At 32.2% G+C, this 72,089-nt stretch overlaps 1 protein-coding gene across 1 annotated transcript; it reads right to left on the minus strand.

Moving 5' to 3' along the window:
- Positions 1–32,183: 32,183 nt before the first annotated feature.
- Positions 32,184–58,295, minus strand: LOC127702848 (uncharacterized). Its single transcript, XM_052207152.1, has 8 exons — positions 58,092–58,295; positions 40,002–40,099; positions 38,608–38,703; positions 36,681–36,811; positions 34,891–34,978; positions 34,043–34,156; positions 32,409–32,526; positions 32,184–32,211 (listed from the first exon to the last, which is right to left on the minus strand). The coding sequence occupies exons 2-8, from the start codon at positions 40,057–40,059 to the stop codon at positions 32,184–32,186; spliced, it is 633 nt and encodes a 210-aa protein (XP_052063112.1). The 5' UTR covers positions 40,060–40,099; positions 58,092–58,295.
- Between the last annotated feature and the right edge of the window lie 13,794 nt (positions 58,296–72,089).

Below are 72,089 nucleotides of genomic sequence, written 5' to 3' on the forward strand. Positions count from 1 at the left end.
ATATTTGAGTATTGAGTTTTGTTTTATATTATGATGTTCAGGATTTTGGATTAAATCAATAGACCAAAACTTACCTGTATTATTGAGCTATTTTTATACATATAATCAGTATTGTTAAAATAATTGACACTGAAGAAGGCTATTTGTTAAGCCGAAATATTTGTCAACACGATTTATTAACAACATCTTCGTATAATACCATCTTATATTAGTATCGTTGTGCAAATCTCTAGACTAATATAATTTTTTTTCCTTATCTGCACAGTATCGTCTATTCTAGACGATCCGGTACATAGTAAATTTGCTGGTTGGTCCTTTTTATAGACTTCTATATATATTTTTTTTTTACATGCACACGTATAAAAATTGCGGTTTTTATCCAACGCAATCATAGGTTTGAACGTTGTTTTCAATTTAGACTTTTATATATTTTTTTGTTTGGGCTTGTATTATATTTTCCTTCGGGTTTATATGATCCGTTCATCCTATTTCGACTCTTTCAAAAATTCAAGAGTCTATCCTTAATTGAGGTAAATTATATGGCCTTCCAAATACCGTTTCGATCCCTAACATCACTGAAGAGACATTAATTGTCGAAATCCGGATATGGTGTACAAATATTTGCACCTCATGTTTGTGGTATACCATCTTTTCCACAAGTTTATTGTTTTCTGTTTGGTATTAGATTAAAATTAAGATCCATTTTGTTAGATCTGGTGATCAATTTATTTGGCAATCGCCAATGGCAGTCAGCAGGGTTTAAGAACATCAGTTGTTCGACCTGTTAGTCAAATGCGTTTTGTTAAAATAGACTTATTCACTTTTTTTGGTCTTTTGGAAATTGTTGTTTGTGCTGTATTAAGACCCCTCTACCAAGAAATTTGTTTTACATGCACACGTATAAAAATTGCGGTTTTTATCCAACGCAATCATAGGTTTGAACGTTGTTTTCAATTGAGACTTTTATATATATATATATATACACAGCACAAACAACATTTTCCAAAAGACCTAACATCACTAAAGAGACATTAATTGTCGAAATCCGGATATGGTGTACAAATTTTTGCACCTCATGTTTGAGGTATACCACAAGTTTATTGTTTTCTGTTAAATGTTTGGTATTAAATTAATATTAAGATCCATTTTGTACTGGTGATCAATTTATTTGGCAATCGCCAATAGCAGTCAGCAGGGTTTAAGAACATCCGTTGTTCGACCTGTTAGTCAAATGCGTTTTGTTAAAAAAAAAAATTTCACTATCTTGGTCTTTTGGAAAATGTTGTTTGTGCTGTATTTAGTAACCTCTACCAAGAAATTTGTTTGACATGCACACGTATAAAAATTGCGGTTTTTATCCAACGCAATTGTCGTAATTTCTGCTTCTTGCTATGTTTTTGTATAGTTTTAAAGCCAGCAAATACGAATAAACTCACAAAACTTGTGACTAAACTAAGGGATAAATAAATACGGCCGTCAAATCTGTTGTCTGTTCTCTCTCATCATTGGTAGCGTGAATAAATAATCAATAGTAGAAAATGATGCAAGCCAAATGTCAACACAGCAAAGACTGACGAACGTGACGTTACACTGGTATTTATTTGAAATTCCCGGAAGTAAATATTCTAAGCAGGAAGAAAAACATAACGTCAAACGCTGACATAAAATATACAAGTCCTCGACTCAAATTGCTTATAATAATACACTTTTGTTACTAAAACAATCAAGACATATTATTTCTTCCAGTTGAGAGCTCACAAATGAACACTTTTGGGTTCACGATTACAATATTTACCCAACGGTAACGTTCTGAATAATACATGACAAATTTGCGCCATATATGACGTTATCGATACATCTAATAACATAAAGTAAAACGTACGTTAATTACTCATTCAATATACTAGAAATACTAGAAATAACTTCTGACAACTCATATAAACTCTCTTAATACAATAATAACAATATTTCTTTACTTGGAAATAACCAATACACACATTTACAACAGCAATCATAGGTTTGAACGTTGTTTTCAATTTAGACTTGTTTATAGTTTTTCGTTTGGGCTTGTATTATATTTGCCTTCCGGTTTATATAATCCGTTCATCCTATTTCGACTCATCAAAATTCAAGAGTCAATCCTTAATTGAGGTAAATTATATGGCCTTCCAAATACCGTTTCGATTCCTAACATCACTGAAGAGACATTAATTGTCGAAATCCGGATATGGTGTACAAGTTTTTGCACCTCATGTTTGCGGTATATCATCTTTTCCACAAGTTTATTGTTTTCTGTTTGGTATTAAATTAATAATTAAGATCCATTGTGTTACGTCTGGTGATCCTTTTATTTGGCAATCGCCATGGCAGTCAGCAGGGTTTAGGAACATCCGTTGTTCGACCTGCTAGTCAAATGCGTTTTGTTAAAAAAATACTTTTTCACTTTTTGGATCTTTTGGAAAATGTTGTTTGTGCTGTATGTAGACTCCTCTTCCAAGAAATTTGTTTTGCATGCACACGTATAAAAATTGCGGTTTTTATCCAACGCAATCATAGGTTTGAACGTTGTTTTCAATTTAGACTTGCATATATAAAGATATATATATTAGAACATTTGGTAGAAAATGAATATAAAATAATAAAACTGGAAATGGAAATGGGGAATGTGTCAAAGAGACAACAACTCGACCATAGAGCAGAAAACAGCCAAAGGCCACCAATCCCTATATAGTACTGACAATTTTTTATCATTTGTATTCCAGCATCAACATAATGTTTAAGAAAGCATACTGAGTGGAATAATGTAGTTACATTTCAAGAGAGAATTGACTACTGTATATATGATAAATACATAAGTTCTGCTAAATGTTGAAAGGCTGTATTGTTTAAAGAGCCCTATTATGACATTAAAGTTAACAGTTACATGCATTTATGTTTGTCAGTAAACTATCACTATTCATATACACATATTTAGATAAAAAAAATGTTTGAATCGTCTGATGTTTTCTTCTTGTAAACCATATAAAATTTATTATTTGAATTAAATTCATTTGATTTAAAAACAAGAATGGAAATACGTGCCAATATTCTTTTTTTTTTTTTCATATTAAGATAAGAGATTAAGTATTCTTCTAGATATTAAAGAACAATTGGGATCAGATCTAACCACTTTGAAAATCTGTCAGGAGCTATCAGGAGAACTGTTCTAGAACGGAGCGTATAGAATATTCTCCTGACATCTCATCTTTAGAACAGTTTCAAACAGAAGCGGTTCTACCTTGGAAAATTTTTTACAATTATAACCTAGAACAGGTTTGGCAAGATTAAACATAGAACCGATTTTGAAAGTTCTACCCTAGAACTGTTTAGGACAATTCTTATCTGGAACTGATTATGACATTTCGACCATAGAATAGGGCATATACCAACTGTTTGAAAAAAACACCTCCGTTAGGGGTCACATCAACAGGTGATGTTATCGGTAGAAAACAAAATTCTATACATTTACCATCATAAAGGGCCAAATCAGTAGGTGAAGTTACAAATAGAAACTGGGTCTTCAATAACATCATATACAGTAGCTATAGGAAGAGGACATATCAACTGGTAAAGTAGAAGTAACACACAGTATATAAGCACATATTATACAATAACCATCACTATGGTCCATATCATCAGGTAGGGTTAATACCAACAGTCTATTCAGTATCAATAATTAAAGGCCATATCAGACGATTCTGTTGAAGTAAGAGACATGAGATATTTCAAATAAAAGGCTAATGGGACAGCTTATTGCCAACCTATACATTTTGTTAAACACATCGTTCAAATTTTAACTAAGTATTATAAAATTATTAAAAACATATACTGTTATTATCGCCAATATAAAGTATTTTTTAGGCGATGAGAAAGAACACACGTAGACATAATGTATTTTCATTGATCACGTGATTTTCCTATATTCCCGCCTAAATGCACTACAAAAGTCAAAAAGTCTGAAAAGACCAGTTTTTGTCTGAATTTGCATGAATTTTTACTCGACAATCTTAATTTGTCTGAATAATTTAAAAAAATTCTTGACATAGTATGAATTTGTCTAATAAGGTTCTTGATTTCTCTTGACAAGTGTCTTGACAGTATGAACATTGTCTTAAAATTTCTCGACACTTCCTGTATCATCTGATAAGAGTCTGGATTAGTCTCGACCAATTCTTGACTGTCTTAAATTTGTCTCGATCTGTCTTGACATATTCTTGACATTCTGAATAATGTCTGAATATGTCTCGACATATTCTTGACATTCTAAATAATGTCTGAATATGTCTCGACACATTCTTGACAGTCTTAAATATGTCTTGACACTATCTCACCAGTATAAATTTCGCCTGAAATGTGAACAGACTTATTCTGCAATGTTTATGACATTCTATTGCTGTTATATACTCCTTTTTATTATGGCTAAACTAAACTTTGAAGAATCAAGGATTAATTTGGTATAGTAAGATACCCTTTTGGTGCAACTAAGTTGGAATACCCTGAATAATCCCTCATGTAGTTTAATTTTGATTTATTTTTATTAAACATTTAAGTAATTGTTTTCACTTGGAATATAAGTCGAAGGTATTGACAAACCGCATTTAGATTTTTACCGTTCGCAAAACTGACAGTCAAATTTGCTTTACTAAAATAGGTGTCTTGTATCTCTTTTGGACCCCACAATTCATCTTTTGGGTTTGTGTGGCTAAAAAAAGAGGGGGGGGGGGGGGCTTTCGTTTAGGTCAAAGAATTTGTTCCCATCTTGATTCAAAAACCTTATTCATTTTTTAGAACAACCCAAAAACATTTTTTATTCAAATTTGAGTGTTGATTTTTATACTTTTTTATCAAAAATAAATATTTGTGATAACTCCTTCCTGAAAAGAAAAAAATGTTTAGATCTATATTATGCATGTCTGTTTGAGAACCATTTCATAAGACCGATGATTTCTATAGAAATCATTGATGGGACCCATTATAAATACATTTTTTTTATTATTCCTGGAGTAGATAATAATTTTCTTTTAATCTTTGGGAATTATTCAATTTGTTTTTATGTTAAAATAATTAACTTCATAATTTTGATGAAGAAAATTCATTTCAATTCAATTTTTTTTCATCAAAATGATGATTTTCATTTTCATCTATCAACAAACTTTTTGAATTGTAGTGGCATTGTCAGTCAACTGATAAGTTGTATGGCTGATTACATGTAAGGCAATAACTTCTATTTGACAGTTGCTTTGTACTCTGGGGTGTGGAATACCTTAATTTTATGGGGAACATCCTGTCCATGTGTAATACTTAATATATTCCAACAGATGACATTACACAAATTTTTCTTCTGTTAAATGAATGATTTGTATATCATCATAATTTGCTATTTATATAAACCACATTTTGGTATAATAATTATTTACCATATCAACATTGAATATTATGAATGTAGAATGAAATATGTCTACAGTATGATTGGTTTGAATCATTTAATTTATAAGATTTAGGAATCAAAATTTGTAATTATTTAAAAACCCACATTGAAATTGTTTTATATCAACACACCCACATTTGAATTATTTTATACTTTAGATTTCATAGCCATATTTGCATTTGTAAAAATATTTATATACCCAAATTTTCAATTATTTTACATGCCCAACTTTTATTTTTGTTGTAAAGAAGTGTAACTTGAAACAACAGTATATCATATAAAGAGAAATAAAGATTAAAGTTATATCATGAATATTGGTCATGATTTGTAAAACTCAGAACTGTCAAGTAAATTTAAGACACGATTCAAAATGTTCAGAATATGTCAAGCCATACTGAGAAAAAAATAAGAATGTCGAGAATATGTCGAGAAATTTCAAGACAGTATTCAAATGTCAAGAATTTGTCAAGAAATTTTAAGACCATATTCAGAATGTCGAGAATATGTCGAGTAAATTTCATACAAATTTAATATAAATGAGAATTTGTCAAGAAAAATTAAGACACAAGTCATACTTTTGGAGAATGTCGAGTAAAACTTCATGCAAATTAAGACAAAAACTAGTCTTTTCAGACTTTAAGACTTTTGTAGTGATGGTTACCTTTAAGAGACCCATATAATACGATCGATTAGAATTTTACTACCAGTAACTACAATAATTTTTTTTCTAAAGGAAAGTTGACCTCCATTACTCTACATTTACTACACGATTTTTTGTATTTATTGTAGCTTCCTTTTTTCTTACGGTGTTTATTTGCTTTCGGGGGGAATGGAAACAAACCATCAAATTGAGGCAAGAGATTTTACCGAACAGTGTCAAAAATATCAAAATAAAAATGAATGCCAGAAATTACCTCTTTTTAAATCAAAAAGGTAGTTTTTCAGAGAGTATTACATTTTTATGTGACATCGATTTCTTCTCAAACTCTAGAAAATATAAAGAAAAAAAATACACAATCTTCAGTGAAGTTTTATATTTACCTCTGCCCTTTATTTTCACTATTACTACTGATGTATACTTATAGGACCTTTTTCCGTTTAAAACGGAGACTGAAGATACAAAAGGAATGTTCAAACTCATAAGTTGAACAATGCCACAGTCTACAAAACACAACATAGAAAACTAAAGACTGAGCAATACGTTCCCATTAAATTTGAAAATGTGAGAAAAGGAATAACAAAATATAAATAGCAGTCTTCATCAATAATACATAACGACTATTCAAAATGTATAATTATGTTCCTTTACATAGATTTTGAATTTATACCATTAAGTCATGTAATTTGTCATTTTTGTTGTAAGTACCAAGAGAACAACAACATTATAGAAGTAAAACACATACAGTTTTTACAATATAGATGCCGCTTTATCCGACGAATATCACTTAAAAACAACAAAAACTGACGAAAAATGGAATAAAACTACTGTACCGCAATTTATAATATCTGTAATATTTTTCTATTTATATTTATACCGGGGCCATATACCAAATCGACAATCTTTGATCATGTTGATCGTCAATTTGATTGTTATTAAAATGGCGCACCGGATCACAACAAGCAGATACTGTTTATTATTTCTAAAACTAAAAGTCGACAAGATGATCAAAGATTGCCGAGTGGCATGCGGTCCGATATATATCTAAATAGAAAAATATAACAGATACTATAAATTGCGGGTACAGTATTATTTTTTTTTTTCGTCAGTTTTAGAAGTTGAATATGATATTCGTCGGGTAAAGCGTCATACCTCAGATACACATGTGTTATATCTGTATGTGTTTTACTATATTTTAGACCGAAGCACTTTTCTTAAAAAAAAGTGATAACTCCCTTTTCTCAGCATCTATGGGGGTGTATGATAACAAGTTGATAATCCTGTTTCCTTCTCTCAAATGTCTACCCCGAACCAACCATTTTTTTTGCCATTATGTAATATTTTCTATAATTTGTATAAGTAAAAATTTTAATTTGTAGGTTAGCAGTAAATCAAAACTATACAAAAAATACTATTGGTTGCACGGACAGCAAATAAATAAAATAAAAGGGAAATATATTTATTTCCTGCGATAAGGGTACTTTCCGAGTATATATTTGTAATGTGATACGCCAAACGCGCGTTTCGTCTACACAAGACTCATCAGTGGCGCTCGTGATAACTCCCTTTTCTCAGCATCTATGGAGGTGTATGATAACAAGTCAATAATCCTGTTTCATTCTCTCAAATGTCTACCCCTAACCAACCATTTTTTGCCATTATGTATTATTTTCTAGACACCATGACATGTATTTATTCTTAAAACTAGTTCAAAGATATTTTTATAAAACTTAAGAAATCGGTCAAATTTAATATGCAGAATGAAAAGATAATTCTTCACTCGTCATAGACTGTCTTGGAGTTAAAGTTCATGTTGCTCTTTCTCTGAAGCTGAAAAAAAATAAAATATGATTATAATTCATATGTTCTGTCGCAAAGAAGAATTTTGCTGTTTCTGATTTGACACATTTTCCTTACAAATTACTGATAGAGTATCACAATTTGTTTAAGTATTAAAACGTTTAAACTCGCTGCATTTGTTTGCACCTGTCCTAAGTCAGGAACCTGTTTCAGTGGTTGTCGTTTGTTGATGTGGTTCTTAAGTGTTTCTCGTTTCTTATTTTTTATATAGATTAGACCGTTGATTTCCTGTTTGAATTGTTTAATTTACACTAGTCATTTTGGGGCCTTTTATAGCTTGCTGTTCGGTGTGAGCAAAGTCTCCATGTTGAAGGCCGTACTTTGACCTATACTTGTTTACTTTTTACGCATTGTGACTTGGATGGAGAGTCCATTGGCACTCATACCACATCTTCTTATTTCTATATAAGTTTGAATTTGTAGGTTAGCAGTAAATCAAAACTATACCAAAAAATAATATTGAATGAACGGACAGCAAATAAATAAAATAAAAGGGAAACATGTTTATTTCTTGCAATAAAGGTACTTTCCGAGTATGTTTTGATCAGAACCAATAACAGTTACTTTTGAAAATCACAAATATACACAATTATAGAGTTATATAGACTAAAAGGCCTTAGAATAAAATCTTATTGTGTCACTGCGAAATAAGCTAGCCAGCGGGCCTAAATTCAGTGAAACTAAACCCATATAATACAAACACAACTTTAAAATATATCGTCAAAGTTACTACACTTGTAATGTGATACGTCAGACGCACGTTTCGTCTAAACAAGACTCATCAGTGGCGCTCGAATAAATAACAGTTGGAAAGCAAAATCAAATACAAAGTTGATGAGCATTGAAAATCCTAAATTCGAAAAAATTATGCCAAAAAAAGGAACCAATGCATGTGTAAAAAAAACTTAAGTGCTTTGAATAATAAAGCATTTTATCAAAGGAAAATTTTTCAGAATATGCACATATATCAACACAGAGGTCCTGACTACTAGGCTGGTAATGCCCTCCGAGACAATTCATCCACCAGCAGTTGTATCGACCCATAGGTTATAAAACCTCATTAAAGGTACAAGGCTTATTATTTGATACACCAGAGGTGCATTTCGGCGACAGCAGATTCATCAGTGGTGCTCCAATCAAACAGTAGGAAGGGCCAAATCAAATACAAAGTTGAAGAACATCAAACACCGAATACATATGGAATTAGTATAGGTTTATGCCAGGGAACGGGCTCAACGTGAAACAGGGGTCGAAGATACTTTTTTGCAAATAGGTTCAGTCTGTTGATATAGTTTAAAATTCAAGTGTCTATGAACAGGCATGCCTTATCTAACTTTACCAAATGCCCCACAAAGCCTCCTTTCGAATTGTTTAACATCTATTTTATCAACAATCTAAGTCGGGATTCAGAGTTACTGAAAAACTGTCAATTCTAGGGGCGCTGTGACTTAAACGTATATACAAAAGTATTCCAAAGGTTCTGTAAGAGTATTTAAAATTTTAGTCTCTTTCCTCTTGTAACAGTTGAAAATATCTTACTTCTCTACTCGTTACACTTGTACTCATCGTTCTAAACTTTAAGGTAGATTAATTGTATACCGCCATCTTTGATTGTAAAATAGTAGTTCACAATCAGTCTAGTTTATTGCTTAAATCTGCAAATTTTGAGACAGATTGGCTATTATGTGTAAGACTGTTGGAATAAAGAAAAATAAGTGATTTATTGCATTATTTAGACTGATTTAACCAATACCAAATATTTGTGTGTGTTTGAAACAAATTATAAACTTGGCCATTTAAGGGGAGATTTCTCAAATTGTGGAATGACAGAGAAATTTCCAATTTTCACTTGCATCAAGGTCGGTGACACCATTTTTTCTTTTTATTTATTTAAAGCATATTCTAAAACCTATCTTCTCATATTTTATTTAAAAATTCAATCTCATAGATTTCTTTTTATTCACAAAAATGTGTTTTTATTCATGAACAATCTATGCAAATTGTGGCAATTTTGCACGATTTGTAGCATGAAAAATGGCACGGTGACCCATACTTTTTATTACGTTTTTGACAAAAGAATGAAAACATCTGCATTTTGACAAAGTATAGGAAAATTCTGTCTGAGGAAATGTATACCAATGATCCAGCTTAAGACAGATTGAAAGCAATTAGTCCAACTTTTTTTCATACGATGAAGAAAATCGTGTTTTAGGAAGGGATAAACCATACTTTGTAGTAAGAAAAAAACCAATCTGATTCATACAAAAAACAAAAAATTCACTAAAACTGACATCATCAAGGTGCATGTCTTTTTATTGAAAACATAGGTGTTACGTTTGGAGGATAGATAATCGGAATTCCTTTTGCAACACACACTGTCCTTCTTCTTGTCGACTTGTTCCTTATTCATATGATGCATACTTTACAGGAGTTTCTCAAGAAGAATGAAAAGATGGTAAAACTACATGTAACCTTTAACTTCACGTTCTAACTATATACATGTTGTCCTGTCACATAATTAAAAGTTCGATGACTATGTTGAACGAATTCATCCAACCAAACTTTAAAAATGGATACAACATACACAGTGAAGTCTGTATCATATTTGGACCATATGGCAAAATTTGGGGTAATTTGCTAATTTGCATAGCGGCCATTTTGCCTTATCATGACGGCAGCCATTACAATAGGATTATATAAGCCCTTTTAATAAAAATGCCAATATGCAAATACCTATGTCGAATGAACAATTTGTTCGCATATAGGTGAATTGTACATGTTTTTAGGCTTCTGTCCGTCTACAAATAGACATTGTCCACTCTGAAATCTTTCGGCCTTTTTAGTTTAAAAATCGGAAGCGTAACCATTGTGTAATTGCTATTTAAGATCAAATAAAATGACGGAAAATCGTAAAATAGCAAGATTCAAAACAGAAATACACATGCAAGAAGATATTGTTCATGATTTGTTCCCATATAGGGAAACACCTTGTAGGTTGAATTTTAAAGTTAAATAACTTTGAACTTACCTGCTTTCTTAAGTTTTCGGCCAAATTCTTTTAAAAACATGATGATTTCAACCTTCCCATTTCGTAAAAAGTCAAATTTTAAGCATTCTTCCTTAGAATTACACAGCATTTTTGTAAATATCCGCCAAAGGAAGTTTTTAAAGATACATTAGTTTTAGATTCATGACGGAAAAGGAATGGATTATCCGCAAATCTATAATAAATTATATTTTCAATCTTAAGCTTAGGGAAGTAATTTGATCAAAAGGGACAAAGTCATGTGGTGCAAATGATTTAAATAAAGTACCTTTGATTTTGCCATATGCGTTCATCAAGAAATCGACCTTGAGGGTCGTTTGAGAACAAAACATAACGACAAAAGATATTATTTCCGCTTCGAGTTGTAAACTTTCCATGTTTATTTAGCACCATTCTAGCAGCACCTGCAAATGGAGTTTATATCTTCAAGTTCATATGGTATTTTAGAGTTTGCGTTTCGTGTCACAATTTCCTTGAACAAGAGTTGTTGTTTAAAAGAAAACCACTAAATCAAGTTTCCCTAGTGGTAAAGTGAAAGTCATTACTTCTAAAGTTTCACGGACGCCATCAAGAAATGGTTGACGGTTATGGAATATCTGTGTCACACTTGACCACGGATATGTTCCAACTGTCGCTACCTTTATCCCGTCCTCTCTTGCTCGATTGTGACATCCTCCAACGAGACTTAATCACCGAATTGTACTTCTGCGACAGAGGCACAATATGAGCAGGATCTGCTTACCGGTTTTTGTTGGTTTTTTCTCGCCGTTTTGATCTTTTGCCATAGTATTTTGGTTTCGTTTCTTCTTTTTTCCGATTGAAAACTCCAGCCTCTTGTTGTGTTAAAGTTATATGTGCGAAGGCATTTTTTAAAAGAATTTATAGAACGCGTTTGTAAGAATTTATTGAGTTTGTGGTTTTCATATAATCGATAATATATATTTGTTTTAAGTAGAGAAACTAAGAAGCTAGGCTCACTCACCTCGTATTTTTGCAAATAATTGATCCAGTACAAAAAATAATATTTCCAAATATTTCTAGCAAAATTAAAAAAAAATTGGGGTAAAAATCATCATTGAAACGCAAAACATCCTGTAATAGTACGGTGACAAGTAGGGTAAATTCAAAATTTTAATGGACCAAAACGCCTCACGGCTAATGTTGGTCGTATTTTGAAGATAAATATAATACCCTTTGATTAAGGCCTGTCGTAGAGTGGCAAAGTAGTGCAGATGTTTGAAAACTGTGGTCAAAGGTCAAACGGGGGGATTTTAAAAAAATCGCAATTTTTGGACATTTTGGACTATTTCTCGGTAGTCCCTTGTAATAACTGTGAACATTTTTCTATGGAATCATTCTCTGGGAATATTCAACGAATTCAGATAGTCATATTTGTGCTTGGTTGCCAGAGATTAGTGATGCATACCCCCGCTTCCAATATGTAAGAAAATGAAAAAAAGTATCTTTATCTACGGAAATTATCGGCAAAGAATATTTATATTTAATATTTAGCTATGCAATAATATATGATAACATATAAAGATATTTTTGGGAAAGTTTTGTTAAAATGCCATAAAGAACTAAGGAGAAATAAGTACTGTTAAGTTAACACCCGGTCTATGATTTAATGAAAAAACGAAGAAATTCATTATTGATTATTTCAACCAAAAAGAATGTTGGAACTTTAAAAAATAGTCTTGATGCATAAATGCCAGCATGAACACGATAGTATATGAAGTTTTATTTTTGGTTAATAGGTCAAGCAGTACAAGAGCAATAGCATATTGAGAACTTGAGTCCACCTTTTTATAAAACAAGACAAACAATGGAATATATAACAGACTTGATTAAAACAGATTTGAAAGCCCGATATATACGTGAATTACAAACAAACACGATTCACAGAGATATTGCGCTACAAAGGAAGCTGTCTAGGTATATATATATAACACTAACACTAGACATCGATATCCACGTCCATTTGAACAGGTAACGGAATACTAAGAAAAAAATATGAGGATGTCATGGTATGTAATACTTCCGATACAAAAATATCTCCAGTTGGTTTGAAAGCGCACCAAACCGCGTCAAGGCTCGGGACCACTGGCAGGTTCGTTTGGATTTGGTTTGTTTTTTTTTTTTTGTTTTTTTTTTTAAGAGAGAGAGAGAGATCTACAGCAGAAAACATGAAATATTGGGCATTGAGATTAATAGTTCAATCATCATCCTTATCGTAGCAATCTCCTAAAACAATCTAATGATTAAGCTGGTTTCTACAATCACCTCTGCCCTGACAACAACAATTGCTGGTTCAATACGAATTATGTTCGTAGCATACTCAAGATTTGCTACAAATTGTGTTGCCTTTACATGAACAAACAAGGTCCTGTAAAAAGTCATGGGACATTTGATTCAAAATATAAGTATACTGAAACTATGGAGCTATTCCCAATATCTATATTCCAAAGGTGTCATAGGTGGTGGTTTGGCGATGTAAGCATTGATTCAGACATACACTTAGAGTGAAACTCGCAGAATGTGCTGTCTGAATGATGCATATGAAGGAGGTAGTCTCACTAAGTAAGCACCCTTAAAAAGCGCCAATTTCACTCTTGAGTTTATTCAGATAACCATGTACTGATTGAGCATTGCTTCTTGGATCATATAGATCCGCGATGAATTGACTTTTCACTGCAACAGATGTGTCAATATTAGAACCAGCTAGATTGACAAACTTTGATACATGCATGGGTTTTGTTTCGACGCCATATTATTGTCTTTTTTGCCAATTCCGATTAAAGAAGGGGTGTCGTTATTCTGTAAGAGCGTGAGCAGCTGGTAGTGTGCCAGACATCAGTGGTCCAATGACTAAAAAAAAAGTTGCATATGTCGTGAATAGGTAAAAACCGTCTTGCATCTTTGGTTGAAGAAACGCTTCCAGTTTGAAACCACAATTCATCATGTTTGACATATGAGGAAAATACCTTATTAGAAATAAAACATAAGAGTCTGATGGTTTTTAATATAATGTGACCCCTGGAATAACCTTTTAGCATCTGTTCATTAGCAAACAGAGGCGGCAGAACAATTTGTATATCAGTCACTTACAGATCCGGCACAAAATTGCTTCACAGTCTATAGATTTTGTAAAGAACCCGCTAGGAATATTTCGTCATGGTCTTGCAAATCAAAATCATTGTAGTGCGGGAGGTCATAATCACCTACAAATCTTATCAACCCCTGTTAATTTTCGGGTGCACAAAAAAAGTTCTCACAATCTCTAATTGATCTAACTTCAAAGACTTGAAGAACCTTAGAAATACCACCATTTGAAATAGACCTCCTTATTTTTTCTGCTGATTTTGTAGAATGTTCCACATCCTATCGATCAAAGACGTCCACGATACACCCGAAGTTTTCAAAACAAGCTATTAGGGTTTTAAAGGCGTCCTTGGCCCAAAACTCCCAAACTGTTGCACCTTTTTACATAAAGACTTTGTACAATACCCATACCATCTCTTATCAGGGGTGTACTGGTTTTTAATGCAGGGATATCACACACTCAGCTAAAGGTATACAGTATCACATGAGAGTGCATTGTAGTCATTATCCATATGGAAATAATTGTCATCTTCTAACCAGGCAAAAATATTTATCAGAGAGGTAGGAATAAATTGTAAAGCTGTTAGAATACTAAATTTTGACGGATATAGATAGTAATAATTTGAAATTTCGAACGATATTAAACAGCTTCATCTTTCGGAAGGGTCTTGAAGAAAGGAAAAATATGTATCTAACAAATTAAACTACAACAAAAATGCATTTTTTCTGTTAGTTTTTGGAAATGCAACAGCATGCTTCGACTGATTTGAAGCATCAGAAGCAAGTTATTTTTTTTCATTTCAGCCAGTAGTTAACAATGCATAATGAATGATGCAGCGCCTTGTCCTTGAAGTAATCTATGGAGAGTAAACTTACCACTGGATAGTCTGCCTTGTAATTTGCGTCATTTAAAACATAATCGGCACGCTCAAATGACTCGACATGCCTTTTAAATTGCTTAAATCGTTGTATTACTTTTGTCTGCAGAAAAAAAAAAAACATTTGGACCAGTCTAATGGTATGGAGCGTGTTTTAACGAAAGTTGATTCATTGATGCCATGGAGCGTGTTTTAACGAAAGTTGATTCATCAAAACACGCATTGTTTCTTCCCTAATTCAAATGTATCAAAATATATTCTTCTTGTACATGTATAGGCTTTATAACACGACCTAAGCTCAGTTACTTGTTCCTATTTAATGGAATTACATGTAGCACTGCCAATCATTTTCCGGGTTAGTTCTGATGTGTTCCAATGTGGTTTAAATTAGTCTATTCGAAAAACTCAACAAGAATAAAAACACCTCAAAAGTTATAAAATCTTAACATCTGTACTTATTCAAACATCTAGACGCAAACATTGATACAAATCTAAATTCTTATTTACAAAAATTAAGAAAATGCATATTTAATTCATTGTTAAAAACGAGCTCAAAAACACAGCAATTCAAAAGTCAGTGGAAAATAGGAAAAGGGAGTGCAACATGACTTTTTGGGGTGAATATTGAATAGTAAAACTGCTTTATGATGGGTATTATAAAAAAGACTTGTAAAAGTTGATTTGTATGTTCTATCAAACTTTTATATATTTAAACTTCTTAAGTATTGGTTGTTCTACTATTTTTTGTCAAAATCGACTACAGGTGATGTATGTAAGAAATTTGATATACTTTGACAGACGGTAAGATTGAAAAAAATGTCACATGCAATTGAAATTCTTCAAATTCACTCTATGTGTATTTTCATTTTATATTTAATTTTGATATTAAATGAAAGCTGATACATTACTCTTTCATTTCATAGCAAATATTTGCTGAATATCTTCATTCAGGAATTAGTAAAAAGCGTTCCTGTGTTTGATAAAGAAAAAGAAAAAAATCGGAAAATCACGTTTTACCGCAATTTTACAAAAAACTGCACAGTGGGAAAACACTACGACAGGGCTAAAATGATAGTATAATGTTTATTCTATCATCATGTGGATTTTCAGCCATGAGGTATGTCGGTCCATTGAACTCCTAAAATAAGCGATTTTTTCTTGATTTGTCACTCCACTACAAGGAGTCACTTATGATTTCAATCATGCTAACTTTTTTTGTAAACTTATTTACTGATCATTTTGTATATTTACAGATTATATCTATCAACTTTAGTTTCCACCAAAAGAAATATAAAGAAAAAATACAAACAATGAATAAAATCTCCGTGAAGGACAATCACTCCCATAAGGAGTGAATTGATGATTTCAACCATTTGAAATATTTGTAGATCTTATCCTGCTGATCATTTAAACTACTTATATTTCTCCCCAACAACTATAGTTTTCGCAAAAAAAGGAGAAAAAAATCGTCATTTAAAGGAAATAACTTGTACAAGTAGTCCACTGAAGATTTCCGCCATATTGGCTTATCTTTTCCTGCTGATAATTTATGCTTTTTACAAATTCACCTTGACTACGACAGTAATTAATATAGTTGTATGCTACTTGTACTTCATGTTTTGAATTGCGCACCCTGCTGGGTTAGAATCCCTACCTTACCATTGTGATTTTAACTTGGTGGTTGGTACATCGGGCAGTGTTGATATCCTTTATACCAGTATCTTGAACAATTGAGTTATAGGCGTAATTAAACTGGTTTGTGCACCGAGATTCTCACTGTAAATTTGTATCCTACACATGCACACAGTTGCTTACAGAAATAGTTGCTTAACCGTATTACACTACAAAAGTAGTGGTTCTCCGGATAGTGGATGGTCGAATAAAGAAAAAGTCGTACACCATTTCAATATTTTAATTTTATTCTTTTTATGCACAACACCATACATATATTTCTGTCCATTTAAAATTTGATGTGAAAAAGTAACAAACCACTCTGTATTTCTGACCGTATTTCTTTTTTTGTAGAAAGTTTTGCATCGCTTGTTGACGTCGGGAAAGGGTGCTCTCAGACACGCCCGAGTTCCGATGTCGTCAAATTTATTTTTGTAAGGACCCCTCAAAGCAATCGTGTCTAAGATGAAGAGCAAGCGTTCATCTTTAGAAACACGCGTTAAAAACTGCGCACTGTTAAAGGGCCAACCGATCCATCTTAAGGTCAATGATGGTTGTGGCCTGTTATTTATTTCTTGCATGAAGAGACATTTCCCATATCACACTGCACGGAAAGTGATACGAAAAAGTTAATTTGATTTGCTCTTCCAGCATCAAGAGACGATATTACGGCATTTTCATTGGCTATTTGTTTGGTCATTGATATCTTTCAAAGGTAAAAACGATGTACATTTCGTCCATGGCAACGGTGATTTCTTCTATCATTACAAAACACTCACACTTTTCACCTGAAAATCTTCTTTTTGTCAAATTTCATTACATTCTGAAGCATACAAAAAGTGTTAAAATGTCTGGTGTCCATTGTTCAACTTGTCGTTTAGCCTAGTACAATGATTAAAAATCATTAACACTGCATTAAATTTGTATCATTCAATTAATTGTTGTTTATCATGTTGTTCAATTTAATCACTTGATTAAACTATGATTAAACTAATACACCCCTCAAACCAATTAAGACCCTAATCACTGTTTTAACATCAAATTCAAGATGGCTGTCAATTTCTGGATGAATTTCCGCAGAAAAAGAATGAAAAGACAGTTTAGAGGTACAAATGCACTTGAAATGATGTTCAGAAATGAACAGTTAAAACAAAAGTTTAGATTCGGAAGAGAAAGCACTAATTTTATATGTGACATGCTAAGAAAAGATTTACAAAGGGGGCTCTGAAGAAAACAGCTCTATGTGTTGAACAGCAAGTGCTGATAGCCCTCCGATTTTATGCTAGTGGGTCTCACTTGCAGGTCATGGATGACACTTTGGATTTCGATAAGTCGACTGTGTCGAGAGGAATAACAAATGTAACAAATGCACTGGTGGCTAGGAAAGATGATTTCATCAACTGACCGAACACTGATGAAAGGAAAAACCACATTAAAACAAAATTCTACCAGAAAGCCCGATTCCCAAATGTCATAGGCTGTGTGGACGGTACCCATATTGGGATTCAGGCCCTGGTTGAACATGTTGAAGACGAACCCCGTTTTGTCAACAGAAAAATGAATACCATAGCATTAATGTTTAGGGAATATTTGACCACGAAGGCAAGTTATATCATAGTATTTTCCTTTCATCGTTTTCCTTTTAACATGCTGTTTCTTCCAAAATATTCATAAACATCCGGTGTGACAGTAATATCACAAAATGTGTGTCAACGTATAGTCTTTCCAGAATACCTCTCATCTAATTCTCTCCGATTTCGGAGCACTCGTCGTGTTACTTTTAACTACAGTAACGCAATGAAATCATTATAGAGCTACATGTATGGTTAATTCATAGACTTTTTACATGTCCCACTCCAAACGTTGCTTACTTTGGGGCCCTTTTCAAAATCCTGGATCTGCATCTGGAAACACTTATAGTACCCATATATATATATATATATTACCCTGACTATAATATTGTACATATGAAAAATCCACGGGCACTTGTCTCTGAAAAAACTACCTATATCCTTTTAATGTAATTTATTTCCGAGACAAATGCCTGTAGAAAAATTCTATTAAATGTTAAAAAATAAATTTTGTCATTTATTCCCTAGTCAAAGTTATATCAATTAGATATAATCTTCATCTATTATTAAATATGTTTGAGTGTTGACATGTTTAATCAACCACATTCGTAATATGCCCATTTTCGTATCAGAATCCTGTATAGTCTAGTGGTTGCTGTGGGTAGCCATCTGCCATAATTGTATTGGTTTTAATTTTGTAAGCTTTAATCAGGCTGCTGTTTTAACATTTGAATTGTATCACATTTTGTTAATCTGTACCTTAACTCGGAAATCTAATCAAAATACACGAAAGATTTCACAAAAAAAACACATTAAAACAGAGTGACTTTGTTCATTGACAAATTGTAAATGCCGGAAGTTCTGGTAAGCTTTCTGTGTTGTACTGGAACTAATTCGGAGAACACGTGATATCTTCCTGACTGTGACTAGAATACAAAATACCGCAATACACTGACCTTTAAACTATGAGGAAGGATCGAAACCCTAAACACATATTTTGTTTTGCCTTATCAATAATTCATCACAAAACAAATGTTCTTTAAGCCGTACTGTGACCTATGATTATTTATATCTTCTTCATTTGAACTCTAGTTGATAGTTGTCTCATTGTGGTTTTGTAGCACCATTCGGATAGATTGAAAAACAGTCAGATATTACCTCCAAAATTCCTCAAAAGCTTGGTCCAAACAATTAAAAGGTAACTTGGTGGCTTTGTGGCTAATGAATCCAATAATTTCCACCCAGATCTGGTAAAACTTTCTAGAATATTTATTTAAGTATGTGCCTCTAACTTTGTGTTTGCACTTGAAGTTTATAGATGGTGAAAATAAGTCATGTCTCAGCAACATTCTAAATGAAATAATTTTGATAGTTTCACAATTATATATCATTCTGTAAATCTTATTCATTTGGGTTTGATGCCGCGGTATTCTGTCCGAACATATCATAAACAACATCATCGATAGCAGGTACATTTTGCACCATTGACTAGCACTCAACTGTCTATCAGCAAAACATATTTATAAAATGTATATTAGTTCGGTGTTCATATTTCAGTCGTCAAGGGATCATATTTTGGAATATAACTTTTGTTCTTTCTGGCTATTGATTTAAATTGACAAAAAAAAAGAAATGGGTGGATGCATAAATAATTATTTAATCATAACTAATGGAAGATTATATTATCGATATCATCCACACTTGTATTATAGTGCATTATATATTTAAAATTATAAGTTCTTTATCTATATATTATTTTAAGAACTTAAATTGTTCTTTATTTTGTTTTTTTGTTTTTTATCTCGTTGTTTGTTTTGTTTTGTGAAAATTATTGATGTTGTAATGTTTATGCCCTTAGGGGCCCAAAATTGGAAATAAAATATTCTTCTTCTTCTTTTTCTTCATAGCTTCAACAAAAAATTACTGTATAATAACTGACTTGTGATAAAAAGTAAAATAACAAAAATACCAAACTCCAAGACAAATTCAAAATGGAACTCCCCTTATCAAATGACGAAATCAAAAGCTCAAACACATCAAACAAATGGAAAACAAATGTCATATTCCTCACTTGGTACAGGTATTTCCTTATGTCAAAAATAGTGGTTTAAACCTGGTTTTTTGGCTAGCTAAACCTCTCACTTGTATGACAGTCGCAGAGAATTTATTATATTGAAAACAATGTGTAGGCAAAACAAGCAGATATAATAGGTAAAAATGTCAACAATTGGGGTACAACATTGTGTAATTATTTTAATCTTAAAAACAAACAACTATGTCAACAAAGAAAAACACAAAGGCATATAAATGTATAAATACCGAGCCACACCAAAAGAATATTACCAAAAATGAACTAAACAGTCAAGGTTAAAATTATACAAAGACAAATAAAAGGACGCTACAACACGTACTTAAGATTATAAACAACGTCAGTACCTATAATCTATACTTAAAGACCATCATGTATTATTTGTTAAGTTGATACGGAATATTTATCAACAAGGTCTTGGTATCTTCCGATGAACTTTTTTCAGATAAAAGGACTAGACATTCTTTGACATAACCCTGGTTCATCAACTTTATGCTTAGACAAAGGTGATGCTATATAAAGCCTGAGTAGCAGCTGCAAGTAGCATACACGTAAAATTGTTATTATGTTGTAAGATTTTTATCAAGTTTATATTATAATAAATACTCTAAGTTTAGAAAATACGATGTATGGTTTACAGGCATTTCATTATATCTTTAAATTGACATATCTTAATTGAACTGTTCTGTTTCCTCTTATATATCCATGTAAATGATTAATTTATGAAGAAAACTGTTCAAGCTACATATACAAATGAATATCTTAAATGGTATATAACATGTATAATGATTTGCTTATTCTTGCTAGTCTGACATTCAATTTTCCACAGTATAGTTGATTCCTTTTATTTACAAATGGCAGACCTGCCAGTTAAAATATGACTTACAGGAATATGCGTTGGAAATTCTATAAATATTTATCATTTTTATATCTATGATGTGTCTGTTTTTTTTTAAAGGCTGGGCCTATAGTATATTTGGTAATTTCGTAAATGTTCTGATAATTAGAGATCCCTTTTTTGTGGCCTTCCTAAGGGAGAAAATAAACTTTCATTGATAACGAAGAGCAATGAAATACCTAATTTATATGTGTATAATGTGTGTAAATTTTTAGTTTTTCAATTTTGTTCATTCCATTTTATCTTTTTTTTTTATTGATACGGATTTTTTAACTTTAATATCAATAGTCATTTTTTATAATGAAAATGGTCAAAACGCCTATATATCTCTTAACTTGTCATGCTTTACATGGACACCAGCCCATTTTGTCCGGTAAAGAATAAGTCTATAACTAGTAAATCCAAACAACCTGTGTTAGAAGTGTGCATCAAATCAGTAATTTGCAAATAGACTATTTAAACTAAACCTTGCATACATCATGCTTAAAGGGTCTAAAATATTTTTGAGGAACCAATCAGGACTTAACTTTGACTAAAAAAGATTGATTGATTCTAAAATGTTAATAAAAAATTATGAAAAGCCAGTAGTGAAAAGCAGACTAATTGCTTTCAAACTTCAGGAGATTGGGATGGCCATCATTTACATTTGGCATGGATACAGGTGAACAATATATGCCCCTTAGAGATTTTAATCTTAGAATAATATATTTAAAAGATTGGAATACAGTCAGCTATATATTAAATCCGTTAGTAGTATAGTCCACTTGCGATATTAAAAACCTAAAAATTAAATTCTTACTAATCCGATTTATAATTGCATTGCTTATTTTGCAGTTTATATTTATCCATTTAGTAACCAATTAATTTCAGAATGTTTGCTTAAGTCGTTGAAAAGCTAAAGTCTGATGTAATTTTCAAAAGGTAAACAAAGGTAATGGAGTTACTGAATTGACCATGACAGCAACAGGCCAGATGTTTTATTCATAATTCTTAACACCATTATTTAATTATGAATGGGGATGACATGGATATTTTTTTTCATTTGTAGTTGAGTAAGTGAAAATTGAATGGCTGTTTGGTCGGAAATGTTATCTCAATCTGTATATTAGGTTGGATTGTGAAAGGCATATTTATAAAAGATATCTATTTGGAAACTTTGTAATTCATTAAAAAACATTTCTTGTCATAATTTAAAAAATAATACATTTACAATACATGCACAATCAATTTACTCAAACAATTGTAGTTACAGGGCCGTTAATTGGGGTTAATGGGTCTGCTTCTCTGAAGAAATCAACCGACTAAAGCAAATACACCTTTGTTTATCATTCTTCTTCTACATTATATTGACTTAAAAGGTTAAATGAATAGACACACGATGATATTACCTTTATAGTTCATGTCTTGATTTGGTAAGACATGAAAAACAGTAACCATTAAAAACCAACTGTCCAGAGAACAATTGAAGGTCTTTCCACACTAAATTTCTAAAAAAAAATTATCAGAAGCTACTTCCGGTTTACTCAAAGTTACTATTAGCGCCCAATCATATGTTTCTTTATACTAATTAAAAAAATATATGGCTTGCTTATACTTTTGTCTGAAATAAGGGAGATAATTTGCTACTTCCGGTTTCATATGATGGCTTTAGTCACACTAAATCCAAAAATATATGGTTTCTTTATACTTTTGCATGATATAAGGGAGACAAGTTGCTACTTCCGGTTACGAAAATGTTACTTCCGGTCTCTAATGGTTGTTTATTCTGACTGATTTCAAAATATGTGATTTCTATATACTTCCGGTTTAAAAAAGGCGACTTCCGGTCTCTGATGAAAGTTTTATATATGCCTATTAAAATAGTATATGGTTTTTAGATACCATCAATCACATACATTAATATGCTTATTCATGCCTCTTTTCTGCCAGTCATTATGAATTGAGGTAAAGAAAGTTACAGTTCCTTCTAAACTAACTTTTCAGAATTTGATCTATTCATAGAAAAAACAAAGTCGAAAAAGCTTAAGGGAGACGTAGGTGTGCTGTAATCGGCAGCTACTTCAACAATGTATTATTTTGTAATTAGATCATTTAAAGGGGTACTATGACTAGTGGTAGGTAAAATATATTTGGTATGCAGTTGTTTCAGCATTGGGGAATTTAATTCCCATGGAGATTATTTGCTACCTTCCTCTTTTTCAGTCATTGGGTATTGAATTTTTTGCATAGTGTTCAAATTCAAGTATTGTCATTTTTATTTCATCAATTTCATTATACTATTAAAATTACTAGATCATCTGTGTCAACAGTTTATCATACAATATATCAATTAAAAGTTTATACACTTTAAACAAAATGTAAGTTTACTTTTGATTGAATCACATTGTCATAATAGAGTATAATTTAAAACTAAATGAATGATAAGAATAAAAGGAGGAAAGGTTAATAAAGATCTTCTGCCACCATGAGAATAACACTTCATGAATTTTATGTGTCTGTAGCGCTTTTCCAGATATTCTAGCACAAGTTGCGAAGAAGGAAATATATATAAGTAAAGATTGAGTAGGAAAGAATTCTATGCGTCATATAAGATAGTTGAGGAGCATTTAGTTATCTGGTCTGTGTATATGTCCATCTTCTTTTAGTCCATCCTGTACCAGGTAAAAGTTTATAGTCACATTGTGTGTAAGATAGTTTAGCCTGATGTCAAATTAAAACTAAGTAAGTACATGTTCACATGTTCAGTATGATGTAAACGTTTTAAATAAGATGCTAAGTTACGTTCTGATCCTGATATGTGATAGAATAAGTCAAGCTGGACATGGTGTGATATAGACGCATATTTTGCTTTTCTATATAATATTGTTCTTTTTTTATATAATATATATATATATAAAAAACCTTCTCATTGGAAATTCTGTTAAAACAGTTAACATTCCAATTTATCAAAATCTACACATAAAGAAAAAGAAAAGGAAAAGATCGATTTCTAGAATGTGAAGAAATAGAAATAGACTTATGGCGTTAAAACTCTAAATCCCTGCCTGGGATGAGTTTTAATTGATTTTAGTCTCTGCTGCATGATTTTTTATTATTAATTGTTTTTGGCTTTTAACTAGCTTTCAGTAACTGCGAGTACTCTCAAATCGTACTTTCGTGTTAATTTGACCTGTTGACACAATTTGTAATTCATTTCTGTTATTCAATGTTTACTTATTTTGTGTTATATCTCGTCTTACTATTTTTAATATGTATCACCTTTGATAACTATTTAGTATGACGAAACAAATTTCACTTCTGTACTCTCTCTATGAATAACAAATTTATTTTATGAAAAATGTTTCTGTACTCCTAACAACAAAAATTATTATATTTAAATTTACCTGTGTACGTTACTTTATTTAACGCAATTTTGTCCTAGATTAAAGTGGTCTTTTTGACATTGAAACATATTTTTTATTCATATTGTGTCATAGATCAAACTTATTTGTTCAGTGTATATTTACTTGTTTTTGTGTATTGTCTTTTTGATCGAGTTAAGCCATTCTAATTGATATATTATTGTGTGTTTTTTTTATGTTGTAATGTTATACCACTGTTTCAGGTTAGGGTGAATGTTGGCGCCTGTTTAAACGTTTAAAACCGCTGCATTTTTATTCACCTGTCATAAGTCAGGAGCCTCTTTCAGTGGTTGTCGTTTGTCGGTGTGGTTCATAAGTGTTTCTTGTTTCTCGTTTTTTATATAGATTAAGATTAGACCGTTGGTGTTCCTGTTTGAATTGTTTTACACTAGTCTTTTCGAGGCCCTTTATAGCTTGCTGTCCGGTGTGAGCCAAGGCTCCGTGTTGAAGGCCGTACTTTGACCTATAATTGTTTACTTTTTACACATTGTGACTTGGATGGATAGTTGTCTAATTGGTACTCATACCACATCTTCTTATTTATATTTATAGATATATAATTAGTCAAATTGTTGTGACCTAGTTAGAGCAGTGCAATCATTCATTATAAGACAAACTGGTTGATAAATACAAAAAAAAACATGATTTTGGTATGTGACCATCTCTAAACAAAGATATAAAACGCAAGTAAATAAGGTTGCTTACCATTGCATGCATGTAATAAGTGGTGTTTGGATGTTTCTGATGTATGCACCTGATTTATTTGTATGTTTTACAATTTACTTCCTTTTTTCATTCTTTTTCAAGAATAATATAAAGTTTGAAAAGAAATTTTCCTTAAGGATAAAATATTTTGCCTCTTTTGGATAGTTCCCACATTATGGTATAGAACCACTAATTAGGGCCCGGCCTGAAAGAACATACAAAAAGTAGTACATAGTTAAAAATGATTGTTTCTTAACTTTGTCAATAAGTAAATTATTTGGGTAATTTTTGTATGAAATGAAAGCTAAAGGACTTGGGATTACTGTACAACACTTGTTGAAAGTTTCTTATTAATAGTATAAAGACATATGAAATTGAGATAGGAGGGCATATTTGCCCAGTTGTTCAGATCAGAAGTACCTATTTTTGTACTTCTAAACGTCCGGGAACCAGTCCGCTCTTATATGCAATTTAAGGTATGTGAATTTTTCACCAGAAGTCAAGGTAAGGTATAGTTTTGACATGGATAACTGCCACTTTATTTGAACTTAAGACAAAATAGCTATGAATGCTTGAAATTGCAGAATTTAACATAGAAAGCAATGAGGCAATAAATTAGTGGTTTTATTCCTTATGTCTGCTCAATGATTGGATGCTCTCTTTTTTAAACATTACTAATATGAACTTCTCTAGGGAAACCCAACTACAGCATATTATGGAAACACGGAAGCATCTTTTTTTTTCAAAAAGAAAGCATGGAGAGATGGAAGAAGTTACAGAATTTCTGAATGGTACTAGTTCTATGACAAAATCAAGATTGACAGCAGATTGTAACCTTAGTAACTTATTATCGGGTCATGTCAATAGTCAGTCACATGAAAATGTGAACCAATAAAAACAGATTATTAACACTGCTCCAACTCCATCTTTAATTCATACAGATTCAATCCATGACCATGACGTAAAATTTCCATGTATTTATGATGCCCTTCTATGGGCATCGCACGGCAGGGACCAAAATTTGAAAGGATGATTGTAACTTTCCAGCTAAGATCCATGGGGCAGGGCATGTACATATATTAGTAACAGGAGGTATACATCTAGTAGGAGGGGTGCTGGGAATTGTTAGAGATGATTACAAAAAAATGTTAGTGATATATTTAATTTGAATATTTTATGGTGCCGTATTGTTTCACAGGGAAAATTAATCCCCTGACACAACTTAGGGAAAGGAGAATCCATTTCCTGTTCCTTCAGTTTTCCACCTGTTTTGGGTAAGTTTTGAATTGTGGTCCAGGTCATCCCTAAAACAAAGTCGAATTCTGAAGCCTGTAAATAATATTTTTTTTATCTGAGCATGCAAATTGAAGATTATTGTATATAAATTATCTTTATTTCATTATCTGAATAAAAATATTAAATATCAGATTCCAAGATACAATAGAAAATGGCATTTTTCAACCTAATTCCACGTGTTCTTAAGTGATAGTAAACTCGTAGTAGCCCACAATGCATTGTGATTCATTCGGTCGCTTGGTCAGTTTCTCAGGGACATATTTACGTTTATCTTTTTGAAATTAGCACGCAAATGTATTCTCACGTTAGAATTCTAGTGGTCCTGACCTGTGAAACAAATGGTGTTTGCAAGGAAATCGCTAATATTTTTCCAACTTACTGTGAATTATGGAAATAAGATATAAATGTACAAACTCAAAAGTATGGTATTTAGCTCACGCAAAGTGCGACGGAACTTTGCTTTCCACTTTTCTAGGTAAAACATACTTTTAATAAATAAATGTAATGGGAATATTTTAGAAGGGAATAGAAAACTAGTTAACCAAGCAAAAGCAGCATTTAACAGCTTTTATATCAATATTAGAAATCAAGCCATTTCATCAGACTTGCAGGTCAATTTTGAATGACATGGTAGAGCATATTTTGTTGTACAGATACTAGATTTAGGGGTTCTAAAAATTGTCGTAGTGAGATCTACAACACTTATTATATGTTTTATGTGGAATTTGTTAGATTTCCCTTAGAAATGACAGTTAGAATTAGAATGGCATCATTCTGGTTAAGTATATCACATGGTGAGAAATTAGCCTCATATATCTTGTAACATGAACAAAACCGAAATGTAGTATTCAATATGTAGGGCAAACTGGACGTCAATTTTTCAAACGAACACAAGAACATCTATACCGCTTCCGCATACCTAAGAAATTCAAAAGTTGAATTTACCAACATTTAGAAAAACTCAAACACAATATTAAATTTATAAAATTCATACCACTTCAAACCGTCCAGAAACAACTAGGACAATCACATTAACAGTTTGAAGATTCCTGATAACTTTGCGAAGTGTCTTGGATTAAACGACTACAGACAGCGTACCCCTAGGTCTAAATGACAATATCATGGGCCAAGGGAACATATCTAAAACTTCCTCTATTGCTATCATGACTATTGTTGATTAAAGACAACGCAACCATAGGTGTCATGGCAAACGCATTAACCGCAATCAACGAAATAAACATCGTTCTAATCTTACACTTGATGATTCTTTATCTATATTTAAAAACAATGGTAGACATCAATTATTATGTAAACAGGGTCACATACCAATTAGTAAATTACAAAATATTTATAACGAGTGTGATATAGTATTGTTTTCAGTATAAAATATGGGTGTACATGAATTATAACAGCCTTTTGTCACCATAAACTGTTCCCTCAAATTGACAAACTTGACGATCATAAAAAGTATTTCATAAAAATAAAATACATTAATAGAGGTATTGATTTTATTAATTTGTCTAGTATTTTTCATGGCTCTACCGTTCAAAACTGTATACCTCCATATTTTGATAACATAGAGCCACCTATAATTTCTTATTCGTATAAAAAACCCAGTAGAAGTTTAACTTTTAATTATACGTCAGTTACATCAGACGTCAGTATAGAAAATAATGCTCCTTCGACATGAGACTGTGAAAGATCAAAGTTTAGATATGATTCCTATGGACATGTAATTACAGGGGACCTCAATATCGTCCAAGACCGAGAGGTTATAAACTTTCTAAAAAAAGGACCAAAATATCGTCCACCGTCGAAAATAAATTTGGAAGAGTGTCGTCAGGTTATTAAAGATGCTCTTTCGTCCTATTCTAAAAAATGGTCTGAACGGGAGAAATCGGACAAAAAGTCACTATTTGAATAAATGTTTCAATATTGTTGATATTCGCATACATGTATCACATTTCGAAAATAATTTAGAAATAAATAAAAGAATAAGTAATACGCCCATTTCTAGGATAAAAATTAAAATTCAAGTACTCGCAAAGCGTTTTGTGTTCGTTCTGGCCGACAAAGCAGCCAACAATGTGGTAGTGGTATGACGTAAATACTACACGGAAGTCCTTAAGAATGAAATTATACATTCAACTACATTCAAGGCCGTACGCTCCACAGAGAGTCGTATAGTAAATAATCATGTCACAACCACAGCTCAGCTTAAGGCCTCTTCTGAATATTTGACGGTCCCCACTATGTATTGGTTACCTAAACTACACAAAAAAAACCGTAAAATAACGTTTCATCTCGGCTTCTAGTAAGTGTTCTACTACTAGAATTTCAATGCTTTTAACGAAATCCTCAACTACTATCAAAGAACATCATTATTTTTGTAATAAAACATATGAAAATAGTGCAATTAACAATTTTTTGAGTGTAAAAAATTCTTTGTATGTTTTAGATAAATTATGTGCATGTGATGGTCCTTTTGATTTGGTTGACAGTTTTGACTTTTCAGCTCTTTACACTACACTTCCACATAATCTTATCAGAGAAAAGTTTTCCTATTTAATTAAATTGTCGTTCGATAAATCTAATTGCAAATTTATTTGCTGCAACTCATATAAAGCCTTTTTCTCAAACGAGAAAAGTAAATATGCTAGATATACTTACTGGAGGTGTGATGAGTTGATTACAGCCATAAATTTTCGCCTTGACAACATTTATGTACGTTTCGGCAATAAAGTTTATCGACAGATTGTAGGTATTCCTATGGGCACCGATTGTGCCCCTTTAATAGCAGACGTGTTCCTGTACTGTTATGAATCACAGTTTATGGCCAAACTCAGTAAAGACCCGTCTAAATTCCATTTAATTGATAAATTCACCAACACTTACCGTTTTTTTTGTGATATATTTTCGTTAAATAATCAAGAATTCTCTAAATATACTGCCAAAATTTACCCACAGCAACTTACTTTAAATAAATCAAATATTAACAGCAACAAGTGTCCTTTCCTAGATTTAGACATTTCAGTTTTTCACCAGAAACTCTACTAAAAAATTTACGACAAAAGGGGTGATTTTTCTTTTCCTATTGTTAATTTTCCTTTTTTGGACGGTGATGTTCCTCTGGCACCATCTTACGGTGTTGATATATCCCAACTCGTTCGTTATGCCCGTGTCTATAGTGACGTTTTGGATGTCAATGAGCGTAATCTATGTATAACTGGCAAATTATTGAGTCAGGGATTTCGTTACGACAAATTACTTAAACCCTTTTCTTAATTCTAAATTCTTGACGTTGTGTACCGAGCCCGGATATTTATATACGATCCGGGTAAACTTATCAATCCTTTAAAAAAACTTACTCTAAAAGGTTACCAACTCAAAACTGTAATTAGATCTTTGAATATTGTTTTACACATATGCACTTCAACGGTACTCCAATCTGTCGATCGTTTGACATTTTGGCATTGCACAAGGTCATGTTTTTTTCTGACTGTTAATGACGTCTTTACACAAAATCCATTGAATGTTGGATGTGAACTGATTGATATTTTAGTCTTAAATACATGATTTTTTTATTAGTTGTTGTTGGCTTTGAACTAGCTGTCAGTAACTGCGAGTACTCTCAGATCTGTACCTTGTGTCCTTTTTGTTGTAAGGGATGAGGGATGGATAAATACCCTGCCACGTCCGGTCTGTGCTTATGTTTGATGTTTTTCTGCTTTGTATCGATCTGATGAGTTAAGCCTTTTTCAACTGATTTTTATAGTTTGTTGTTATGTTGTGCTGTTCCACCACTGTCCCAGGTTAGGGGAATGTTGAGCGCCCACAAACATGTTTAACCCCGCAACATTCTTGTGCCTGTCCCAAGCCTGTAGTTCAGTGGTTATCGTTGGTTCAGGTCTGTCATATTTGTTTTTCATTGATTGTTTTGTTATAAATAAGGCGGTTAGTTTTCTCAGTTGAATTGTTTCATATTTTTCATGTCGGGGCCTTTTATAGCCGACTATACGTTATGGGTTTTTCTCGTTGTTGAAGGCCGTACGGTTGCCTATAATTGCTTATATCCTCTTTATTTGAACCTTGGTGGATAGTTGTCTCATTGGCAATCATACCTCATCTCCTTTTTTTTTATATGTGTATAAGTTAAAACTTGGTTTAAAGCAAAGCAATGTTAAATTCTTCAAATGGTTGATTTTATAGAATCAATATCAATGTGTTTGGCAGTCACGATGATTCTGATTATAAACTTCTTGTTAACAGGTTTTATTAGACCAGTATATTCCAACATGTTAAAATGACATCAAGTTGTACCATTATCTTCTCGAAGAATATTTTTGACCAAAATTAAATTAAAAAAAAATTGTTTTTAAAATCATTTAAAAAAGATTTCAGATAACACAAGAATCTGGATACCATAATGTAGGAATTTTAACCTGAAGATTCCTATTGAAACTCGGCAAAGGCATAATATTCCTGCGGAGGAACAAAGATGTAATTTATGCAACGAAAATATCGGAGACGAATTTCACTATCTATTTATTTGTAAGTCCCAACTTGTAAATATTAGAGAACACGGGATACCTATATAGCTAGTTATAATAGTATCCAAGTAAACAAGTGAGCAGGCCCGTTATCTTATTGCAAAGGTAATTTAAATAGAAAGGTGTCATCTTTTATTTAAAACTAATAACTAATGGTGATATACTTTATTGTGCACCATTTTGTAGTTATTTTATATTTGATAATATCTCATGTTTATTATTGAATATTTACCTCATGTTACACATATAACATTGAGGGTACCCAAATTGCACCTATTGTAACAGTTTATCAGCTACGTTTATTTATGATCCAGACAAAAGTTTCCATCCTGTGTTTATTTGGTAGATTTATCCTTATTTACTATATAGTTCAACCAATTTCTTTTTGAATCCATGTTGAATCATAGAAAAATGGGTTTGAACCGACTTCCAAACGATCCATGATTCTATTATAAAGAGTACCCAAATTGCATCCATGCTTAAATTCACATCCGTAAAAATCGAATAACAGATTTTTTGTTTTATTTCTACAAATATTTAGAACAATTTTACAAAAGTCGATGCTTACTATTCATTTTTTAAGAAATGGATGCTTGTAACATATTGTATTTGCTTATTTTAAAAAGTTAACTTTTTGTGAACTTCGCATGGCGACGTTTCCGTAGATTTAATATTTTCCAGTGAATAATTCATCTGTTGATATATACTGTGAATGTTTTGTGTATATTTAGATATATTTAGTTATGTTGAAAGACGTGCAAAATGTCAAATCATAAAAATACAAATTTGTTAGTCTCTAAGAAAACGTGTACGATTTCCGCTGCTATTTCTGCTAAATGGGTTCAATTTGGGTATTGTGACGTTATGTGCCTGAGCATTGCTTAATAAAAAAATCTTATTTTTTGTAGTGGAAATTGGGTAATTTAGTTTTTAATGATAAAAAAATCATGAGATAATTGCAGTTTAGTGTCGTTAAAAAAGTACAAAGTTTTCAGGAAAATCTTTCTGCATTAGGATAACTATGAAAATTGATGAATATATATAATATGCTTTTACAAATTGATTCCTTGTGTCATAAGATGCTGTAGAAAATTTTACCCCATTAAACATTGACCCCCTATTTCTTCTTTTATATGTATGTTCATCTAGTACCATTCTATATTTTCAATGCAAATAGGGGAGAACACAAAACTTCAATTTCAGATGGTCAAAATACAAAATATATGCCTCGTTACCAGAAGAACAAGTATCTGAATCCCACAGAAAATTAGGTATCCCGGTCTGATTAAATTCCAGTTCCATGCAGCCATCAAAGGTTTTCAGCAATCCAAATTCTGAAATAAAAGTTAGAAATTAAAATAAAATGTCGAGAAGGACACTTTTTTCATATTGACACACACACACACACACACTCACCAACACACACACACACACACACACACTCACCAACACACACACACACACACAAACATATATATATATATATATATATATATATATATATATATATATATATACATATGAACACTCACACACACATATATATATATTTATATATATATATGTAGGACTGAACCGCGATGGTACTCCGAACCGCAATGGTCACGCTGAGGTGCGATGGTTTGACGCTGAAGTAAGCGTTTTATTATTCTGAAGTGAGCTTTTGATTGCGCTGAAGTGCGATGGTGGCATTGTGGCGCTATCTTGTTTATAGCTACGCCGAAGTGCGATGGTCTACACATACTACATTTTCAATTCTTTTCATGTCGATGTAGAAGTCAATTTGTATGTTAGAAGCTGTTTTCCATGTTTGTAAGTTGATAAGGGGCTTATTAACTTTGAATACTACGAGACACGTGGAGGATTGGTGGATAGAGGAAAGTTATCCTTCTGTAGCGATTTTTTTTTCCGAAATCTTCAAAAGGTTCCTTTTTACGTACGATCGAGCATGACATTCTCTAAATACATGCAGGTTCACAGACAGACTTTCTGTATTATAATGTTACGGTAAACGAGGAACTCATGAGGATAAAATGTTAATGCAGAATTATGTCCACATCTAGAAAATCAAAAAGGACGATCTCTCATTAAGTATGCAACTGTTATTAAAGACAGAAATAGACAATAATGAATGAAAATTTATATACTAATTATTAAAAATGTCTACATATACTTTTCATAATACTCGTAATTGCACTTCTATAGATTTTAAACTAGCCATCATGTGCAAATAAACCAACACACATCAGCGAACGGACCATCTCACTTCGGCGTAGACCATTGCACTTCAGCATGACCATCGCACTTCAGCGTCCCCATCGTACCTCCGAGTCCTACATATATACATATGAACACTCATTTTTCTTTTTATATATTTTCTTGTGTATATATTCAAAATTGAATCGATAATGTCATGTATTTAGATCTGAAATTTTACAAACAAGTTTTCAGATTCAGTACATTACAAGACGGTCATATCAAGAGTGCACGAGAAGATATGTTATGTTGAGGATTGATAGCTCACAAAATAGTTTACTTCCGTCACATTCTTTATGTACCTGTCCCAAATCATTGATTAGATTTTCCTTAAATTATCTTTTAGATAGTTCTACACCTAAAATATGACGATGCAAATATTTGAGGAGGACCAAATCTCTCAATTCCAACGGTTATATCAGCAAAGTATGTTTAAAATAAAATATGTCCAAATACTTACCAACCAGTTAATATCAATATCATCAATATCAAAATCTTTGACTTATCAATTATTTTTCCATCAAATGTTTGAACTAACAGTATAGTTAGTTTAATTCATTATATAATATTTATTTAAATGGCAAATATACATACGTTCTCCAAATGCAAGGTTGTCCCAATCAAATGTGTCATTGGTTACTGAATACACATATGTATCACTGTCAACTAGATTGTTTGCTCCAACATATATGTCAAAGCCATGTTCAACTACATAAGAAAATCAGAATGGCAACATATAATCGTTTATAAAATGGAGACATCCACATATCTATCATTAACTTTGCATATTTAACTTTATTACGAAATATGAATTACTAAATATTTGTTAATAGAATTAGAAACAGACACTTTTAATAAAAATCGATTCAGACAGTTTTATGATACCACATTAATAAAAAATAATAGATCATTTCTATATAAGATTGAAAAGAACATATTTGAAAACAGTAGGTTAACATCTTAATCTACATAACTTTTTGTTTGTTTATTTATTTGATTTGTTGTTGTCAAATTTGTGTTTAGTTCATGATAAATTTGATGATTATTATTAATCAAAACATGAAAAAAATGAATTTCATTATAAAATAAAAATTTTAATTACAAATAAATGTTATCTGTCCTGTAGCTTTACCTCATTACTGGTTGAATAAAATGATACATTTTATTAATGAGAACAGAGTGTAATAAGGTCTGTTTTTTTTTATTTGTTTTTTCATTGGGAGAAACATGAGACCGTTTTTGTCCCCGAAATAATAAAAAAAAGTAAATACAAATTTATCTATTAAGACGTTTACAACACAATGCAGGGTAACTTTTTTTCATAATGTTTTATGTATTTGGTATTCTTTTGTTTTATCTTGAGGGATTCAAATGAATAATAAGTGTTCGCTATGTTGCACACATCAAAAATGCATGTGAAAGAAATATTGGAAATGATTAACCAATGTTAAATTTGTCTCTAATTGCTTCAGCCTCTTCTATTGTTTCTGGAATCCACAGGTAGGCACCAGGAGTACTAATGCATCTCGCCTGCAAAAATGAGATCGGCACAATTAAAATCAACAGGATAATTCTGTTTTCCAGCAAATGCAAAACCTTAACAAAGGCCTGTACATTTAAGGACGTCAAGTACATTTATCAAAATTATATTCACGGTAAGTGTTTTATCATACAAACGGTACATCCGTATTACAAATCCCTACAGTATATTGTCATTGTATTAGTTATAAGATGATAATCACAGGTACTATTGTAATATTCTTGTGAAAACTACATTCTCCGGCATACAGTTTTTATCGCAACAAACTCTAATGTGTGTTACAGCTTTTTCTTACAATGCATCTCTTGCTCACACATTGTTGTTAATATAATGGAATTATATGCGACTATCATACAAGTGAGAGGTTTAGCTAGCTTTAAATTCAGGTTTAATCCACAGTTTCCTAAACAAGGAAAAGTCAGGAATATGACAGTTGTTTTCCCTTTTTCGTTTGACGTGATTGAGCTTTTGATTTTACCATTTGATAAGGGACTTTCCGTTTTGAATTTTCCTTGGAGTTCGGTATTTTCGTTATTTTAATTTTTGGTCTCTGTTCATTGTTACAAACATTGTTTGAATAATATCTTTATGAAACATCCACTGTTGTTACTGCAATAAATTTCAAAAACCGAACTAATACTGAATTACTGTAAATCAAATGTATGAATTTAAAAAAAAAATTGCATATAATAACATTAACGATACTTATTTTTCTGTACCAGATGCGCGTTTCGAAAATAAATGTCTCTTAATTGAAGCTCAAGGCCAAAACATTTATAAATCCAAAGCTTATTAAAAAAATGAGCTTGTCAACCAAAACGTCAAACAAGTATAGTCAAAGTCGGGCACGGAATCAGAGCGTTGCATGACGGAGATATATTCCTTAATTTAAAGTAATGTAATATTACCAATAAGATCATGTTTGAAAATAATGAACATAACTTCACAGTTACAAAAAAAAGCAAATTATGTGGATACATTTCAATGATGTTAACTTTTTAATGACTCGTTAAGACTCCAAATCAAACCAAGAACTTTAAATATTGTCACTTTTATTTCTCAAAATAGAAAAAAAAAAACGATCGATACAAAATTCCGAAAAACCACCTGAAGTAATAATGACTATTAAGCTGTTTGTTAAACAACCATTTTTGATTTTCTTAAAGAGTAACCCCAAATGTCTTGAAACATGGCCAAATACGCAAAAAAGAAAACAAAATTTCGTAAATAATTGCTACTAAAGAAACATTTAAGCGATTACCCCTCCATCCTTTGGGCATAATATTTGACTACCCCAACTCGCATGGCCATCTAAATTTACTATCATTATTGGAATCGGGTTAAACACAAACAATACTCTATAAATATACAAAGCCACCTGGATGTAATTAATAGTTGTTGTCAGTCAGAATATGGTACCCATTAATGATTCTTGTGAAGCATTTTTTCTTACTTTGTCAAAGTAATGCACAGTAGAAAAGTTAGAAACAGACTCCTTTAAACATTACGCTTCCATTGCTATACATATGCATTAATTATAGGTATTTTTTTAGACTTTTTTTTAATATGCATTTTCTGTGCATTTGTGCAGCAAATTACATTCGTTTATATCTGGTTTATAAAACCATAAAGAGAGTCAGTTTGAATACTAAAGTGATCCTCTGTTACTAGGATGTTATTTGACAAACTCACAAGTGCAGCATACCACGTTGGTCTATCCGATGTATTATTCCCTTCGAATAGGTAACAATTTGGGCTTATACTTTGATTAGTTAGTTTTGAGTATCCCACTGGACATGTCGTTGGAAGAGTTTTGCAAGGTGCTATAAAACAAAATGAACCATTAATTTATTTTTGATACAATTTCTGATTATCATTTTTACAAAAAGTGTACTACAGCTAGTTAGATTCTTCTTTCTTGTGAATTGGGACACACTTCATAACGAATCTAGTAAGTCTTCTTTCATTGAATTATGTTCTGAGTCATTATTCAGACATGTTTTAAAGTCAATATGTGTATTATACATGAGATATGAGGTATGGATATACAATTCAAAGTTTTATTGAGACTCTCCACTTCACTAGTTAAACAACCTTCTAAGTAGATAAAGGAAGATGTGGTAATAGTGCCAATGATACAACTCTCCATCCAAGTTACAATTTATAAAAGTAAACCATTAAAGGTCAAGGTACGGACTTCAACACGGAGCATTGGCTCACACCGAACAGCAAGCTATAAAGGGCCCCATGAAATTGTTTATTTTACCTTTTTGTTATCTACATGGAAATACTGAGATGTGATATGATTGCCAATTTGACAACTATCCACCAGTGACTAAAAGATGTGGATGTAGCAGCTAATAGTCATTGTACGGTCAATGAGCAAAACACATACCGTTATATAAGCTACAAAAGACCTTGACATGACAAAATGGAAAACAAATCTAACGAAAAAAACAAAGGAATAATTTATCATACACAAAAAAACTGACAGCAATCAACTACAATCACTGAATTACAGGCGCCAGACTTGGGATGGGCACCTACCGAATGTGACAGGGTTTAACCTATTTGTTAACGATCACTCCCCACCCCTTTTTTTAATGGGTGGTTCGTGTAACAGCAGAAGAACAAACGGTAAAAATCAGTTTGAAAGGGATTAACTCATCAGATCGGCACGAAGTAAAACAAAACGAACTGACAAAAAGACTAAAAGACATCAATTTCCGATCTAAGAGTACTAGCAGTTACTGAAAGTTTATTCAACGCCAATTAAACCTAAAATAAATCATGTTTCCCAGACTTAAATATCAAACAGTTGACATTAAATCCTTAATGTAAGGACGTCATAAACAGTCTGAGATAAGTACGACCTTGTGCAATGTCAAAATATAAGTATTGACAGGATGTAGACCTAGGACAATAAAGTTCATAACGGTATAGTAATACATTTAAGTCATGTTATTTTCCTCGCCTGTGACCTCACTGAATAAGACTGGTCACCTAGTTTGTACTGGAATAAGCTACACAAAGGGTGTTATATGTTGAACAGGAACTGCTTACCCTACGGAGAAACTGATTTTCAACTCCGGTTTTTTATGTGGTTCGTGTTTCTCAACATTTTTGTTTTCTATGTAGTATTGTGCGGATTTGTAAGTCTTTTCGTCGTTTTTCGTTTTTTTGCTAAGGCGTTGTAATTTTTTTTTTTTTTTTTTTCGATTTGTGAGGGTTGAATGTCCCCTTGTTATCTTCCGCCTGTTTGTTCTAATTAATTAATTACACAATCAATAATATTACAAATAAAGACAATATTCGAGGATCTTACTACATTATTGAATTATGAAAACCTTTCAAAATAAGTTTATTTAAAGGACCAATACGTTTAAATGGATTGTATGGCTCTATACACAACATCACTGTAAAAAATAGGATGTGATGTCCCATTTGTAACCAAACTTCCAAAACAAATATTCGTATATGAAAGAATTACCTGAAGGTTTTAACTAATTTGTGGTGAAAATACCAAAATAGTCGTGTTTATTAAAGTTATTTCTGTAGCTCAACATGTAAAACAAAGGTACTTATTAATGATAAAGCACATACTCTATTGGAAACATACCTTCACACTTCTTTGGTGGATCGCCTTTGCTTTTGCAATTTTCGTGATTGTGTCCTTTGGCCTTGGTTTTGTAGTGACCATTGTCTTGGTGTTTGCCTATAAATAATTTTAGAAAAAAACAAATAACCCAACGGGATTAAAAGTGATTTCCTGCTTAACAAATTGGTTAATTCTTTACGTAAAGCTTACTCAGGATCAACATGACGCTACCCGTGAGTTTTTTGTTCTTGAAGATAACTTACAGGTGTTAAAATGTAAGGTGAAACATTGCAGTACGGGACTGAAAGAGTGCCAAAATCTATTTTTGTCAAATCATTTCCAAAATTGCTGTTGAGGGTATTTGTCAACCAACACAATAACGGATTATGTATCAAGTTTGTTTTTAAAAAATTGTAACATTTTGTATCATTATACTATACTATAGTAACCGCTAATAAAATAATTAAGATATTAATGTATTTTGTTATTCATTCAAGGAGAATAAGCCCTTTTTCCTACGGCAGATTGCGCGTAGGCACAATAACTGTTTGGGAATATGCCCGTAGGAAACATAACTGTTCAGGAATATGCGCGTAGGCAAAATAACTGTTCGGGAATATGCGCGTAGGCAAAATAACTCTTCGCGAATATCTGTGTACATTTGCATGCCAAAAAAACAACTAGCTAGTGACGTCATACTGTTTGTTGACGTCTAGAAAATATGGCGACCGCCTTAAGATTTATAAACAATAATTATATATTTGTATTAAGTTCAGTATAAAAGAGGGACGAAAGATACCAGAGGGACAGTCAAACTCATAGATCGAACATATAATAATACAGTTATGTCCTTCACGAAAAGTGAATATCCAAAATTATTAAATCTCAAAAAGATTATTCCCCTCGGTCCTACGCACCTCGAAGAAAATAACCTTTCCTCAATTTAATATTTTTGGATATTAAATTTTTATGGAGGCCATAATTGTATAATGTTCAGACAAGAGAAAAACAATATGATGTCAATAGAAGGAATGCAAAAATAACATATGATTTGAAATAAAACATTAGAAAAGACCTTTTGTTAAAAAAAAATGTTAATGGAGTCACACATTTTGGTTTCTTGCTACATCAAGACATTGATAAATGGATAGGAATATTGTAACATTAAGTTAGCTGATCTGTGTCCCGTAATTATTTTTTAATGAAAAAAACTAACGATTTTGGAAAATATTATACAAACGGTGTTTTTTTTTAATTAAACAATCACATGCAAGTTTTTATGCATTACAAATTACAATGGTTAGTTTTGACTGTGTCTCCTTCCTTTTCCTAGATGAAAGTTGTTACAGTTTCACTAAGATCAGAATTATCTTTGTGACAATCTAATAAAAAACAAGTTCCAATGAAACACTTACCTTCAGAATGTAGAAATATCACCAAGCAAAGTAACGCAACAACAAACTGAATCTTCATTTCACTCCAAGTAACTGATCAAATATTTGAACGTTGTTTTCTGCAAAATTGAACGTGTTATAACATTTGTTTAAATTTTGGTTTATATACTTTATTGTTCATTATGTGGCAAAATAACAAAATTCTATATCATTTGTATCCAATCAAATGATGACAAATTTTAAAATCAGTCCATTTCTTGCACTAATGAAAAGTTATCATGACTGTCGTGATGTTGTAAGTTTTTTAAACAGGAAGAGTATAGTAGAAAGCTTCATGCTGTGAATTATATTGTAATAAAATACAGGATTTTGTTAACGTTATTCATGAGTAGACATTGATAATATTATAATAAAGTACAGGACTTTGTTATTAAGAAGTCGACATTCAACTAGGAAAAAAAAGGCTTTCTTTTTTTAACACAATACATTATTTATCTGTTTAATATTGTTGGTTTATTCTATTCGGAAAACATAACGTTTATTGTTGATAATTATTTTCAATGTCTTAGAAGTTTATTAATAATTTGATTGACATTATAGAAATTTTTATTGCAAATTCGATTTTTGAATTGTGTATTAATGATAAATAATTTTACGTTTGATCGCTATAAGCAGAGAAGCATGACCCCTTTTTTTTTATTTAAATACAAAATGCTTTTTGAGGTTACTTATTTTCGGATAACGCTAAGATATGACGAAGGAGGGGGTTAAGCGATAAGCATATATAAATTATAGGTGATGTGTAATTAAAGGTAATCCTTTTTTCGATCCATTACACAGATTTCAGAATGACTGTACAAAACAATAAAAAAACAAGTATGATATACAACAGCAAACGAGAACCACTCAGTAACATGACTTGTGACATGTCCATGCATAATGCAGTGGGATTAAACATGTTAGTGGGTGCCTTCTTTTCTCCCTTAATCTGGGACACTGGTGTTACAGCACAACACAAGAATTAACAGACAGTACAAAACAAAAACCGAAAGACAAATATGATAAAGAGTAACATCAATCACTGACTCTTTACTTGGAACAGGCACTGATATATGTACATTGTCGAAAAATGTAAATGAAGGCAACAGTAGTATACCGCTGTTCGAAATTTAATTTGTATGAAATTTAAAAACGGGAGGAAAAACGAGTCTCAGCGACATTTTTTCCGGTTACGTAGCGAGAACCAATACTTTTTTTTTTATAATTTCCGACAATGTACATATCCTGTTTTTATCCTGCAATTTAACCATCAAACTAATAAACTTGTGTTATTTTAATTCCAAATCGTTTTCTTTGATATATATTTTTGCACTAAATATATAGAGAGCAACATGGCTTATACGCGAAGAGAACAAAAAATTACCTGAGACGTGAAAATAAATTTTTAACATAACCAGTTGCTCGACATTGAAGCAGAATAACAGGAGATGTTATGCTTAAACTATCGAAAAAAATACATACTAGACATTATTAAGAAAAAAATACAGGTGAAGTTCTACCTTTTTGCTCAAAAGTATAAAATAATGAGATGGGGTAGAATTGCTATTGAGACAACTATCCAACAGATAATTTGGTGTTAATTTGCTACAACCATTGGACCTACCCCCTCCCCTCGCACCTCCTTATCTAATTAACTTAGAAGTTAATTAATAATTTGATTGACATTATAGAAATTTGTATTATAAATTTGATTTTTGAATTGTGTATCAATGATAAATAATTTTACGTTTGAACGCTATAAGCAGAGAAGCATGACCCTTTATTTTAATTTAAATACAAAATGCTTTTTGAGGTTACTTATTTTTCGGATAACGCTAAGATATGACGGAGGGGTTTAGGCGATAAGCATATACAAATTATAGGTGATGTGTAATTAAAGGTAATCCTTTTTTCGGTCCATTACACAGATTTCAGAATGACTGTACACAACTATTTAGTATAGTAAATATATGAAAAAGACATGATCTAACTAAATGTACAGTATCTATGAGATTTTCTTTGAGCTTGCTTTTAGAAATTGAAAAAAAAAACTTTTATGTCAAAGTCTTGTTCCTATTTGGTTTTCTCTGCATACTAATATACAATATATATAAATATAAAAAGATGTGGCATGATTTCCAATTAGAGAATTTTTCATAATGGATACAATGACGTAGAAGTTGGCAACTATGGGTCACGGTTAGACCGTCAACAATAAACAAAACCAATAACGTACAACAAGCTATAAAAGGCTCCAACATGACAAATGCAAAACAATTCAAACGAGAAAACTAACGGCCTGAAGTTTGTACAAAACAATAAAAAAAGTATGATATACAACAGCAAACGAGAACCACTGAATAACATGACTTAGGACATACCCGTGCATAATGCGGTGGGGTTAAACATGTTAGTGTGTGCCTCCTTTTCTCCCTTAATCTGGGACACTGGTGTTACAGCACAACACAAGAATTAACAAACTATACAAAACAAAAACCGAAAGACAAATATGATAAAGAGTAACATCAATCACTGACTCTTTACTTGGAACAGGCACTGATACATGTACATTGTCGAAAAATGTAAAATTTAATTTGTATGAAATTTAAAAACGGGAGGAAAAACGAGTCTCGCCGAGATTTTTTTCCGGTTTCGCAGCGAGTACCAATATTTTTTTTTTTTATAATTTCCGACAATGTACATATCCTGTTTTATCCTGCAATTTAACCATCAAACTAATAAACTTGTGTTATTTTAATTCCCAATCGTTTTCTTTGATATATATTGTTGCACTATATATATATAAAGCAACATGGCTTATACGCGAAGAGAACAAAAAATTACCTGAGACGTGAAAATAAATTTTTAACATAACCAGTTGCTCGACATTGAAGCAGAATAACAGGAGATGTTATGCTTAAACTATCGAAAAAAATACATACTAGACATTATTAAAGAAAAAAATACAGGTGAAGTTCTACCTTTTTGCTCAAAAGTATAAAATAATGAGATGTGGTAGAATTGCTATTGAGACAACTATCCAACAGATAATTTGGTGTTATTTTTGCTACAACTATTGGACCTACCCCATCTTCCACAACCTCCCAATTAATTTCACAAATGTCACGTATACAATTTAGAATAATAACATTTTTAAATACGACTTCTAACTGCCTTTTTTATAACAATATTTTTATTTTTTTAAACGGTATTTTTTTAAATCACACCCTATGTCCTAATTGATGTTACCAATGTCTTCTTTAAATGAGGGTTACTATTTTAGCTCTGTAAATATGTGTATTTATAAATTTTTGGAATTCAATTAGGTGTTATTATTTGATTACTATATTGTCTTTAATAATAAGATGTATAAGCAGCAGGGATCTATGATTATTGAACACGGATCATATCCTACATCCCACTGATGAAATATAAAATAAATCAACATGAAAGTAGTCGTTTCCTTAAAATAAACCTGGAGAATCTAAACTTCTGCTTGTACACAGTTTCCACATATCAAACCAAACAAGACAATTGGTTTCTCGTTTGAGGTGTTTCACATTTGTCGTGACGGGCCTTTTTATAGCTCTCTATTGGGTATAAATTTTGCAATTTTATTAATGGCGTAGGGTAACATAAATTGAGTAGTAACATCCACGTCCTTTTGGTGGGCAGTTGTCTCTATGGCAATCATACCATTTCTGCTGATATTTTATAGTAAAAGATATGTTGAAATCGTGTAATTGGCTAAAAGTAGGGCAAAATGTGTATCTATTGATATTCGTTTATCGTCCTTTGCAATGTAAATTTACTATACCTACTTGGGACGAGACAAGTTTATTCAGCAGAAGGAATATATAATTTTGATGGAGTACTGAATGAAATCAAAAAATTTATCAGACATCAGGAAGCTTATTAACAAAGCATCCGTTAATTAAACTACGTCTGCTCAGTTTTTGACTTAAAACTTCCAAGTCGAGATACACTGACAACACCATGGAAAAACAGAAAGACGACGAATAAAACTGATAACACGATGTAGAAAACTAAAGATTCTGACAAGGACTGATACATTGAATTTATCTGTAAGTGCCAGGTTCTGACATGGTTCAATACATTGAAATTATCTATTAGTATCAGATTCTGTATGTGCCTGTCCCAAGTCAGGAACCTGTAATTATAATTCAGTGGTTGTTGTTTGTTGCTGTATATCGTATTTGTTAATCGTTCAATGTTTTGTACATGAATCAGGCCGATAGTTTTCTCGTTTGAATTGTTTTACATTTGTCATTTCGGGGCCTTTTATAGTTGACTATGCGGTATGGGTTTTGTTCACTCCTGAAAGCCGTACGGTGACCTATAGTTGTACACTTCTGTCATTTGGTCTCTGGTGGAGAGTTGTGCCATTGGCAATCATACCAAATGATCTTATTTTCATATTATACATTGAATGTATCTATAAGTCCCAGGTTCTAACAAGGACTAATACATTGAATTTATCTATAAGTCCTAGGTCCGACCAGGACTAATAAATTGAATGTATCTATTAGTCTAAGGTTCTGACAAGGACTTATACATTGAATTTATATATTAGTCCGCAGGTTCTGTCAAGAACTAATACATTGAATTTATAAAATAGTTCCAGGTTCTGACAAGGACTATTACATTGAATGTATCTATTCGTTTAGGTTCTGACCAGGACTGATACATTGAATTTAGCTATTAGTCCTAGGTTCTGACAAAGACTGATGCTTTAAATTTATCTATTAGTCCTAGGTTCTGACCAGGACTAATACATTGAATTTGTCTATAAGTCCCAGGTTTGGACAAGGACTAATACATTGAATTTATCTATTAGTCCTAGGTTCTGACAATGACTTATGCATTGAATTTATCTATTAGTCAGAGGTTCTGACTTGGTTCTGTAAAGGACTTATACATTAAATGTATCTATTAGTCTAGGTTCGACAAGGAATGATGCATTGAATTTATCTATTAGTCCTAGGTTCTGACAAGGACTTATACATTGAATTTATCTTTTAGTCCCAGGTTCTGACAAGGACTAATATATTGAATTTATCTATCAGTCCGAAGTTCTGACCAGGACTAATACATTGAATTTATCTTTTTGTCCCAGGTTCTGACAAGGACTAATACATTGAATTTATCTATAAGGGCTAGGTTCTGACAATGACTTATAAATTGAATTTATCTATTAGTCACAGGTTCTGACAGGGACTATTACATTAAATTGATCTATTAGTTTTATGTTTTGACAGGATTCTGACGATGATTAATACATTGAATTTATCTATTAGTCCCAGGTCCTGACATATCTAATACATTGAATTTATCTTAGTCCCAGGTTCTGACCAGGACTGACATTGAATTTATCAATGAGTCCCAGGTTCTGACCAGGACTGATACATTCAATTATCTATTAGTCCCAGGTTCTGACAAGGACTAATACATTGAATTTATATATTAGTCCGCAGGTTCTGTCAAGAACTAATACATTGAATTTATAAAATAGTTCCAGGTTCTGACAAGGACTATTACATTGAATGTATCTATTCGTTTAGGTTCTGACCAGGACTGATACATTGAATTTAGCTATTAGTCCTAGGTTCTGACAAAGGATGATGCTTTGAATTTATCTATTAGTCCTAGGTTATGACCAGGACTAATACATTGAATTTGTCTATAAGTCCCAGGTTCGGACAAGTACTAATACATTGAATTTATCTATTAGTCCTAGGTTCTGACAATGACTTATGCAATGAATTTATCTATTAGTCAGAGGTTCTGACTTGGTTCTGATAAGGACTTATACATTAAATGTATCTATTAGTCTAGGTTCGACAAGGACTGATGCATTGAATTTATCTATTAGTCCCAGGTTCTGACAAGGACTAAAACATTGAACTTATCTATTTGTCCTAGGTTCTGACAAGGACTTATACATTAAATTTATCTTTTAGTCCCAGGTTCTGACAAGGACTAATATATTGAATTTATCTATCAGTCCGAAGTTCTGACCAGGACTAATACATTGAATTTATCTATTTGTCCCAGGTTCTGACAAGGACTAATACATTGAATTTATCTATTAGTCCTAGGTTCTGACAAAGACTGATGCTTTAAATTTATCTATTAGTCCTAGGTTCTGACCAGGACTAATACATTGAATTTGTCTATAAGTCCCAGGTTTGGACAAGGACTAATACATTGAATTTATCTATTAGTCCTAGGTTCTGACAATGACTTATGCATTGAATTTATCTATTAGTCAGAGGTTCTGACTTGGTTCTGTAAAGGACTTATACATTAAATGTATCTATTAGTCTAGGTTCGACAAGGAATGATGCATTGAATTTATCTATTAGTCCTAGGTTCTGACAAGGACTTATACATTGAATTTATCTTTTAGTCCCAGGTTCTGACAAGGACTAATATATTGAATTTATCTATCAGTCCGAAGTTCTGACCAGGACTAATACATTGAATTTATCTTTTTGTCCCAGGTTCTGACAAGGACTAATACATTGAATTTATCTATAAGGGCTAGGTTCTGACAATGACTTATAAATTGAATTTATCTATTAGTCACAGGTTCTGACAGGGACTATTACATTAAATTGATCTATTAGTTTTATGTTTTGACAGGATTCTGACGATGATTAATACATTGAATTTATCTATTAGTCCCAGGTCCTGACATATCTAATACATTGAATTTATCTTAGTCCCAGGTTCTGACCAGGACTGACATTGAATTTATCAATGAGTCCCAGGTTCTGACCAGGACTGATACATTCAATTATCTATTAGTCCCAGGTTCTGACAAGGACTAATACATTGAATTTATATATTAGTCCGCAGGTTCTGTCAAGAACTAATACATTGAATTTATAAAATAGTTCCAGGTTCTGACAAGGACTATTACATTGAATGTATCTATTCGTTTAGGTTCTGACCAGGACTGATACATTGAATTTAGCTATTAGTCCTAGGTTCTGACAAAGGATGATGCTTTGAATTTATCTATTAGTCCTAGGTTATGACCAGGACTAATACATTGAATTTGTCTATAAGTCCCAGGTTCGGACAAGTACTAATACATTGAATTTATCTATTAGTCCTAGGTTCTGACAATGACTTATGCAATGAATTTATCTATTAGTCAGAGGTTCTGACTTGGTTCTGATAAGGACTTATACATTAAATGTATCTATTAGTCTAGGTTCGACAAGGACTGATGCATTGAATTTATCTATTAGTCCCAGGTTCTGACAAGGACTAAAACATTGAACTTATCTATTTGTCCTAGGTTCTGACAAGGACTTATACATTAAATTTATCTTTTAGTCCCAGGTTCTGACAAGGACTAATATATTGAATTTATCTATCAGTCCGAAGTTCTGACCAGGACTAATACATTGAATTTATCTATTTGTCCCAGGTTCTGACAAGGACTAATACATTGAATTTATCTATTAGTGCTGGGTTCTGACAATGACTTATACATTGAATTTATCTATTAGTCACAGGTTCTGACAGGGACTATTACATTGAATTGATCTATTAGTTTTATGTTCTGACAGGATTCTGACGATGATTAATACATTGAATTTATCTATTATTCCTAGGTCCTGACATATCTAATACATTGAATTTATCTTAGTCCCAGGTTCTGACCAGGACTGACATTGAATTTATCAATGAGTCCCAGGTTCTGACCAGGACTGATACATTTAATTATCTATTAGTCCCAGGTTCTGTCAAGGACTAATACATTGAATTTATCTGTTAGTCCCATGTTCTGAAAAAGGAATTATACATTGAATTTATCTATAAGTCCTAGGTCGGACCAGGACTAATACATTAAATTATCTATTAGTCTAGGTTCGACAAGGACTGATGCATTGAATTTATCTATTAGTCCCAGGTTCTGACAAGGACTAAAACATTGAACTTATCTATTTGTCCTAGGTTCTGACAAGGACTTATACATTAAATTTATCTTTTAGTCCCAGGTTCTGACAAGGACTAATATATTGAATTTATCTATCAGTCCTTGGTTCTGACCAGGACTAATACATTGAATTTATCTATTTGTCCCAGGTTCTGACAAGGACTAATACATTGAATTTATCTATTAGTGCTAGGTTCTGACAATGACTTATACATTGAATTTATCTATTAGTCACAGGTTCTGACAGGGACTATTACATTGAATTGATCTATTAGTTTTATGTTCTGACAGGATTCTGACGATGATTAATACATTGAATTTATCTACACTACAAACCAGTAAAAGTCTGAAATGGCGTATATCTGTACTCGACTGTACTGATTTTTACTCGACCAGTCTGAACTGGTCTGAAATTTACTTGATAATACTCGACTGTAGCCTAAACCATACTTAACAGTTTGAACTTGTACTCGACCAGTACTTAACCATTTTATACGCGTCTGAACCGTGCTCGACCTAGTCTGGAACCGTGCTCGACCTAGTCTGAACCATGCTCGACCTAGTCTGAACCATACTCGACCTAGTCTGAACCATACTCGACCAAGTCTTAACCAACCTAGACCTATTTTTTGTATCTATCTATTGTATTTCATCAATTTAGGAACTGTTTTTAACAACAGCTATTTCCCCTGGCTAGAAATTTGAACAACAATTTGAAATTAAAAATGTATTCAATATAGCATTAAAACCAAAATTTCACAATGAACATAATATAACTTCATCACCATATTCATCAACACTTATATACATACATATATATCACCTTTAAAATAAAAATAAAACAAGCTGATCAAATAATCTCAAAACTGAATTGTGACTAATATTTTCAATGTTATTCAAAATTTTTTGAATGTTTCAGATATATTTTATGGTTACTACTGGACAATTTTCACCATTAACTTAAGCCTCGTATAGATTTATGGTGTCAGTCGAGTTAAGTTAATAATGCAGTGAACATTTTTTTTTATTAAAATATATATAAAATAGCATATAAAGTAACTTAATAAATTTTAAAAATGACACTTTTGTTTTGTTAAACCAAGAATTTAATATAATCATGATAATAGAACTTCCATAGTAATTATTCCTGTGATAACTTTTAAAAAAGGAAATGTGTTCCAAAGTTACAGTAAAAATTTATTTCAATTAAATTTATATAATTTTTGTCAAAATTAAAGACATGGCATACAAGAAGCACTTTGATAAGGTTTAATTGCCTCAGTACATGTGTGTTTTACAGGTAAAAAGAAAGCCCTATTTTTCTTAAACTCGTGTATTACTTATCTAGTGAATTAAAAAAAGGCCTTGCGATTTAAGTTTCACAGGATGTTGCAAATTTGAATGAATGTTAATCATGTTAATTAGAATTTAATACTCTCTGACCAGGTTGTGATCTTTTTAATGAGTTTGCCCCAAGCAGGAGGTATTACTTTATACTTCACCACTAATCAGAAGAAAAATTTTATTAATTTCTTTAATTTTTATCCCTTTTTGATATATATTGTATATAATATATCCCAAATTATAATAATAGATGTATTTCTAAAATAAGGTTAAACAATTTCAGTGATTTTGTTGGCTGTTGTTACCTCATTAAAAAGATAATTATATAACTATTGTACATTTTTTATATGTAACCATGAAACCTATGTAGTTTTTATTTAGGAATTAAGGAAAATTAATTTAAAAAAAACACATGCCAAACAAGAAGCACCTTAATAAGGTTTAATTACCCTCAGTATAGGTGTGGTTTTTAGGTAAAATTTTAAAATGAATATAATTAAATTATTATATAAGATAATTTGATTTAACTATCTCTATTCCATAAATCTGAGAATCATGTAAGAATGTAAAAATCTATTTTTATAATATATCTTTATTTTATTGTGTCTGTTGTCATGTCAGTTAAAAAGAAATTTATTTTAACAGTTTGGTCCAGTATGGTTCAGACTGGTCGAGTATTGTTCAGACCTTTGGTCGAGTATGGTTAAGACTGAAAAAAAAAGTTCGAGTACAGGTCGAGAATGGGTTAAGACTGTTTCAGACTGGTCGAGTAATAGTTCAGACTATTTTCAATGGCAAAGATAAGGGTCAAGTACAAATCAGTACAGTCGAGTATGGTTAAGACTGGGGTCGAGTACTGTCGAGTAAAATTCAGACCAATTCAGACTGGTCGAGTAAAAATCAGTACAGTCGAGTACAGATATAGGCCATTTCAGACTTTTACTGGTTTGTAGTGCTATTATTCCTAGGTCCTGACATATCTAATACATTGAATTTATCTTAGTCCCAGGTTCTGACCAGGACTGACATTGAATTTATCAATGAGTCCCAGGTTCTGACCAGGACTGATACATTTAATTATCTATTAGTCCCAGGTTCTGACAAGGACTAATACATTGAATTTATCTGTTAGTCCCATGTTCTGAAAAAGGAATTATACATTGAATTTATCTATAAGTCCTAGGTCGGACCAGGACTAATACATTGAATGTTTCTATTAGTCCCAGGTTCTGACAAGGACTAAAACATTAAATGTATCTATTCGTTTAGGTTCTGACCAGGACTGATACATTAAATTTAGCTATTAGTCCTAGGTTCCGACAAAGACTGATACTTTGAATTTATCTATAAATCCTAGGTTCTGACAAGAACTAATACATTGAATTTATCTATAAGTCCTAGGTTCTGACAAGAACTAATACATTGAATTAGTCTATAAGTCCCCGGTTCTGACAAGGACTAATACATTTAATTTATCTATTAGTCCTAGGTTCTGTCAATGACTTACGCATTGAATGTATATATTAGTCAGAGGTTCTGACAATGACTTATACATTGAATTTATCTATTAGTCAGAGGTTCTGACATGGTTCTGACAAGGACTAATACATTAAATTTATCTATTAGTCCTAGGTTCTGACAAGGACTAATACATTGAATTTATCTATTAGTCTAGGTTCTGACAAGGACTGATACATTGAATTTATCTATCAGTCCCACGTTCTGACAAGGACTAATACATTAAACTTATCTACTAGTTTAGGTTCTGACCAGGACTGATACATTAAATTTATCTATTAGTCATAGGTTCTGACAAGGATTAATACATTGAATTTATCTATTTGTCCCAGGTTCTGACAAGGACTAATATATTGAATTTATCTATTAGTCAGAAGTTCTGACCAGGACTAATACATTGAATTTATCTATGTGTCCCAGGTTCTGACAAGGACTAATACATTGAATTTATCTATTTGTCCCAGGTTCTGACAAGGACTGATACATTGAATTTATCTATTAGTCCTAGGTTCTCACAATGACTAATACATTGAATTTATCTATTAGTAATAGGTTCTGGCAAGGACTTATACATTGAATTTATCTATAAGTCACTGGTTCTGACAGGGACTATTACATTGAATTGATCTATTAGTTTTATGTTCTGACAGGATTCTGACGATGATTTATACATTGAATTTATCTATTAGTCTCAGTTCATGACATATCTAATACATTGAATTTATCTTAGTCCCAGGTTCTGACCAGGACTGACATTGAATTTATCTATGAGTCATAGGTTCTGACAAGGACTGATACATTGAATTTATCTATTAGTCTAGGTTCTGACAAGGACTAATACATTGAATTTATCTATAAGTTTAGGTTCTGACAAGGACTGATACATTGAATTTATCTATTTGTCTAGGTTCTGACAAGGACTTATACATTATACTTATCTATAAGTTTAGGTTCTGACAAGGATTAATACATTGAATTTATCTAGTAGTCCCAGGTTCTGACAAGGACTAATATATTGAATTTATCTATTAGTCAGAAGTTCTGACCAGGACTAATACATTGAATTTATCTATTTGTCCCAGCCAGGTTTTGACAAGGACTAATACATTGAATTTATCTATTAGTCACATGCTCTGACAATGACTTATACATTGAATTTATCTATTAGTCATAGGTTCTGACAAGGACTTATACATTGAATTTTTTTATTAGTCATAGGTTCTGACATGGACTTATACATTGAATTTATCTATTAGTCACAGGTTCTGACAGGGACTATTACATTGAATTGATTTATTAGTCCTATGTTCTGACAGGATTCTGACGATGACTAATACATTGAATTTATCTATTAGTCCCAGGTTCTGACCAGAACTGATACATTGAATTTATCTATGAGTCCCAGGTTCTGACCAGAACTGATACAGTGAATTTATATATGAGTCCCAGGTTCTGACCAGGACTGATACATTGAATTTATCTTTGAGTCCCAGGTTATGACCAGGACTGATACTTTGAATGTCTCTATTAGTCCCAGGTTCTGACATGGACTTAAACATTGAATTTATCTATTAGTCCGAAGTTCTGACCAGGACTAATACATTGAATTTATCTATTCGTCCCAGGTTCTGACAAGGACTGATACATTGAATTTATCTATTAGTGCTAGGTTCTCACAATGACTTATACATTGAATTTATCTATTAGTCATAGGTTCTGACAAGGACTTATACATTGAATTTATCTATAAGTCACAGGTTCTGACAAGGACTTATACATTGAATTTATCTATAAGTCACAGGTTCTGACAGGGACTATTACATTGAATTGATCTATTAGTTTTATGTTCTGACAGGATTTTGACGATGATTAATACATTGAATTTATCTATTAGTCCCAGTTCCTGACATATCTAATACATTGAATTTATCTTAGTCCCAGGTTCTGACTATGACTGACATTGAATTTATCTATGAGTCATAGGTTCTGACAAGGACTGATACATTGAATGTATCTATTAGTCTAGATTCTGACAAGGACTTATACATTGAACTTATCTATAAGTTTAGGTTCTGACAAAGACTGATACATTGAATTTATCTATTTGTCTAGGTTCTGACAAGGACTTATACATTGAACTTATCTATAAGTTTAGGTTCTGACAAGGATTAATACATTGAATTTATCTAGTAGTCCCAAGTTCTGACAAGGACTAATATATTGAATTTATCTATTAGTCAGAAGTTCTGACCAGGACTAATACATTGAATTTATCTATTTGTCCCAGCCAGGTTCTGACAAGGACTAATACATTAAATTTATCTATTAGTCACAGGCTCTGACAATGACTTATACATTGAATTTATCTATTAGTCATAGGTTCTGACAAGGACTAATACATTGAATTTATCTATTAGTCACAGGTTCTGACAGGGACTATTACATTGAATTGATCTATTAGTTTTATGTTCTGACAGGATTCTGACGATGATTAATACATTGAATTTATCTATTTATCTAGGTTCTGACAAAGACTTATACATTGAACTTATCTATAAGTTTAGGTTCTGACAAGGATTAATACATTGAATTTATCTAGTAGTCCCAGGTTCTGATAAGGACTAATATATTGAATTTATCTATTAGTCAGAAGTTCTGACCAGGACTAATACATTTAATTTATCTATTTGTCCCAGCCAGCTTGACAAGGACTAATACATTGAATTTATCTATTAGTCACAGGCTCTGACAATGACTTATACATTGAATTTATCTATTAGTCATAGGTTCTGACAAGGACTTATACATTGAATTTTTTTATTAGTCATAGGTTCTGACATGGACTTATACATTGAATTTATCTATTAGTCACAGGTTCTGACAGGGACTATTACATTGAATTGATTTATTAGTCCTATGTTCTGACAGGATTCTGACGATGACTAATACATTGAATTTATCTATTAGTCCCAGGTTCTGACCAGAACTGATACATTGAATTTATCTATGAGTCCCAGGTTCTGACCAGAACTGATAGAGTGAATTTATCTATGAGTCCAAGGTTCTGACCAGGACTGATACATTGAATTTATCTTTGAGTCCCAGGTTCTGACCAGAACTGATACATTGAATGTCCCTATTAGTCCCAGGTTCTGACATGGACTAAAACATTGAATTTATCTATTAGTCCGAAGTTCTGACCAGGACTAATACATTGAATTTATCTATTTGTCCCAGGTTCTGACAAGGACTGATACATTGAATTTAGCTATTAGTGCTAGGTTCTCACAATGACTTATACATTGAATTTATCTATTAGTCATAGGTTCTGACAAGGACTTATACATTGAATTTATCTATAAGTCACAGGTTCTGACAGGGACTATTACATTGAATTGATCTATTAGTTTTATGTTCTGACAGGATTCTGACGATGATTAATACATTGAATTTAGCTATTAGTCCCAGTTCCTGACATATCTAATACATTGAATTTATCTTAGTCCCAGGTTCTGACCAGGACTGACATTGAATTTATCTATGAGTCATAGGTTCTGACAAGGACTGATACATTGAATGTATCTATTAGTCTAGGTTCTGACAAGGACTAATACATTGAACTTATCTATAAGTTTAGGTTCTGACAAGGAATGATACATTGAATTTATCTATTTGTCTAGGTTCTGACAAGGACTTATACATTGAACTTATCTATAAGTTTAGGTTCTGACAAGGATTAATACATTGAATTTATCTAGAAGTCCCAGGTTCTGACAAGGACTAATATATTGAATTTATCTATTAATCAGAAGTTCTGACCAGGACTAATACATTGAATTTATCTATTTGTCCCAGCCAGGTTCTGACAAGGACTAATACATTAAATTTATCTATTAGTCACAGGCTCTGACAATGACTTATACATTGAATTTATCTATTAGTCATAGGTTCTGACAAGGACTTATACATTGAATTTTTTTATTAGTCATAGGTTCTGACATGGACTTATACATTGAATTTATCTATTAGTCACAGGTTCTGACAGGGACTATTACATTGAATTGATTTATTAGTCCTATGTTCAGACAGGATTCTGACGATGACTAATACATTGAATTTATCTATTAGTCCCAGGTTCTGACCAGAACTGAGCCATTGAATTTATCTATGAGTCCCAGGTTCTGACCAGAACTGATACAGTGAATTAATCTATGAGTCCCAGGTTCTGACAAGGACTAATATATTGAATTTATCTATTAGTCAGAAGTTCTAACCAGCACTAATACATTGAATTTATCTATTTGTCCCAGCCAGGTTCTGACAAGGACTAATACATTAAATTTATCTATTAGTCACAGGCTCTGACAATGACTTATACATTGAATTTATCTATTAGTCATAGGTTCTGACAAGGACTTATACATTGAATTTTTTTATTAGTCATAGGTTCTGACATGGACTTATACATTGAATTTATCTATTAGTCACAGGTTCTGACCAGGACTAATACATTAAATTTATTTATTAGTTTGATGTTCTGACAGGATTCTGACGATGTCGTAGGTTCTGACCAGAACTGATACAGTGAATTAATCTATGAGTCCCAGGTTCTGACCAGGACTAATACATTGAATTTATCTATTTGTCCCAGCCAGGTTCTGACAAGGACTAATACATTGAATTTATCTATTAGTCACAGGCTCTGACAATGACTTATACATTGAATTTATCTATTAGTCATAGGTTCTGACAAGGACTTATACGTTGAATTTTTTTCTTAGTCATAGGTTCTGACATGGACTTATACATTGAATTTATCTATTAGTCACAGGTTCTGACAGGGACTATTACATTGAATTGATTTATTAGTCCTATGTTCTGACAGGATTCTGACGATGACTAATACATTGAATTTATCTATTAGTCCCAGGCTCTGACCAGAACTGATACATTGAATTTATCCATGAGTCCCAGGTTCTGACCAGAACTGATACAGTGAATTTATCTATGAGTCCCAGGTTCTGACCAGGACTGATACATTAAATTTATCTTTGAGTCCCAGATTCTGACCAGGACTGATACATTGAATGTCTCTATTAGTCCCAGGTTCTGTCATGGACTAAAACATTGAATTTATCTATTAGTCCCATGTTCTGACAAGGACTAATACATTGAATTTATATATTAGTCCCAGGTTCTGACAAGGACTAATACATTGAATTTATCTATTAATCCTAGGTTCTGCCAAGGACTAATACATTGAATTTATCTATTAGTCCAATGTTCTGAGAAAGACTAACACATTGAATTTATCTATTAGGCTAGGTTCTGACCAGTACTGATACATTAAATTTATCTATTAGTCATTGATTCTGACAAGGACTGATACATTGAATTGATCTATTAGTCTAGGTTCTGACAAGGACTTATACATTGAATTTATCTATTAGTCCTAGGTTATGACAAGGACTGATACATTGCATTTATCTGTAAGTGTCAGGTTCTGACAAGGGCCATTACATTGTAATTAGTCTCAGATTCTGTATGTGCCTATCCCAAGTCAGGAGACTGTAATTCAATGGTTGTCGTTTGTTGCTGTATATCGTATTTGTTAATCGTTCAATGTTTTGTACATGAATGAAGCCGTTTGTTTTCTCGTTTGAATTGTCTTACATTTGTCATTTCGGAGCCTTTTATAGCTAACTATGCGGTATGGGGTTTGTTCACTATTGAAGGCCGTACGGTGACCTATAGTTGTAAACTTCCGTCATTTTGTCTCTGGTGGAGAGTTGTGCCATTTGCAATCAAACCAAATGATCTTATTTTCATATTATACATTGAATTTATTTATATGTCCCAGGTGTAAAGATTACAGGTTATATAAAATAAATATGTATAAATACAATAATATATAAATGCTGACAATGTTAACGTAAAATTCCATCACAAATTGTTCGGCATTGTTCTGTTTTTAGTACATAAAATTTCATTATATGTTTGGTCTTTTTGGTAGTGAAGTTTATTTCTCTCTCTCTCTCTCGCTCTCTCTCATCATTAAATCATCAAAACAAGTGAACTTCATCACCAATATCTCATGAATGACACAGTTTACAATATATTGATTTTCGCTAGTAACCATGGTAACATTATTCCACCTCCCAGATTCGGTAGGAAGTTTAGGACTGAGGGTCCTAAATCTACAAAAAGTTTTAATTAATATTTGTATTTTGAAATAGTTTTCCCTTTAAGGGTTTACTTTGAATAGACGATAATCAATGGCTTTTGGTAGTTCAGATGAGCTTGCCACTCTTGTTGAAAATTGTCTAAATTTTTTCACTGATTGTTTCTTCAAATTTAGATTTTAACTTGTTATATATTTTCATGCTGAAGATAAACGATGTAAATTCGTTATTTCAATAAAATTGCGTACTGTATTACGTACTTTATGACTGTACCATGTGAACTACATGTATATTTTTCTGTATAAATTCACCTTTTTTTTATTGCAGCAGATTGCTATTTTATCTATTTATAAATATTGATTAAAGGAATGTCATATTTTTTCCAATCCTTTATTCTTCACACATGTCGTATTCATATTTTTATAGAGGTAATCAAGTAATTTTAAAAAAGAAATAATATACATTAGAAATAATGTTGACTCAACATTTTTCTCACTGCTTAAAAAAGAAATTATATACATTACACGTTGATTTAACGTTCAGTTCACATTGATTGATTTTATTTTCAAAAATGATAGATATTTTATTTCAAACACTGCGGATACAACTGTAGTAGAAGGTTTGATCACCTCTTCAAAGTTCTTTTCGATTTTAAGTTTTTCTTAATCTTCAACTTAAACACGTTAAGTTCTTAACATACCTGATAAATGCCATTAAATTGCAATATCGGACAATGATTTGAATCATTTTGTGATTTATAGCAATAATTTAAGATATTTTGTCCCCTCCATATTACATGTACGTATCCTGGTAAAACACATGTGTATATCAGTATCAATCTTACTATTTTATTCATTATAGTTCAAATTACTTTTAAAAAATAAATTGCACGCTTACTTATGCAAATTCGAACAGACTTACTCGTAATTCGTATAGGAGCGGTGTTTTATTATTTAGCAAAATATATTCACTTTGTATTATCCCAAATTGCTATAGTATACATAATTGATAATTTCGGACTTTAATTGATATGCTTAAGTAAAAATACTCTACCTTTAATTACCGAAAGACTTTCTTTTCGTTTTAAAGTTACGTTATTTTGCTTGAAAAAACACTAACATTGGCTTAGATCACCCACTTGATGATAAGGCATCCGCAGGTACATAGGGACAGGACAATTTTTTTTGCCCTCCCCCTTTTTAAAAATCCGTTATTTTTATGTTTTCTGTAAATTTCATATACTTTCGTGTTTTTCTGTGTAAGGCTTACATAAATCATAAATATACTTGAAATAACATTTATCATTTGATTTCTATCGATTACTTGTTTACTATCTACAGCGGTTACCGCTGGCACCTGCTGATTTGAAATACATACGTCAATATTGATCATGTGTAAATTTATTGGAATCGCTTCCCTTTGAACATTTCAAAATTTTTAACATGCTGGCTTGAAAATATCAAGATCAATTCAAATTTGGACCAATAACTCCTTGATATTTTAAGATCAGAACAGTTGAACGTATGTTTAAATGTTTGGTTGAAAATAAATACCCCGATATAGTACTGAAACATTAATTGTATCATTTGTATTATAGCATCAACATTATTTTTTAAAAAGCATACTGAGTGAAATAATGTAGATACATTTAAAGAGAGAATTGACTACTGTATATTTGATAAATACATTTGTTCTGTTGAATGTTGAATGGCTGTAATGTTTAAAGAGCCATATAATGACATTAAAGGTAACAATTACATGCATTTATGTGTATCAGTAAACGATTATTATTCATGTACACATATTTAGATAAAAGAATGTTTGAATCGTCTGATGTTTTCTTCTTGTAAACCAAATAAGATTTATTATTTGAATAAACTTTATTTATTTACAAATAAAGATGGAAATAACATCTGCGTGCCAATGTTCTTTTTTCATATTAAGATAAGAGATTAAGATTGAAGAACAATGGGGAGTAGATCTACCCACTTTGAAAATCTGTCAGGAGCTATCAGGAGAACTGTTCTAGAACGATGTGTATAGAATATTCTCCTAACATCTCATCTTTTGAACAGTTTCTGACAGAAGCGGTTCTACCCTGGAAAATGTTTTACAATTATAACCTAGAACAGATTTGGCAAGTTTAAACATAGAACGGATTCTGAAAGTTCTACCCTAGAACTGTTTTGGACAGTTCTTCCCTAGAACAGGGCATAACCCAACTGTTTGAAAAAACACTTCGGTTAGGGGTCACATCAACAGATGATGTTATCGGTAGAAAACAAAGGTCTGTACATTTATTTGAATTTGTTTAGGGGCCAGCTGTAGGACGCCTCCGGGTGCGGGAGTTTCTCGCTGCATTGAAGACCCATTGGTGGCCTTCGGCTGTTGTCTGCTCTATGGTCGGGTTGTTGTCTCTTTGACACATTCCCCATTTCCATTCTCAATTTTACCATCAGAAAGGGCCAAATCAGAAGGTGAAGTTACAAATAGCAAACGGGTTTTCAATAACAGCATATACAGTAGCTATTGGAAGAGGACATATCAACTGGTAAAGTAGAAGTAACACACAGTATATAATATAAATAAGAAGATGTGGTATGAGTGCCAATGAGACAACTCTCCATCCAAGTCACAATGTGTAAAAAGTAAACAATTATAGGTCAAAGTGCGGCCTTCAACGCGGAGCCTTGGCTCACACCGAACAGCAAGCTATAAAGTGCCCCAAAATGACTAGTGTAAAACAATTCAAACAGGAAAACCAACGGTCTAATCTATGTAGACAACCAGAAACGAGAAACACGTATGAACCACACCAACAAACTACAACCACTAAACAACAGGCTCCTGACTTAGGACAGGTGCATACAAATGCAGTGGGTTTAAACGCTTTAACAAGCGCCAACCTTCACCCTAACCTGAAACAGTAGTTTAACATTACAACATAAAAAGACACACTATAAAATATCAATTGAAATGGCTTTACTCGATCAAAAAGACATATAAACAAAAACAAGTAAACATACACTGAACGAATAAGTTTGATTCATGACACAATATAAATACAATATTAATAAAAAAAAAATGTAGAACAATGTCAAAAAGACAACTTTAACCTGGGACAAAATGACGTTAAATAAAGTAAAGTACACAGGTAAATTTATATATAATAATTTTGTTGTTAGGAGTACAGAAACATTTTTTTACAAAATAAATAAATTTGTTGTTCACAGTACGAATACAGAAATGAAAATTTATCGTAATACTAAATACTTATCAAAGGTGGAACATAATAAAAATAGTGAGACGAGATATAACACAAAATAAGTAAACACTGAATAACAGAAATGCATTACAAATTGTGTCAACAGGTCAAATTAACACGAAAGTACGATTTGAGAGTACTCGCAGTTACTGAAAGTTAGTTAAAAGCCAAAAAGAATTAATAGTAAAAACAATCATGCATCAGAGACTAAAATCAATTAAAACACATCCCAGGGATTTAGTGTTTTAACGCCGTGAACAGTTAAAGAAGGCATGACTTGTGCAATGCCAAAATAAAAGAACCGACAGGCGGTGGATAGTTAGGATTTAACCTTATGATAAATATGTATAATGTTATATATAGATAAAGCAATCTCTAAATAGAAAATAAACGTGGATGTGTATTTATACATCCCAAAAAACCGTTTGAAAAGAATACAAATTTAGTTTTAATTTGTTGATGACAAAATCGATGTTAGTGCCAATGTAAACAATATTCAGAGATCTTATTACAACATTAATAAGATAACCTTTACTAATAAATTTGTTTAAAGGTTCGATGAGTTTACACGGCTCACATAGTGATTTCCGCGCTTTTAGTACAATATTACCGTAAAATTTAAGATGTGAAATACCGTTTTTAATAAGTTTTCTACAGGTACAGCCAAATTTACTAATTAAATCTTTGTACCTATAAGCACATATTATACAGTGTCCATCAATATCGTCCATATCAGCAGGTAGGGTCAATACCAACAGTTTATTCAGTATCCATAGTTAAAGGCCATATCAGAAGGTTCTGTTGAAGTACGAGACATGAGATATTTGAAATAAAAGGCTAATGGTGACGCTTATTGCCAACCTATAAATTTTGTTAAATACATCGCTCAAACTTTAACTAATTATTCCAAGATTATTAAAAACATATACTGTTATTTTCGCCAATATAAAGTATTTTTTAGGCGATGAGAAAGGATACATGTAGACATCTTGTATTTTCATTGATCACGCGATTTTCTATATTCCCGCCTAAATGGTTACCTACATAAGACCCATATCATATTTTACTATGAGTAACTATAATAAGTTTCCTTTCTCAAGGAAAGTTGACCTCCATTATTCTACATTTAATACACGATTTTTTTATTTATAGCTTCTTTTTTTTCTTTCGGTGTTTATTTGATTTCGGGGGAATGGAAACAAAGGTGGTTCTTTTCTAACCATCAAATTGAAGCAAGAGATTTTACCGAACAGTGTAAAAAATTTCGAAATAAAAATGAACGCCAGAGTTTACCTCTTTTTAAATTTGAAAGGCTAGTTTTTAGAGAATATTAAATTTTTATGTAACATAGTTTTCTTAAACTTTAAAAATGTTTTTGGAATGCCCATGTAGTGTTTCGAATGTTTCAAACATTCTATGAGCAATTTGTTCAGAGAAAATGACAATTTCCCTTATATTTTATGACAGCACCAGATAAACCCCTGATATTGTGATAACCTTCGTAAAACATACTTTAAGATATATCCATGTTGATGAGTGTTTTTGTATCTTTAATTATAAACAATATATCAAATCCCATGTTTTACACAGAAACCCTTTTTCTTAAAAAAGTGATAAATCCCTTTCCTCACCATCTATTTAGTGTTTAATATATATTCGATTATCCTGTTTGCTTTGCTCAAATGTCTACCCCTCACCCTTTTTGTATGTATTCTTTAAACCAGTAAAATGATATTTTCATAAAACTTAAGAAATCGGTCATTGGATACCTAAGCTTCACAAAATTCCGTACAAATATCGGTACATTCCTGGCTCATCTGCATGTTCTGCAAAGGTATTGTCCATTAGATTTACAAAAATTCTGTTCGCAGCAGTGAAAGAGGGTCTTCAGAAATACTGTGAAACTGTTTATTCGCGTAATGGTACTAACCATATGTGGATTCTAAAATACTCTAAAGAACTGCTAGAAAATTTTAAATCTCGATCTTTCTCTAAAATTAATTCTATCAAAACCTTTGATTGTTCAACCCTTCATACCACCATTCCCCATGTGAAATTTAAAAATCATCTAATAGAAATAATCCACAATGCTTTTCAATATAAAAATGAAAATTTGAAGAAAGCGGTCGTCTCAGTACCAGAATCTATTACAAACGAGACGATTTTCATTTTGAAATTATAAATTTTCCCACCTTAGCAGCAATATACCAACTTCACCTGCGTATGGGATATACGTTTCCCAACTCAAGAGCTTGCAGCTGCTACTCAGACTTTGTAAAACTTCACCAGTGTCTGAGCACAAAGTTGATGAATCAGGGTTATGTCAAAGAACATCTTGTCCTTTTTCTAAAACAAGTTCATTGGAAGATACCAAGACCTTGTTGATAAATATTCCGTATCAACTCCACAAATAATACATGATGGTCTTGAAGTGTAGATTCTAGGTACTGACGTTGTTTATCATCTTAATTACGTGTTAAAGTGTTCTTTTTATTGGCTTCGTATATTTTAACCTTAACTGTTTAGTCCATTTTTGGTAATATCCTTTTGGCGTGGCTCGGTATTAATACATCCCGCCAATGTATTATTGTGCTATGGTAATTTTTTGTATTCTTGTCTTTTATTGTTGCTAATGTGCATTGTCTATAGAGTGTCTAGATGCCATTTTGTTTTTCTTTGTTGATATAGTTGTTTGTTTTTATAGCGATTAAGATTATACCACATGTTGACTACTGTACCCTATTTTTTGACGTTTTGTACCCATTGCGTCTGTTTTTTTGCTCACACATTGTTGCCAATATAATGGAATTCTATGCGACTGTCATACAAGGGAGAGGTTTGTTTAGCTGTAAAACTAGGTTTAATCTACCATTTTCTACATAAGAACATGCTGGTACCAAGTCAGGAATATGACGGTTGTTTTCCATTCGTTTGATGTGTTTGAGCATTTGATTTTGCCATTTGATAAGGGACTTTTTGAATTTTCCTTGGAGTTTGGTAGTTTTGTTATTTTCCTTTATTAGATTTAATATGCAGAATGAAAGAGTTAAAAGCAATAGTCAACGTTGGTCTTTGCAGAAGTTTCTAATTTGATACATTTTCATTACAAATTACTGGTAGTATTTCGAATAATTGCAGATAATTTTGGCTTTCTAACTTCTAATTTAAAGTTTCTGCAAAAATATATCAAAGGGTAAAAATCATTACAACGGCAGCATCTACTTTAAGAAGTCTACTAAATATTTCAACCATTCATCTTATTCAAAAGTCTTGTCACCATAAAAAAGAAAATTGAACAACGTGTTCTCTAAATTCAGGAGCCCCGCAAGGATAACTGTAATAAATATGTTTCAATTGTTCTGACTAGGAAAAAGTAAAATATTTTCAAAAATACTGAACTCCAAGGAAAATTCAAAACGGAAAGTCCCTTATCAAATGGCAAAATCAAAAGCTCAAACACATCAAACGAATGGAAAAGAACTATCATATTTCTGACTTGTTACAGACATTTCCTCATGTAGAAAATGGTAGATTAAACCTGATTTTATAGCTAGCTTAACATTCAAATATAATCTTTCAGGATCTAAAAACGCTTTGAAGATAAATAAAGATAGATAAAAAACTATGCAAATCTTTTGATCTGTAATTCAAGAAAATTTCAGACATACTGCTTCTGTTTTGTTAAACTCGTATTTTTTTTCCGGGACTTTATTACCAACGACTTTCGATTTATTTACACCGTTTTCTAAACAATATGATTTCCTCTATTATGTTAAATGTTTAAATTTAGCATGCCGGAAACAGAATACGGGAACCTTTTCTATTTCCTCTAATGAAAAAAATTTGAAATTTCTGTATAAAAATTAATATTGAAGAAATATAATAAGAAAACGTTTGAGTTGAAGAGGAAAATGCATCATTATCATTGACATATGTAATCTAATGATTCAAAAACTTCATATGAAACTTTTTTGTTTTTGTTTTATTTTTTCTATAATTTAAACGCCACCTTTCACTTCTATAATTGTGTAATCTAGATTTTTTTTCATCAAAAAGTAAAATAACAAAAACACCGAACTCCAAGGAAACTCAAAACGGTAAGTCCCTTATTAAATGGCAAAATCAAAAGCTCAAACACATCAAACGAATGGAAAACAACTGTCACACTCCTGACCTGGCACAAGCATTTCCCCACGTAGAAAACAGCGGCTCAAACCTGGTTGTATAGCTAGCTAAACCTCTCACATGTATGACAGTCGCATAAAAGTCCATTATATTGACAACAATGTGTGAACAAAACAAACAGACATAATGATCATAATTTGCCATTTGTTAGTCATGCTAATTCATTCATTTGCTATGTGAAATACTTCATTTCATGTATAAATGTATTTTTTAACATATTGGTTTTTCTTTGGAATCATCGTTGTCCTTCACATTCTGAACAACTCGTGTACAATTTGGTCTACAGTTTATGATGTTGTACACCATCAATGTTTTATTAACGTCACCATACCTTTCACGTATAGATTCAAGAGAATTGTTTAAATGGCAATGTTGATTAACCTGAAATAGTTTTATGTCAATATATTTTAATGATAGTGTAGTCATGACGACCTCATACGTGTCTTTCATCACTCTCTGATGGGTTGACCATTTTCTGCAAATACTACGATTTGAAAGCCATAATCATTTTGTGTTCATCTGTCATCACATCAATGTAACATTGATGCAAAAGCGTATTACGTTAAAAACGTCATGGAGCGTAATGTTTGTATTTTTAAACATTATCTACCAATTTAATTTAACATACGCAAGTTACAATAAGGGTTTAGGTCAAAGTTGCTGGATCAGTACTAAGAGGCAATTTAAAAGGGACATCAAAACAATGTAATGCTTCATAGAAATGACGAAATGCATAAATCTGAACCGCATATTTAGAATAAAATTCTTTTTTTGCTTTTGGTTGTGTGAAGTTCGTGAGTGCATGTAATGCTAAATTTCATATTATTACAACTTATTCCGATCGATTCTACAGAATTTTATAACAGTGACGGATCTTCTCCTTTAACGGGTTTAGGAACGGATAAATTGGCAGAATATAAAGTTCTTTATCTAAACCAGATCTTGCAAAAAAAGGACCGAACAAACATCAGTATTTTTTTTTTTTTTGTTTTGCAATACTTATCTAAATTTATATGTTTGCATTTATACCGTTTTCGGTCTTCCATTGGCAAAATTGAAGCGACAGAAAGTGTGAGGTTTCGAAAGTAGGTAAAGTGCGGCAGAAGATATAAAAAGGATATTCAAGTCGAAAACGAACTGACAATGCCATGGCAAAAAACGAAAAACGACCAAATAACAAACAATAGTCTACAAAACACAACATAAAAACTATATACTGAGCAAGCGAACCCCATCAAAACCCGGGGGTGATCTCAAGTGCCCCGGAAGGGTAAGCAAATCCTGTTCCACATGTGACATCCGTTGTGTTACTCATATAAGTACACATTTGGTGATAAGTCTAATTCGGTAGGTCACATTCGAGCAAATGAGGTTTTGATTGTGGTTGCAACAATTGGAACATATCCGTCGTCATATGTGAAACAGATAACAGTTATAGAACTCGTTATGGCGCCCATGAAATTGGAACCACTTGGAACCGTTGGTCTAATAGCTTCCTTGTAATGTATCAGTAAAATTATTTTTAAAAAAATACGGAATTTTTTTATTATTAAATCATTCATACTGTTTTAGCAAAATAGCTCATTAAAACAGTGCTATAAATTCTCAACCTGATAAGTTCAGTATTGTAATGAAGTGGCCTTAACTGAACAGCAAAAGTTAAATGTCTCTCATAAAGATCGTGTAACTTACTAAAATAGTTTGAAAATGTATCAGACATAAGTTCAGCCCTGATATTTGGTAGGGTTCGTGTTGCTCAATCTTTAGTTTCTGTGTAGCGCTTTATACGTCGTTTTTCATTTTTTCCATGGCATTATCGGTTTTTATTTATTATTGCCCTTTTGTGTTTTCTCTCTGTATGATCTTATAACTGCATGTGGGAGACGTCTTATTTAGTTCCGACTCTGTGTTTGGTTTACGATTCAAATCATAGTTTGAATATGCGTTTTGCTGTGTGGTTGTTTATTCCACATTGGCTAGAGGTATAGGGAGAGGGTTGAGATCTCACAAGACATGTTTAATTTTGTATCGATCCGATGAATTAAGCCCTTTTACAAGAGATTTTTAAAGTTTGAGCATATGTTGTGCTGTTACACCACTGCCCAAGGTTAGGGGAGAGACCGCAAACATATTTAACCCAATCACATTCTGTATGTGCCTGTCTAAAGTCTAGAGCCTGTAATTCAGTGGTGGTCGTGTATTGCTGTATATCATATTTGTTTTTCGTTCATTGTTTTGTACATTAATCAGGCCGTAAGTTTCCTCTTTTGAATTATTCTAAATTTGTCATTTAGGGGACTTTTATAGCTGACTATGCGGTATGTATAATGCTCATTGTTGAAGGCCGTACGGTGACCTATAGTTGTTAATTTCTATGTCATTGGGTATCTTGTGGAGAGTTGTCTCATTGGCAATCATATCACATCTTATTATCATATCAACCCCGCCACATTTTTGGTTCATTTATATGTTTCGGAGCTTATTGTGGCGTCCATTTCGCTAAACTAATATACATTATTGTTTATGGGCCGGTTCAACCCCGCCTTCTGGTGCGGGATTGTCTCGCTGCGTTTAAGACTAATTGGTGGCCTTTGGCTGTTTTCTGCTCTTTGCTCGGATTATTGTCTCTTTGACATATTTCCCGTTTTCATTATCTAACCCATGTGTAGTTGCATACAGAGGGAAGAGGAAACCATTGGTCAATCGAAAGCCATAATCGAAGTAAGACAGGCAATACCATATAAATAAAAAACAACGAATAGACCATCAACAGTGCACACAACACACTACACAGCCACACAAATCCCACCAAAAGCCAGGACTGAACCTATGTGCTATAAAAAGGTAAGCAGATTTTTCTCCACCATTGCGTTGTGTTATTCATGTTAAAATCTGATACATGTAGATCACAGTGGATTATAAGGCTTTATACCCTAGCGAAATGTTATTCCTGTCTAATCTTACCAAATCCTTTACAAAATTATTTACCTGTCGGTATATGTAAATTATCTAACCCAAACACATGACCGAATGTGACATTTCGAAATGAAATTTTAACATGTTTAACCATTTTAGCTAAATCCTTTTGCACCTGATTAGACCACTGATGAGAAGAACTTGTAAAACCTTTAAGGTGAAAATCACTGCACTTCTGTTAAAAAAGGAACGAGAAAGATTGCGTTTGTATATTCAGAATAAGTTCTACAAAGCTTGTCTGGTCTCGATTTTAAAAAAAATGTGATTTCTTTGACAGTGTATGTTTAAATAAATAGGAATACCAAAGGGACATTCAAACTCATAAGTCAAAAATAAACTGACAACGTCATGGCTAAAAAAGAAAAAGACCAACAGACAAAAACCAGTACACAAAACACAACATGGAAAACTAAAGACTGAGCAACACGAACCCCACCAAAAACTGTGACCGATTTAAGGTGCTCCGGAATGGTAAGCAGATCCTGCTCCACATGTGGCACCTGTCGTGTTGCTCATGTTAGTACAAACCCGATAATAAGTCCTATTCGGTAAGTCACATATGGGGAAAAAAGGGGGGACGGGATTGTAGTTACAACAATTGGAACATATCCGCTGTCATCTGTGAAACGGATATTCCATAACGGTCAACCAACTCGTGATGGAGTCCGTAAAATTTACGAAGGGATGATTTCAACTTCACTCCTTGGAACTCTTGGTTTAATAGCTTCCTTGTGAGCAAGGAACAAGAACGCCTTATCATCATCATATGGACAAAAAGGTGTCGATAGCCCTTCAGTCATGAATATTTCTTCCTTGAATGGCTGAAAACATTACAAATAATTACATTCACAATCTCTTTCATTATCTTAGGAAAAAGTATAATCACATGATTAGAACTTTATAGATATTCTCCCAAAATAAGATAGGTTTAATTTCAAATTAATTATTCATTTTACCTGGTATCGGTCATTTAGGAGCCTCAAACCATGTTTTCATGAATTCCCGTATACATGTAAAATTAAAAAGAATGCTATAATGATGGGCCTACAATAATTTATGATTCGTCACATTTAAATGGTCCATGAGCAAAACTAACAGTTCAAAGTTTGAAAGTTCGTCGAAGTGCAAAAGAATATTTTAACATATCTCTGAAAGGTTGTTGTATAAATTGAGTCCTCAACTGGCCAACACATTAGTTTAAAATTGAAACAGAAGTAATAGCGCTCCTGTAGTATCACCTATAAACCTTCCTTTTATATCTTGTATTTGTTCAGTTGATCTTTTAAAGAAACTTTCTTTGTTTTGTTTGCTAATTTGGAATCATAGCAAGTATATAATGTTTATCAATTTCTTGCAATTAGTATCCAAATATAACCTTGATTTGGTACAGATAAATTTCCCTCAGAGTAAATGAAATACCGAACTATGTATCCTGTTGTTCGTTAGATATATTCTTTAATGCAGCTATACAGAATATGTATAACGTCATTAGTGTTTTATCTAGAACTTAAAAAGTGCATGGTAATTTTTTTGCCAAAAGGTCACTTTGCGCTTCGACTGTACCAAATAGGGCACATAAATAAACAAGTAAGTTACACTTTTTCAGTTTTTCTCATTAAAAAAGATATATAAATTTTACAAAGTTAAGCTGGTACTATAATGACATTAGTATAATAGTCTCAGAGTTGAGCAACTGTTAATTAATAAATTAAAACAATGGATCTACATGGAACTATAGACCTTCATCAAGTTGATCTAACCAAAAGTATGTTAATGCGTGTGGAATGCGTACTTTTTACATCGGATGACCGTGAGGATATTCTGGTGTATTGCTGTCGCCTAGATTTCCATTACGTAACTATCGTGTTGGGATTGTAACCGATCTATAAACATGATAAATACGCGGACATTATCGAGTGCAAAATAACATTCCTTATCGCTTGTTATAAATTCATTTTTTCGATGGATACTCCTAAAAATATTTTTTTAGAACATAAATTAATAATATGAAAATGTTTTGTCGTTAGAAATATATATATAAGTAAAAAATCTTTAATATCTATGCACACGAACAGAAAATGTGTGTTAAATCATGCGGAAGAATATCTCAAGAAAGTTTGCAATCTCCCATGCAGAGTTATCGGTCCTCGCTCTCTCTCAAGGACCGATAACTCTGCATGGGAGATTGAAAGTTTGGCGGGAAAATATGAGTGCCTACTCAAATCCAATCTATTAGAAAAATCGAATTATTACAGAAGAGTGTCCACCATGCACTTGCACTGCACTATTGTTAATATAGTAGAATAGAATGATATACAAATGGATGAAAATTATATATACATGTAACTGTAATATACAAATATTAATATAATATATAACAACAAACCAGAGTATACTGATTTGTATCACTTCAATATCATATTTATTACGGTGAGGTTGAATTCCCTGTCATTTATTTATCATCCATGCACGAACTTGTCTAAGAAGAAAAAAATTATATCTGTACATTAACCTCAATTTCAGGTATAGAGATGTGATTTTTTTTTCTGAGACAAGTGCTTTTGACCATTCACAAGAACTTGCAGTCATCCGATGTTCAGTACTTCATTACTTTGATTCTTTTTGGGATCAAAATTTTACCGTCAGCTGTGCCATTCATGCGTCGGTAGCCATTATCGTAAGAATCCGGATTTCGTTCATAGCTGGTCCGGTTTCCGACTCCGTTCCCTACTTTGTACAAATATTTTAATGGCGGACGAAGAAAATTAACAAAAATAAACGATGTTTGGCACGCAATTTGGAAAGGAATAGGACATTTTCAATGCAATTAATGGATTTCAAATTTACTTCAGGCAACTTTCATCACGTTCTAATGAAGTAACACACTTATTTTGCCGAAACTAAATGATTTAATCATGTACGCTCTCGAGTCTCGCGGAAGTGATAAATTTGTCTTCATGAAATACATGCAACCAACTTAGTCATTGCTTATCGCCCTTCGATCAGCAAAAAACCTAATACCGCAACCGGATCTCGAACTAGATAACGCTACAAGGCACATGGCGTCATATTTTTCGGAAGAAAAAGAGGATTGCGTCCGAAAAAAAGGGCATGGCGTCAAGAAAAAAGGGCATGGCGTCAGGAAAAAAGGGCATGGCGTCGCGCCATGCTAAATTGCTTTCGATAAAACACTACGTCATACATAGTTTGTTTGACCGTCGGAATATGATTTACGGTATTTTATTTTTGATTTATTTCTCTTCCTAGAAATAGCGACTGTTCCATTGCTAATAGTTTGAATGAAAACAAGATAAATAAGAAACATACACAGATTTTAGTGATCAATCGATGTTTTTCCTTCAAAACAAAAAGAGATCGCGACCGCTTAATTTTTCTTCTGCAACAAATAATAGATTACTGATAGCATGGCCATATAAAAATACTCAAATTATAAATTCAAACGCAGTGTTGTTTATATAAATTGTGAAAAAAAAAAACACAGATTTAATGAACTCATTTTATAAGAATTGACAAAGTTTGACATGCAGTTATCAAAATCCCTTTGTGTGTGTCGACCGGTCAGCCGTTGCCTGTCGCTTTATTTTCTGACGTCCTCATTAACCCGGAGGATTCCCAATTATAATCAACGTCCGTGATTTTTCCTATCTCAAGTAATTAAACAGACAAAATTAGATTTTATATATCCAATTTATATTTTCAGAACAAATATAATTGTAAACAAAGTTATTTAATTTACAGAGCAGAATATTTCTTTGAAGCACCAAAAAATATTGTCTAGTGAGAATTAACAATTCGACTTTAATCCGAAAATATCGAATATTGCCCTTTAAAATTGTCCAGTGCAATAGAGAGGAGAAAGACACCAAAGGTACATTCAAACTCATAAGTCGAAAATAAACTGACAACGCCATGGCAAAAAAAGAAAAAAGATCAAAAGACAAACAGCAGTATACAAAACACAACATAGAGAACTAAAGACTGAGCGACACGAACCCCAACCCCTTTTTTAAAAAAAAAACTTCGGATGTCCTCAGGTGCTCTGGAAGGGTAAGCAAATCCTACTATACTAGTGAAACCCATCGTGTTGTTCATGTAAGTACAAAGCCGGTGATAAGGCTAATGCAGTGGATCACATTCCAGGATTAAAGGACGGGATTGTGATTATGACAATTGGAACACAGTCGTCGTCATCTGTGAAACAGATATTTCATAACTGTAAACCAACTCGTGATTGCGTCCGTTAAATTTATTCCAGGTCAAAATTTTAAATGCTAGAATACAGGATAGCACAAATGGTAACGTATTACAACCAATTTTCTATACTTGATAACAATAGCATAAGTCATTATTGAAATATGCACTTTTAACCTGCACATAAAAATATTTTTTTTGAACTTTTCATATATTACACACAAAAATTATTCAAATTTGAAAATTTAAGCCTGCAAATTTCAGATTGATAGCTAAACGTTACTATTCATCCAAGAGATATCTAAAATGAGGCATATAAGCATTGCTATCAGAGTGAAAGGTTTAAACATTGCCCTGTGAAACCGATTTATGGATATCTAAATGTATCTAGGTTGCACTTTGTAAATACAGCT

The sequence above is a fragment of the Mytilus californianus genome, unplaced genomic scaffold (genome assembly GCF_021869535.1).
Source record: "Mytilus californianus isolate M0D057914Y unplaced genomic scaffold, xbMytCali1.0.p SCAF_5, whole genome shotgun sequence".
NCBI classification, from domain to species: Eukaryota; Metazoa; Mollusca; class Bivalvia; order Mytilida; family Mytilidae; genus Mytilus; species Mytilus californianus.

Excerpts from the sequence above, each read along its gene's own strand:
- LOC127702848 (XM_052207152.1), bottom strand. The coding sequence starts at position 40,059 with ATGAAGATTCAGTTTGTTGTTGCGTTACTTTGCTTGGTGATATTTCTA. Across the intron at positions 34,979-36,680 it reads CAACGTGGTATGCTGCACTT|GCGAGATGCATTAGTACTCC; the intron begins GTGAGTTTGTCA and ends TCATTTTTGCAG. Across the intron at positions 32,212-32,408 it reads GGTAACGAGGCATATATTTT|TTATCCTAATGCAGAAAGAT; the intron begins GTATTTTGACCA and ends CAATTTTCATAG.